Consider the following 72,089-nt stretch of genomic DNA (forward strand, 5'->3'; position numbering starts at 1 on the left):
ACTTCAGCATCACATGGATGGTGCTTTCTTTAAAAGAGCTTTGGTACTTGCCATTTAACACTATTTTCAGGAACATTTTAATAAGTGGTTTGTATGTACCAGTTGGAAGTGGTCAATATTATTTTGGAGTGCTTTTCTTCCACATCAGGGGTCAAGTGTACCATTAAGTAGTGTTTTCTTGTTTTGGATTTTGGTTCTTAGGCTTACATAAACAGCAAATTAAAATGTAATGTTACATTTCACAGAAATTAAATGTTTAGCTTGGTATAAGTGCGTGGAAGGAGTAAATTAAAAAAAAAAATCGGAAAATAACGAGGGACTATACTACATCAAAGGGCAGTTTCTAAACTATACAGGCAATAATATACACTAAAGGCAACTCAAAGCTTTTCCTAAAAGAAAACCCAACATTATTACAGGATATAAATAACTTAGGCACTTATAATAAATCTGTATGTTCTAACTTTTATAAAGTAAGAAAATATTCATATTCAGTAGATAATTACTGGATACAACTGACAATGGAAAAACTAGAATCTGCTTTAAAAGACAAAAAAATAATGTTAATCTCTGTTAAGTGTACCACCTTATTTTGGGGGAAAATATTAAACAGATCAATTTATACTTCACATAAGTTAATAAATAAAAAATAAAAGCAGTACCATATGCTAGTGATACAAAGGAATTTGGATGTAGACTGGGAACATGTTTTAATCTAGAAATCTTGGAAATTATTGGGAGAAAATATGGGCATTTGGTCAAGCATTGTGGACAGAATTCTAAGCTTATAAAATATTTTTTATTAAATTTTCAAATACAGAAAGTGTAATGTTAATAATTATTCCATTTTGGATATTAGTTATAGCAAGAAAAAAAATAACATAAAACAAATCTATAATTATACAGTTCAAGAAATCAAAGATAAAGAAATTGGAATAATAAATTGGCAAAATAAAGCAGAATAAAATAAATCATATTCTGGTTAAAATAACACTGATTTTGGAAATATATAACAATGGTGCTGCAACAGATGAATGAATGAATGAATGATTTTGTGTTTATATAGAATAGTATATTTATGGAGAACACATACATATGTAAACAGTTATTTAATAGTTAGTAAATGATTTTATGTAAAATGGTTGCATTATAATCTTACATACTTGCAAACACTACCATAAACTGCATTGTGAAATTACTTTCAAGTGTGCATAATGTTTGGTTTTCTTTTTTATAAGAATAGAATTACTACATTTAATAAAAGAATACAAGATGAAACACTGTTTAGTGGAAAAGTGGTTTAAAGTATGCATAACAAAATCATGGACTGCAAGCTAGGGACTGTCTGTAACTTAGTGAAAATGGGAAGCAAGCGCTGAAAAGATGAAAGTACAGTTGTGTAAAATAAACTTACCATAAAAGTAGATGTTTGCATGATCACTCCCTACAGTAGCTTTAACTATATGGATTACATCCTGTCAAGGATATAACAGCCAACCAGCCAGCTTCCAATGCTTCAGAGCACCTTCCATATGCCCAAACTCTCAGGCAGCTTGAGCTGAACTGACTAAAAGACACATTTGGATGCTAAGCCCTCCAGAGCCTTCCTACAGTAGACAGAAAGAAAGAGACAGAAGCTGAGCCTAGAAAAGACAATGCTAGGAAAAACAAAAATAAATAACTACACCCTGGCATAAACAACACACCAAGAAAATAAGGGAGATGGAGGGAGGGAGGAACTACTACAGCAGTAAAAATTCAAACATCTACTGTTATGGCAAGTTTACTCAAGCAGCTGTACTATGTTCATTGTACTGATCACAGCTCTAGTAGCCTTAGTTATATGGGTGGATTACCCTAGTTTGCTACATTTGGGAAATGGACAGAGAAGAGTCCAAGAGCCCCTGGATAATGGTAATTGCAAAGCCTGATCTTCACCTAGAGAAGCAATAAGGTTTATAGTGCTTTGCAAAGGATATATACAGGACCAAGTTGCAACTTCTAGAATACTTCTAGAATCCAACCATTTCCAAAAAGCCATAGATGAAGCCAAGGCCCTTGGTGAGTATAACAAAAAGTAATAGGCTTAGACAGTCATTTGGAAATAGTCTGTGTTGACATACATTGTTCCTTCTTCTTACCTTCACAAGAAAAGAACAACAAATCCAAAGATCTGAAATATTTAGTTCTGTCAAGATAGTACCTGAGTTTTCAGTGGACATCCAAGGTATGGAGTATCCTTTCTCCCTCAATTTTAAGATCAGCAAAGAAAAAGGGGAATGAATAGCTTGGCTTACAGTAAACTCATATACCACTTTAGGCATAAAAGACAGATTAGTTCTCAAAGAAACTCTTTTTCTGTGGAAAACAAGATAGTGCTGGCTCACTAAAAGAACTTGCAACTCCAATACTCTTCTTGCAGAGGTTAGAGCAATCAGTAAAACTTTTCTATGTTAAGGACTGCAAGTTAGCCAGATTAGCTGATTCAAATGGATAACCTATGCACCTAAAACTACTATTTTAGTTATTTTGATAAGTTATTTTAAACAACTCTGTTCTTATTATTAAATCTCACTAACCGTAACTATCACTCCTTTAAAACTACCCCACTAGTGATTTTTCTTTTCCTTTAATTCTTTCAACCTAACACTACCCCTCTAGTGATATTTTCCTTTCTTAACTTTCAACCTATTTCAATATTTACAAAAAAAATTGTGTGTATGTATCTATCTTGTAAATTACTCTGTTTTTCTCTCTGATATTGTAACTTCTCACAGTTTATTAGTGTGTTTCTCATTTTGTTACACTGTACTATAATTTCTGTAAATTCTTGTAAAACACCATGCAATCATGATGTGTTTGTGGAGCTTTTCTCCTCGGGCCTCCACTGAAAATTGGCTCCTGACCCAGCCAGACTTTCCCAGTCAGCAAATGTCAATAAATAAATTTTGGAGCTTAAGAAAATTTTGAGAGAAGCCAAGACCTTTATTACTAAAGATGCAAACCTACCGGCAGAAATAGATGATCCTGACAAAACTGTGGCAAAAGAGCAAAGTATTAAAAGTTGGAGACAGTAGAGTGTATATGGGAAATGATTACTCACTGAAATCCAGGCAGAAGAGAAAGAAATTTATTCTAGTAATCAGGGAATGACAAGAGGCAAGTTAGAGTCTCAAGCTGCTGTATCCAGCTGTATTCAGAATATTTTTTTCCTGGAGTATCAGTAATTTTTTGATGTGGAACAGACTACGGAAGAAATGCAAAAGTTTGACCAACAATGAGTCATCAAGCAGTAAGAGACTCTGCTTCTTATTCTGATAATAAAGCACATGGAGAAGCTTTGCCATGGAAAACTTTTCCACTGCTCCTAAGGAAAATGCTTGAGAGGCAGAGAAAAGCACAGGAGTTGACTAGAAGAATCAGAAGTACTTTGGAAATGAACAGGAACCAGGAGTTGGGAGATGGAGATAAATAGGAAGAAGACCGGAAACATGGACATCAGTGAATAAATGTGAGACTGCAAAACATCAATCACATTTGTGACATACGGATGTATAGGAATAAGTGGAAAGAGTGGACTTTTGTTGACTTCGTTAAACTTGCAAGGAACTGAAAAGCATTTGCCTCACTTCATTTCATTAATGTTTGGAAGGACAAAATATTTTTTTTCTTAACTGTATTTCTATGAAACTTTTCACAATATAAATTGTATGGTTTATAATGAACTATTCTTATAAGTGATGATATTAAATTAAACAGATGACTTTTTTCTTCTTCCTCTTCTTTCCTTCCTCTTTTTTTTTTGATATAAAAAATGTAGGCATTACAGTTCAAAAAAAGAAAAAGCTAGACAAAAGCATGTTTAAGTTAATAGGCTGTAATCTTCAGAATGTTGAGGGGGGTGAGGTGTAAAAGTACACAGATCATAACACTGTAAAATTGACATGATTTTCTCTTACTTTTGCATAGGTAAATGTCTGGATTAAGACCCTTTGCTTAATCTAATAACAAATCTTAAGTGGAAAGAATATGAAAACACCAAACATAATGAAAAGTTTGCCTTTGGCAATAAATGTTCAGCTTGCCATTCAGGCTGCAACAGAGTGCTACATTTTTCTATTTTCTCTTACTTTCAATGGAGGCAAGCTGATAATAAGGCAATAAAAAGACAGAATACTGTTTTTTCCAAGACTGAAAATTAATGATTACTGAAAGTGTGCAAGAAGTTTTTACATCTGGGGAGGAGATAAAGATAAAAAAGGGAACAGACAATAATTAGTGTTAAGTAGAAGCACAGACAGTAACATGCATCTTGGCATGGATTACCTCAATTTCAGGTTAATTAGGGCTTTTGTTAGCAGATGTCTGTTTGGCACAAATGTTCCTATTAGGAGGGTTAAACTTCATTATTTGAAGATGTACATAGTTATGTTTGTTTGTATTAAATGAATATGTTATGGGGGTGTTCTGAGGGTGTTTTATTTCCTTTGAGAGTTTCTATTAAAATAAAATGTCTTGTAAAATGTGACATAGGTTCCACAAAAACATTTATATGAAGGATTAATCTGCCAAACATTAATGGGTGCATGCATTACAAAAACTGGAAATAGACATTAAACGTTTCCATGTGTAATAATTGGGAATAATGACTTCTTGCCATAATAGTGATATTTTCTAAATTATCTTGGAATGTGAATAGCTTCACCTGTATAGACAAAAACGAAATAATAATTATATTAAGAAATACAGGTGCAGGTGCAAATAGCAATGCTACAGTGGACACATGTAAAAGAACCAAACATTGAATTTGACAAAGAAAAAAATCAAGACGAATATCTGCAGAATATTAAGGACAAAGGAGACTTTCTTATATTAATTGCTAGAGGGATTATGGTAGTGATGAAAGGAGGAGTAAAGATAATAATGGCAGATTTGTGGTAGTAAGGGGCTACTGACAAGGGATGAGGATTGCACATGGATTTATATTCCACCTAAAACTATTATTTTGGAGCTTAACATTTTTGGAGAGAAATAATCAGCTTTCAGCAGGGAATATTACTTATAGGTGGGAAATGGAATTTGATTTGCAATAATGAGGATTTACCTGAGGGGACTAGAAGAGCAAATATAACAAAATAGGGTAGATTTCTGAACAAATTTATGAAAATATTTAGTATGAAACATGTGAATTCAGTAGTAGGAACTCAGACAGAGTTTACATATTACTCCCCAATGTACAATAAATGGATTAGACTTGGCAGAAACTGTATTTCACAGGAACATGTCTATTTAATTGAGAACTCAGATACACATCCAATAACTATTTCAGGTCATGCATCAGTAACAACTAAGATAAAAATGCAGAGTAATAAAGTTAAAATGAGAATGGGGCAACTGCAGTTTTCCAGGGAGAAAATAGGGGAGTATCTGAATAATATGCACGAGTTTAAAAGGATTGCTGTTAAGCAGCTGTTTTTTATAACAACTCCAGAGCATAAAAACTCTGAGCCCAATCACTTAGACAACAGAAAGAAAGGGTTGTTGCCAGGCTTAGGGAGCCTTTAACAAGAAAAATAATCAAAGATCCTATAGAGGTATTATCAACAATTTGGAAATGTTATAAAATCTGTATAACGCACAGGAATGTGGAAATCAGGAAAAAGTACATATAGAAATATTTATAGAAGATTTAAGTATGCCAAGTTTAGAGGTAGATGAGACTCAACAATTAATAGTTAAGACAGAAGATGATGAGGTGAAAATGGTGATGTATAACTGATGTGCAAAAAAGTCACCAAGAATTGATGGTATTCCTGTGGAAGTTTGGAAGCTAGGAGGGAAGAAACTGATAAAGACCAGGATGTTTTTATTTAAAGGGAGGGGAAGCACCAACATCCTGGAAGAAAACTGGCCATAATACCTAAAGACACATCAGACCAAACTTTATATATGCCCATTTCAATTTTAAACCATGATTATAAAGTGTTTATGTATATAACAGCTGAAAGAATAGCAAAGGTGTTGCCAAAATTGGTAGATAGGGATCAATGTGGTTTTGTGGAGTGGAGGCAAACATTTGACAACAGCATAAGAAAAATGATGATCCAGGGGGAAGCAGAATGTAAGCAAATACAGCTGTTGTTGGTGGGTCCTGATGTAGAGAAACCATTTGGCAGATAAGCTGATATGTTATGAGTAAGACAATGGAAGCATCTGTATTCCCTGATACAATAATAAAGCTAATTAGGAGGACAGATGAGCGATTGGAGGCAAAAATTAAATTGGGAGGGTTCCTCTCTGATAAGTTGTGTCTGAACAGAGGAACCAGACAGAGATGTCCTAGTTCCCATTTGTTATTTGCATATTTAGAGCCACTGGCCAAGAAAATAAGGGACTCAGAAATTCAAATACATAATTAGTGTGATAATTGAGAAAATTTGGTTTATTTGCAGAGTATGTTATTTTGTACCTGATAACACTAGAAAAGGACATCACAGTTTCTGGAACATTCTGAGACAGTTTCGTTTTTTGGGCTATAAAACTAATGCAGACAAAACAAAGGCTATAGCTGTAAACTGTGCACCCACACATGCATTGGTTCTGCAATGTCCATATTTATGTGGACACAGAAAACTGAAGTATTTATAATGTTTACTCATTCTACTATGTCAACTGTACTTGAATCACTTTGCAATAACATTATCCTGTCTGCTTTTGTATACCTAAATATGCTACTTTGTAATAAGTTTTTCCTTTGTGCTTTATATATTCTAACGGTGTTTCTTGTGGAACTTTTCTCCCTGGGCCTCTACTGAAAATGGGCTCTGCTTGGCCCAGTGAACTATCCTGGTAAACAAATGCCAATAAGTAAATAAAGTGTGTTAAAAATGAATCTGTTAAGACAGCTGAGGATATTTGGGAAGATACTAAATAAAAGATAGTACAAAAAAAGAGAAACTACAAGCTCTTGTTTATGGATAGGAAGATACAAGCAGTGAAGATGTTTTTAGTCACTTTAGTTTAATATACAGGTCAGGCATATTTTTATCAACCACAGGGAAAGCTGTAGACAGTAGTTAATAAAGAGTTGAAAGATTTTATCTGGGAGGGGAAGAGGTCAGAGATCAAGTGGGATAAGTTAATCCTTCCAGGCTTACCTGATTTGAAGGGATAATTTAGAGCTACACAGTTAAGACTCATATACATAACACAAGCAGAAAGCTACAATTCAAACTAGAAAGGTATGATGATGAAGCAGGAGTGAAATTCAAATAAGGATAGAATGGAAATTTGGATGCAGATCCTTAAGTAGAATAATAACAGCCATACAGAATATGATATGCAGAAAGGATTCTAAGAAGTAATCCAACACAAGAAGGGAGAAAGGAGATTCTGCTGAAAGTGACTGCAATTAGGGGTACAGAGAATAGGCAAGCAGGGACTGGAAGTTACTAGAGAAAACTGACAAAGGAACCAAGGTATTGGGAGCAAATAATAAGAGGAAAAGGTAATAGAATGAGAAGAGACCGAGACATTTGGACTGTAGGCTAGAGACTGTCTTCCCTATCAGAGAATGATATCAAAGTATTGGCAAACAAAAAGGAATAGGGTAATCTTAAATGAAAGACCTTCTCTGGTGGAGTTTTTAGTAGAACAGAAGCTACTTTTAAAAAAAAAGGATAATTGGGCTATACAGAATACTGCATGATAACTACAGGAATCAATCAGAGAAGGTTAAAAAATACTGGGAAGAGAGATTGGAGAGGCAGTTCATATGGAAACAATGGGAAGACATGTGTGGCTCTCAAACATGCAGCAATGTCTAGATTTAGGATTTTTTTTTTTTTGCTTGGAAGTGTGTGCATATGTATTTTTATACCCCAAGCAGAATTTTCTTCAGGTAGATGGCAAATGGAGATATGTAGTGGAAGAAAGAGGTAACTGGGAACATATGTTCTGGGACTGTAAGGAGCTGGCAGATTAAAAAAAAAATATTTCTGACAGAGTACTTTGAAGGGAATTTTTCAAAACACCTTTATTAAATTATTGCTTGTGACATAGGCCCATTTACATTCATATACAAGTAATTGAACTCTATTAACAAACATTACACTTCACACATATTGCTATATATCATATAATCTAAGCAACATTACAAAAATTATTCAATTCCTGCCCCTTTTTTTGAAACAAAAAACATCTTTATTAAACCATCATTTCCAGCATTCCAACGTAAGCAATTATACATTTATATAAATGAAAACAAACCACAACAACATAGTCCTAGTTGCAAGCATTTTATATCACAAACCATACTGACACACTCCCAGTTGCAAACCTTATACATCACTTATCTACCCAATTATTTTCAGTCAAACATTACATAACTCATTTAAGCCCTCCCTTCTTTTAAACCTCATTCCACCCCTGTATGTATTGTTCCCACAATTCCCATTTTTCCTATGTAGTTTGCTCCTACCTTCCTCCTAAATATGTCAATTCCAGTTTTCTCTCTATTACTATAGTCACTACTTCTAATATAGTTGGTTTAGATTTTGAGTTCCATTTTCTAGTAATTGCTTTTTTGGCAGCCACCATGATTAGACACAGCAAGGCCTTACCATGTCCAGGCAATTCCAATCTGATTTTGTATCATAGCTCAGAAAAAGTCATCTCTCTCATCACACCAATCTGCCCACCCAGCATCTCTGACAATGCATCCCACAGGGAATCCTTAAAGTCTACCAACTCACTGCACTCCTAGAAAATATGTTTCCAATTACCTCTTTCTTCCTCATCACACCTCCAACATTTGCTGTCTACCTGAGGAAAAAAATCTCTGGAGTCAACTTGGGGTATAAAAACATGTCAACACTTCCAAGCAAAAATCCTAAATCTTTTAGATTTTTTTGCTTATTTGGGAGACATACATACATATATCCTCCCACTGTTTCTTTGTGAATTACTTATCCAGTATCTCTTCACTCTGTCAGAAATATTGGGTGTGCAAACTGGTGCAACTAAGGAAATGATTTTTTGAGCTAGGATACAGGATCTAAATTGCCTACACATACTAAAACCTTTTAAGTTTGATTCTGGTGGTTGTCAAAACACAATTACTAGAAAATGTCAAAGTATAAACCAACTGTACTTGAAGTACTAAATACTGTAACAGAGATAAAAAAAACGGGAAGTGGGATCTTTAGAAAAGGGTAAGAGCAAACTACACAGAAAAAATGTTCCCTGTCCTAATTAATCTAAATAAGAGTGATTTAAACAAGCTATCAGTATGCTACAACAAAATAGCAAAATTCACCACAAACTTCTCCTACTGCACCCAACACTGTCAAGCCCTAAAACAGCTTTCCTTGCTGGAACCCCTTAACACCTTAGCTCTAAACCAACTTCTTGTAGCTCACCAAATACTGTACCAATGATGGCACAGTAGTGCAGCGGTAACATTGTCACCTCACAGCAAGATTCTCCAGTTCGATTCTCGGCTGGAGTGCCTTCTGTGTGTCTGCATGTCCTCCCTGCATTCATGTGGGTTTCCTCCGGGTGCTCCGATTTTATCCTATGCTACAAACACATGCATTTGGAGCATTTCTCCTCAGGCCTTCGGTAAAAATTGGCTTAATTCCAAGTTGGACTTTCCCAGTTAACAAATGTTAAATAAATAAACCTGACAAAACTCCAGCCTTACCAGACCTGATCATCCTCTACTCCAATAACCGAGAACTTAGACCCACTAACAAGACACTAATTGCAATGTCCAAAAGCCATTACAGCTCTGGTGACTCCCTGTATTCTAGCAACATTGCTAAGATTTGGAACTCCCTACTACTACTACAAATCAGTATATGACCTAACAAAACTATCTTTAAAAAACAGCTTATTTCCCACCTAAACAAATCCTGGACACGCAACTGCCTAGCACCTGGCTGATATAGTCTAACACCTTTCCCCTACCCACTATCCAGACAGATGTACCATATATTATCACACATTACCTATCAACTTACTGCTGCCTACTCCCCACTGTCCCATCTATACCCACTAACTCTCCGCTAGTTTAAGTTGAAAAGCTTTCCTTTAAAATATCAATGAACTTGTCTATATTCTCCTCCTTTGACAAATTTGCTAGTATTTTTAGTTTTTCCTTTCTTCTCTTATCTTCATTACATCTTCAAGATTATCTGGCTAGTATTTTTTTTTTTTTAGTTTTTCCTTTCTTGTCTTATCTTCAGTACATCTTCAAGATTATATTCTGTACATCTTCAAGATTATCTCTACTAAACATACTGTATGAACAATGATCATATGTTACTACCTGTTAAAAAATTGCTCAGTTGTCCTGAAGTCAAGAAGACCAAATAGAAGTGCCTTAACGCTGATTTATTTGTAAAATAATACTGTAGCGTTTTCGCCACTAAAAACAAAGTAGCTTCTTCAGAGAAAACAGTTGGAAAAGGCGCCAAACCATTTAAATAACAAAATACAAAGTATCCAAATACGTCACTTCCTTAAGGGTCACAAAAAAAACAATAATACAAAACTATACATTTCAAGTGCTAGAAAAACAATACTCTCCACACAAATGCACCTTAAAAAGTATCATATTAAGGTACTACTAAAGAAATATTTATTATTTGTAATAAATGTTATTACGTATCCATTCAGGAATGGTGTTTTCTGCTACAATAAAGTAATCAGTAATTAATGTATATAAATATTAATATTAAATACATTAAATAGAAAACATCTAACAAAAATGTATGAATGAATTTATACTATACATGTTTATAAAACAAATAAGTAATTTTTAAGGACTAAGAAGCAAATGATTCCATGTAAATGTATCTACTAAAAATGAAAAAACTATATGAGTGCATTTTAATCTTGGAATTTATCTCAAAAACACTTTATATTTTAGAACTGATGAAATGTTGCAATTTTCATTTAAACCTGGGAAGTTGAATGCATCTAATTTCAACTGCCATTCAAGTTCCCGATTTTCAAGTAATAAAGATCTAGGACCACCACGAATACTTGGTGGAATGTGGTCCACGGCCATAAAGAGGAAACTATGTCCTGGATTATTTACTATATGTTTGGCTAACACATTCTCACATTTAGAATGTTTAATAGCATAAATGTGTTGGTAAATGCGCTCACGAAATTTCCTATCGGTTTTACCAACATAAAAAGCCAAACAGCAAACACAAAATGCAATATAAACAATAGATTTGGTCTCACAATTCATCTTAAATCTAATTTCATATTTTCTATTTCTAATGCAAAATGTACTTCCTGTTTTAAGCATTTTGCACCAATTACAGGTGCCACAAACAAATGTACCCTTCTGTCTATTGAAGTGTAAATCAAAATTCAATACTCCCTCTTTTATACACCACTCTAGGACTAGGTTCTAGTTTTTCTAATAGAAGAGCATTACTGGAAACAAAATGCCAATTTTTACGAATAATTTCCCAAATCTGGTGTGAATTATGGTTAAATATGGTCACAAAACTCAAAGAGAAAGAACCCTCAACATTATTTTCATAAGTGATGTTATTCAAGGGAGAACTCTTGTCAGTCGTATTAGATACCGCCAGCCCATAGGAATGTGTAAATGTGTGATTTTCATAATTTAGAAGTGGTTTGTAAAACCCTCTCAATCTCTTATTTTCCACTTCTAAAATTAACTCATCTATTAAAGGGGGGGGGGGGGTAACCCCGGTTTAAAAACAAGTTTTTCAAAAAATCACACTCGTTATGAAAGTCTGAGAGGGTACTACACATCCTCACTGCTCTGATCAACTGTCCCTTCACAATTGCCCGTTTTTGTTTGAAAGGATGGAAACTCGAAAAATGCAAATAGGAATTGCAATAAGTAGCCTTCCTATAAATTCTGGACAAAAAATTTTGAATAGAAAGATCTTTTGTCAATTTAACATCAAGGTAATCAATTTCCTCATTTGAAAAACTATATGTGAATTTGAGGAAAGTAGTGGATTCATTAAGAGAATTAACAAATGAACTGGCTAACAAAGCGTCACCCTTAAAAAGAATGAAGACATTGTCTAAGAACCTGGTGTAAAAACGGATATATTCCATAAATTCTGGTTTGTTGAATATATTATATCTCTCCCAATATGCCATAAGCATGTTCGCCACACTAGCTCCACAGGGTGAGCCCATGGCTACTCCTTGTTCTTGAAGATAATAATCTTTTTCAAAAATGAAAAAGTTGGATGACAAAACAATGTCCAAAAGTTCTGTGACAATATCAATTTCATTTTTAGAAGCCTTTAACTCACCCATGTATAGTATAAATTCATTCATACATTTTTGTTAGATGTTTTCTATTTAATGTATTTAATATTAATATTTATATACATTAATTACTAGATTACTTTATTGTAGCAGAAAACACCATTCCTGAATGGATACGTAATAACATTTATTACAAATAATAAATATTTCTTTAGTAGTACCTTAATATGATACTTTTTAAGGTGCATTTTTGTGGAGAGTATTGTTTTTCTAGCACTTGAAATGTATAGTTTTGTATTATTGGTTTTTTTGTGACCCTTAAGGAAGTGACGTATTTGGATACTTTGTATTTTGTTATTTAAATGGTTTGGCGCCTTTTCCAACTGTTTTCTCTGAAGAAGCTACTTTGTTTTTAGTGGCGAAAACGCTACAGTATTATTTTACAAATAAATCAGCGTTAAGGCACTTCTATTTGGTCTTCTTGACTTCAGGACACCTGAGCAATTTTTTAACAGTTTGTTTGGTGCTTTTTTTGGTATTCATATGTTACTACCTGTTATACTTTTAATTGTATGTCTAAACCACTATGCTTATGTAAATATCTTATGCAGTCATATGTTATCTGCTATATTTTATAACTGTATGTGTAAACCACAATGCTCATGTAAATACCTTATGTATAGTGTGTTAGCAATTGTTCTGGAGCTTTTCTCCCTGGGCCTCTGCTGAAAACGGGCATCTCTGTCCAGTCGGACCTCCCCGGTAAAAAAATATAAAATAAAAATAATAAAATAAATAATATGTGCAGAATAATGTTTTGGAAGAGGAGTGAGGTTTAAGTGAAGGCAAGAATTGAGCAATTTATGTAATGTTGGATTAACAATAATTGTATAAACGCATTTATGTGACATACAGTATAATGTTTGCAACTGTGAAAATATTAACTTGGTGGTTTGCTTTCTTTTATATAAATGTATGTTAGCCTATGTTTTAAGTGATAACTCACTAAATGTGTTTAAAAAAGAATAAAGTCCCAGAACTGGTCTCCAAGCATCTTCTTTCTTTAACACTAAAAATATCCTTGAACAAAAATGTTTTCCAGCTTGGGAAGGAGGAATTTGTTTGACCACTCCATGGAACAGCATGTAATGAAGGACGGTTGAAAATAAGAGAGTCTATTCTAATGAGGAATAACCCCCTTCAAGGAGGAATGTCCTCTCAATGCAATCTATAACCTTGATGAATGAACTTCAGAACTTATTTGTCTGAAACTATCTGTTGCCAAAGAGAAAAGTGGAAATTCAGACTTTCTGGAAAGGAAAAGGGACTGTCGGAGTGGGAGGAGGAAACAAAGTCCCTTTAATAGACAAATAGACTAGTTGGACTATACTTGGGTTTGGGGGTTCCCAAATTCTTTTTGGAACATCCTTGCCATTATGCCAACACTGAATAAGGAGTTAGGAAATCTGTTACAAAAATGGAAAAAGGAGGGCAGAAAGATCTTAGAGATTCCCTTATTTAACTTTCTCCTTTCATCATATGTTTTGATCACCTCTACAGCAAAGGAACCAAAATGTAAATCTCTATCCAAAAGATACAATAAGAGCTCAATATTCTCATCTTCTTGGGGGGTTCTGCGAATGCAGCTAGGCAAACCTCCTCAAAACAGTACCAGAGGCCATACCCCTGGAAGTATTATCAACAGTCACACATACACACTGTAAACAGAGAACAGTAACTAGCCCTATAGAAGAAACTAAATCATTTCAAACAGATTTTTTCTCAGAAGAAACTGCAGACAAAATATTCTTCATATTTCAAAATTAGTCAAAATAAACATTAACGTGAACTTGACAATTCAAAATTCTGAAAATCAAAGTTGCAGAAGCATACACTATTTTCCTGTACTCAACAATAATCTTCCCATTCATATTAAAAAGAGAAGGATAGGAATTAACTGTTTAGCAACAGTAGGATCAACTAAAACTATATCCGCTGAATCACATTTGGAAAGAGTGTATAAAAACATAGGAGCTTTATACATTCTATCTGCCTTTTTAGGGGAAGCAGGCTGGCCATCAGGAAAATTACAGACACACACACATACACACACCAAAACTGAAAGAACTGGAGGAATTAGTGAAGGTTCAAGAAACTCCTTCTGTAACAGCTCATAAAATTCTCTGAGGGACTGAGAAACCTCAGTGTGCTCGTAATGAACACTAACACATACTGGAAAATGAGTTAAAGAGAGAAGAACCTCAAATCAGAAGCCAAGCTCTGAATCAGAAAACTGAGGAGAAACCCTGTATCTGTCCTTTCATCTTCGTGTTCAGATTCATAATCTTGAATCTCTTAAGGAAAAATGGGTATCCTTTTTTCCTTTACCAGAAAACAATAAATGAGAAGGATCAGAATACTGAATAAGTCCATGAGCCAGATACAGTACACTACTCCTAAGAAAATTTAAGGAGTAGTAGATACATAGTAGACACATGTTTAGTTTTCCGTTTCTTGTTGACAGAAAAAAAATGTAGTCAGCAGTGTTATAAATGGCAGCAGCAGCTTCCCCATGGATGGGCACAACATTCTGACAAAAGCCCTGTTCCTTTTACCAGTACCAAATACAGTGGCTCTCCCGTGTCTGCTGAGGGGATCCCAACAGCTACAGAGGATATGGCTAACTCTCAGTCTGGCTATTGGTGCTATACAAGAAGAATTTTGGTTAAAAGATAAGTGGTCTGAGGTACAACAAATGGCCACCTATGGCCGAGGCAAATTGCTAGCCTACTGTGGTGGCAAAAGCTGTTTGCTTAACTTTTTCTTACTTTAGCTGGAAGAAGAAAGAAAATGGTGCATCATCCCTGGAGAAAACAAGCATCAAAAGCCTGTAAAAATTTAGTCTTTACAAGACACTTTTTTTTTACATAAAATTATACTAAAAAGCACTTTAAAGCACTTTGCCAGCCACAAAAAATAAAATACAATTTCTCCACATAAAAAATAGTTTAAAGAACTTTTAAAATGACAAGAAAAGATTGTTTAAAAGTACAATACAGTCTCAAGACAGCCCAACACTGTCTCCTAGCTTTAAAATACTTTTCTTGAAGAGGAAAGTATTAATAGTAACCAAAAACCTAATGGAAGTTTTTTACCCAAAGGAAACTTATCTACCCAGCAAAAGATATAACACAAGCTGATGATCTTCCAAGGACTCAGAGGGGCATAATTATTGGCAGAAGTAAAGCTCTGAAGGTCTTATCTCTCAAGCTTGTCTTTTAGTCAGCTGAGGTCAAGCTGATTGAGAAGAACCTCAAATCAGAAGCCAAGCTCTGAATCAGAAAACTGAGGAGAAACCCTGTATTTGTCCTTTCATTTTCGTGTTCAGATTCATAATCTTGAATCTCTTAAGGAAAAATGGGTATCCTTTTTTCCTTTACCAGAAAACAATAAATGAGAAGGATCAGAATACTGAATAAGTCCATGAGCCAGATACAGTACACTACTCCTAAGAAAATTTAAGGAGGAGTAGATACATAGTAGATACAGGTTTAGTTTTCTGTTTCTTGATGAGAGGTGAGGTCAAGCTACCTGACAGTTTGGGTATGTTGAAGGTGCTCTGAAGGTTTGGAATCTGGGTGACTGTTAGATCCTTGACAGGATATAACCCATACAGTTAAGGCTGCTGCAGCAATGAACAACATGATGAACATCTAGATAATTACAAGATAGGAAGAGTTCTTTAAACCAAACTAAGGAGGACAGAAGCAAAAAAGCTTGCACCTAAGGTCACAGAAAAAAAACACAAGTATTAAGAAGATAAATGGAGATACTGACAGAAGTTCTTTTGATCCATCAAGGCAACCTGAATGCTACAGTTATCATTCTGTAACTGTCCCTCCCCATTTCACCCTTTTTCCATCAGTGAAATGTATCCCATTGCCTCACACCCTTTCTCTGAATTAATATTCCCTAGGTACAAGTCTTAAATCCTCCTTTACCTTGAAACACCATTAGTGTCTTTGTGCTCCTTGTTATCCTTTCTCTTCCATATATATACCCAAAATCTCATCCACTGTCAGTGGATCACATCACATCTTCCCTTTTGATTATCTCCTCTAAAGTGTGAATTTTCAGTACACAGAGCCCAAAGTTCCTCCTTATACACCCTGTACAACTTTAGGAACTGTTTGCTGCAAGGGGAGAAGTAATTCAGTGTCCTATTGATACAGTTTCTAGAAACAGGAAAATGTCATCTGTAATACGTAGAATCAAGAACGTCCCAGCATTCTGCAGACCTTTATCACTGTCCTCTAATGCAGTATAAGGTTTAGTCTGGGAGTAATTACAAAGCTGTTGTTTTCCTCTGTCAGTCCTAGGAATCCTCCTATCAACACAAACAAGCACTTGATTTCCCCATCTAAGTTGTTGTTGTTGTGTCTTTCGGCTTTCCCGGTTAGGGGTCGCCACAGCGGAACTCCGGTCCGCTAAAGATTGGCAGTAGATTTTTACGTGCTGAGTTGCCGGCCCTGACACACAACCTTCAACGAAGGTACGCCCATTCACGCATGTCTCCACACAGAAGATGCTCTAGCTGAGAATCGAACAGGAGGGACAATGTCTTACTGTGAGGCGACAACGCTACTGCAGCACCACCACCGCAGTAAGATTTCCCCATCTAAGTACATAACCTTATACTTTTTAGTATAAATAGCAACTGGGACTTATCTTCAAAGCTGTACTCCATCCTAGAGGGTTGCTTCTCTGTTGCTACCTACTAATTCATGCATTCACACTATCAAGCATTTCAAAAACTCACTTGAAATACATCTTATTACGACATGGCTATGTCCTTGTATCACATAAGATCTCCTAGCTCTTTCCCAGTCTTTTCTACTGTACACACACCACAGCTACTAAGCTACTACATTTAGTTACCAGATGTTAAAAGTTCTTGTTTTTATATATGTAAATGTACTATAATTTTTGCTCTATGTTTTTCCTCATGTAATCATTGTTTTTTGTAATCACTGTTAACTTTTTTGGAGCTTTTATCCCCGGGCCTCCGCTGTAAATGGACCTCGTCCAGTCGGACTATCCCAGTTAAATGTAAAATAAAATAAATATAAAATAAATAATTGAATCTTGATGGTGTCAACATGATGATGAATTTGTTTCTTATTCCCTAGTGTCATGTCTGACTCAAATATGTTGAACAAACTTGGTTACAACATTATAACCATCACCCCATCAGTGTATATCTTCTTACTTAACAGGTCCTTCTGCCCATTTCTTTCTACCTCATATCAAATAACCAATTTTTTACATAGCTTTACAATATGGGCCCCACACCAGATCCTTTAGCTATTCTACAAACTTCCACTGAGACATTGTGTTAAAGACTGTAGTAAGGTCCAGGTATTATACACCCACTAGATTCCCCTTGTCAGCCTTGGTGGTCACTCAAGTCAGATTTAGATCAAATCAGAAACAAAAAAACTCTTTTGTGTGAATGCTTGTTGTTGCTTATCACCACAAAATCTGCATTTGTGAACTCCATGTCTATTTTCAACAATTCTTACCATAACCTTTCCCAAGGTGGAGGCTAGAATGGCTAAACATAACTATCAAGCCATTTCTTGGACCCCTGTTACTACCTCACAGATCTGTGAACCCAACCATTCTCCAAGGACAGATAATACAGCTAAGCCACTGTTTCATCAAATATTAATTTCCCATGTTGTCAAATAAATTAAATTAAATGAATGAGGACTGAAATACAACCTTGCATTATACCCAGAGGCCACACAGCCTGAGGAAAGTGACACGCCCTTTCTTTGAGACAATGCAACCTTAGAATCAGAATATTTATGTTGCAGTGGTATGAGGGCAGGGCCTCCCTCATGGGGTGGAGGGGGGTTGTGCCCCTGTTTTAAAAAAGGGGGATTAAAGGATTATGCTTTCTTCAATTATAAGTTGGCTGTACAGTGATCAACAGTTTAATTTCAGCTCTCCTAGTGTGAACACAGAGAATGAGAAATAAGAGTCAATGATACAGTCAGCTTGGGTAAAGTTCAATTACTAACTAGTAAGTGTACCACTAGGATACTAGCAAAGAATAAATGTGGAAAAAACAGAAAGAAAAATCAATCAGAAAAGATTAAGAGAAAACACTGGCTGGGAAGAATCCTGCAGCTGTTTAGCAAAAAGAAGTATAAGCTTCAGATTTGGTACAAGAGGTGGCTTCCAGTAATTTAGACGAAAAAAAAAATGTACATAGAGGTGATTCAAATAAATGAAACACTGAAGGACTATATCAACTCAAACAACAAAACAATAGAAGTTTTAACTAGCTATTCTGGTGAACTGATAAAACTGCATAAATCAGAGGATGAAATAAAGAAAAGACTGGCTGAGTATGGGGCTTCCCAAGAAAAGCTGTTTCAAATAAATGGTAGCGTTAGAAGACAGACTGCACAGAGAAAATCTCAGATTATCTGATGCATCAGAAATAATTTGAAGGCATAGACTGTATTAATTTTACGAAAGCTAAATAAGTAACTGGACTGGAGTTCTACAGCAAGGTTTGTTATTAGAAAGGGCACAGTGACTGTATGCTCCAAATCTGGTCATGGTAAAGCATCCAAAACCTACATTAGTAAAAATGTAATCATACAAGCAGAAATAGTTGATCCTGACAAAACTGTGGCAGAAGGGAAGAATATTAAGAACTTAATTTACTGTATACCAAGTAGAAGAGAAACATATTTATTCCAACAATCAGGGAATGTCAATAAGCTGCTGTAAGATTCAAGCTACTGCTGTATGTATCCAGTCAGCTTCAGAATATTTTTCCTGGAGGATCAAAAAAATTTTTTGATGCTGAATAGGCTAAGGAGGAAATAAAAACTTTATCCAACAGAACGTTGCTAGCAAACAGAAGGTGCCTCTGCTTCTCATTCTTCTAAAAAATACATAGAGAGACTTTGCCAGTGAAACCTTTTCTGGACTTAAACCAATGTCTGTCACTAACTTCTCCAAGTCATTTGGGTTTCTAGTACCATGTCAGGAATGGACATTCCTAAGTCAAACTATGATGAAACTTCACAAAATTAGTATTGTTTCAATCTTTGATGTTAGCCAAAAGTGCACTTGACAGCACCTGCAATGTGCTAAATTGACGACTTCTGTAAAAGAGAATTACATCTATTGGTAGCATATCTAAATATGACTAAATTCCTTTTTTATAAGACCCATTGCTCCTACTACTATTGGAACTGTCTGGGTATACTTCTTTCCACATTGCCCTCATTTCTGCCAGAAATCTTGGTATTTTATGACTTTGTGTCTTTCTGTATGCAAGAGATTGTAATCATTGCATGTAGCAATTTCAATGATCAGTGCTAGTTTTGTCTTCTTTTCATGGAGTACGATATCTAGTTTTCTCACATCTGTTTCTGTACCTGTTTTTTTTTTTAATTTCTCCAAATCTTTTAGGTTTCTAATACCATGATGGGAATGAACCCCACTCCTAAGTCAAAGTATGATTAAAGTTCATGAAATTAGTATTGTTTCAATCTTTCATGTCAGCCAAAAGTGCTCTTCACAGCACCCGTAATATGCCCAGTAATGATTCCTCCTGCAATTCATACAGGGTTACATGTATTGGTAACTAAATATGATTGTAGATTCATTTTTACAAGACCCGTTGCTCCTACTACTATTGGAACTGTGTGGATATCTTTCTTCCACATTGCTATTTTATGCCTGCAGATCCTGATATTTTATGACTTTGTGTCTCTCTGTATGCAAGACACTGTAGTCACTGGGTGTGGCGATTTCAATGATCAGTGCTACTTTGGTCTTCTTTTCATGGACCGCTATATCTATTTTTCTAGCATCTATCTTTTGTTGGCAATGGGTGATCCCATGTGACGTAAACCATTATTTTCTGTGATGCTTTGTTGCTAACGTTTCCAGTGTTTTTCAACCACTTTTATACCATAATGTTTGCATAATCCCCAGTGCAACAGTCTTGCCACATTATTATGCCTTTCAGTATACAGTCTTTCTGCCATTAGTATGTCAGAACCAGCAACGAGGTGTGCAACTGTTTCCAATTCTGTTTTATAAAACCTACATTTGTCTGTTTCTCCCGCAAGTTCAATGGACTTTGTAAACCAGTGTGTATGTAGCCCATCTTGGGCCACCAATAATTAACCTTTTATCTCTTGGTCTGAATTCGCCTCTTCCTAACCATTCCTGCATTTGGTCCTGATCAACATGAGGTTCTTCTAGAAGTTTTCTTTACTTGCAACTATATTTATGCATTTTTCACATTTCTTGCCTTCTCATCTGTGGTCCTTCACCTTATACTCTTCCTTTAGTTTTTTTGGTACATTCAGTTGCTGCCTGATTTTTATTTACTTCTGGTTTGATTTCCATTCCTGCTTGACGGCGATATGCTTCTGCTAGATTAAGCACACAAGTCATCTTAGATTTATTTTCCACATGCATCAAAACTTTGACTACATTTGCATCTTGTGAGGTCAGCAGATGTATGTGGAGTCCCATGACTTCAGCACTATATATGTAATCAATTTCAAGGAGGCCCACCCCTCCTTCATAATGGGGAATATATCATTTTGGTATGCACTGATTTTTATAAATCATTTTTTGAGCATGAAGCATCCTTCTTGTTTTCCTATCTAATCTATCCAAAACAGTTTGGGGCCAGTCAATCACTCCAAAACTGCAAGTTAGGACAGGAAGAGCAAATTGGTTTATAGCTTGGATTTTATTCCCAGAGGTCAATGCTGCCTTCAGGATTAATTTAAGTATTCCTTACTAAGTTTTATTCACATTTGTTCATGTTTTATTGTTGATCCTTCATCAATTCCCAAATATTTATGCACTCCCTCTTGCTCAAGTTCTTTTATATCACATTCTTGTCTCAAAATGATGTTTTCCTGGTGCTGCAGTTTTCCTGCTTTAGAGGTTGCTTTTTGCACATTTATCAAGAGCAAGACATTCTTTTATCATCTGAAAAAGTTTTGACAACTTGCAGTTGTGCTTTCAGTTCCTCATCTGATGAGCTATACAATTTTAAATCATTGACAAAAAGAAGATGGGAAGTCTTTACACTGTTTTCTAGGAGCCAAATTATAGCCATGGCCTAAGCTGTTAAGTAGACAGCTTAATGGTTTCAGGGCAAGGCAGAATAGCAGTGGTGACACAGTCATCCTGGAATATTCCCCTATGAATTTTTATCCCTGGAAGAATAATAATTCATCCTTTATCATGGCTTAATTGCAAAGTGGTCTGCCACTGTTTCATGGTCAATGTAATGTAGTCAATCAGTGTAGGGTGTATCTTATACATTTTTAAGCACTCTTTTATCCATGAATGTGGGATACTATCAAATGCTTTTTTGTAGTCAGTCCATGTCATACTTAGATTCTTCCCCTTTTTACAGTTCTCCACTATGACTTTATTTAACAACAAATGATCCTTTGTTCTACATGACTTTCTTTTATTGCCCTTATGTTTGACTGACATCATTGAGTTTTCTTCTAAACAACTATAAACTCTGCCGGCATCAATTACTGTATATAGTTTTTATATCATCAGAAGGCAAGCTATTGGTCTATAATTTTTAGGGTAGCTTGCAGGTTCACTCTTAAGTAGGAGCATTGTTTTTCCTGTTGTTAGCCAGGTTGGTATATGTTTGGGGTGTACATATAAATAGTTCTTACTCGTGGCCAAATCTTCATACAAAGATGTTAATGCTTTTAACTAAAAGTTAGGTACTGCATCTGGGCCTGGGCTTTTCCAGTTAGGGGCTTTTCTTAACTTTTCTGGCTGTTACTACATCCCATTTCATATCCTGTACCTTTAGACTTCTTATTTTTTCTTTTACTTCTTCTATCCATTTAGAATCTTTGTTATGCTCTACAGGATCTTCATAAATACTTCTCTAATATGTATCTATTTATTTATTTTTTGGTGGTCTTTGAATTCCTTTTACCTTGTTTTCCAATTCTCTACAAAACTTTTTTGGGTCATCAATAAATAGCTTATTTTGTATTTTTCCTTTATATTTATCTGCATATCTTCTAAATGTTTCCACTTGTGCTGAGATATTTGCTTATTTGAGATAGTGCATGATAGATCCTGGTCTGTTCTAATACTGTTCTAATACTGCGCATTGCTTTTATCATTTCTTTTTAGTATTTTGTTATATATTCCTGCTTCTATATTCTTCTAACAGTGACATTTCTTGTCTTAATTTTATAGTTTTCTCTATTCAATACTTCCATGATGGTATTTGATTTCTCCCCTTCCCTTCCCTCACTATCCTGTGTTTTTGTGGTATAACTTAATTTAGCTGCACAGTAATATATCCTGTTTAGTTATGATTTCCTTCTATCTTGAACACATTTATTTTATTTATTTTTTATTTTACATTTGTTAACTGGGCTAGTCTAGCTGGATATATTTCCATTTTCAGTAGAGGCCCGAGGAGAAAAGCTCCAAAATATGCACAACAGATTACACAAAACAATGTATACACAATATTAAGGATAAAATATATGACTATTAAACAGTGTCAGACAAATTTTACACATTGGTCAAGGGTTACATTGCTTTCTATATATTTCACCAAATCCAGGAGTAATGGTTCTCCTCTTAGGTGTGTGTTAACAATGAGGTATTCCCTTAGTGTATCTGACTTCTCAAAGGTTACTATTATGCATTTCTTGGCATTTGGATGGGAGATAGAAAATTTACCCCAGGGATCATGTCAGTCACCCTGCTAGACAGGGGTCCAGGGAAGTAAATACTGTGGAAAGAAATAGCCAGGGAATTGTTATGGCTAGGCTTGTATAGGCCGTAGGGCCAATAGCCTAGTACCAACTTATGAACATATGGTATATCACATGGATCTCTATGGACAGTCCTAATTATTGTGTTCATTTGTTTTATCAAACTTCTTTCACTGACTTAATTTGGATATCCATTGCTCTATCCTGTTGTGGTGCTTTCTGAATTAGGTTTTTTTACATTGAATCCTTCACTTTGCAGGGACTCCATAACCTCAGTTTCTATTTCTTTAACTTCTCCATTACTAATCACCTTTTCTACTTTTCCTCTTTGTCGTCTTATTTTTTTGTATTGTAAAGTTTTCCATGTCCGGATTCCTTTGCCTGTATTTCTCTTTAAATATCTTTGGTGCTGTTCTTTTTTTATTGGTTAGCTTTACTTTCTCCTTTGAATAAATATTACACCATATTAAATCTCTTTTTCTTTCCCATGTCTATATTTCTTCTTCAGATGTCTCCTGATCTTCCTGCTTCTCCTTACTTTGGGGACTCGCTCCATCATGCTTTGATGTAACCTGTGTTTAGACCTTCTACACCAAATCCTTCACTTCACAGGGACCCCATAACTTCAACTTCTATTATTTTAACTTCTACTTTACTAAAATTTTCTACAGTCCCTCTTGTAATATTATTTTTTTATTGTGAAATTTTCCATATCTGGATGCCTTTGCCTGTATTTTTATTCAAAGATCTTTGGGGCTGTCTTCTTTATATTAATTGGCCTTCTCCTTTGCATAAATATTGCACCATATTAAATCTCTCTTTCTTTCCCATGTCCATATTTCTTTTTTATACTTTTCAAAAATCTCTAGGTTTTATTTATATTTTCACACTTCCTCAGATGTTTCTTTTACCAAACAGATCAAAGTTTATTGATCTATATACTGTTTTTCGCAAATCTGTTGTATTAATGATAATAGTTTTCTATATCTTGTCTGAAAATTCTGGGCTTTTTGCTTAATAGTAACAATACAGAATTTCTTTCTTATCCTCAATTGTCCACTTTATCATCTTTATGGCTCTTATTTGGCCTATCAGTTTTTGTGGACTTCTACTTCCTTCTACAATAGGGGGGGCATCCTCCCCCTAGGCCTGGTCTGGCCCCATTGTAGGAGTGTTTTCACATTTTGAGGATTCTATACTGTCATCTTTTCCAGTCCTGGCACCAGTGTGCCTACCAAGATTGGACACTTTTTTTATCCTGGGTCTTGTGCACCCAGCTATCTTTTTTTATTTTTAGCCTACTTCTGTCCATGATATATGCTATATAAATACAGTCATATATATATCAGTATCGTCTTGGTGAGATTTTGTGAAAAACAGGATTCACCTCATGAAGGTACTCACCAAGACGTGAGGATGAATTCATATTCAGTAACAGTACTCTCCCTTGCTTGCTGACTTATCTCTCCATTCGGAACCCTACCTGTTGGTAATGGGTAATCCTATATGATATAAACTTTGTCATTCTCTATATTGCTTTGTGGATCATGTTTCCAATGTTTCTCAGCTATGTCAATATTGTAATGTTTGTACAATCCCCGATGTAACCGTCTTGCTACATTGTTATGCCTTTCAGTATACTGGCCCTCTGCCATTAATGTATTACACACAGCAACAAGATGTGCGACTGTTTCCAGTTCTGTTTCACAGAGCCTGTATTTTCTGTTTCTTCCATATGTTCAATGGACTTTGTAAACTAATGTGTATGTAGTTTACAATCCTGGGCCTCCAATATTAACCTTTCATCTTTGGTTTAAATTCATCTCTTCTAAGCCAATCCTGCATCAGATCTTGATTAACATGAGGTTGTTTCAGAAGTAATCTGTACTTACAACTATATTTATGTGTTTTCCACATTTCTTGCACTTTCATCTGATCCTTCTCCTTATATTTTCCCTTAGTTTTTGACATTCAGTTGCTGCCTGATTTTTGCCTAGTTTAGTTTGATTTCCATTCCTGCTTGACATCGATATACTTCTGCTAAACTAAGAAGAGAAGCCATCTTATACCTGTGTTTTAAAACTTTCATTATGTTTGTATCTGGTTAAGTCAGCAGATATGTAAGCAGTGCTACAACTGCAGATTTATACATGCAATCAATTTCAAAGAAGCCCATACCTCCTTTGGTATCCCTAAACCCTACAAAATATCACAGACCCATCATAGCAAGCGATGGAAGCTATATCCACATACCTAGAAGTTCAAATCAAACCAATGGCACAAAGAAACAAATCCTTTATGCGAGACGCATCAAACCTTCTAAGAAAAATAAAGCATGTACCAATCAATGAAGTCTCCATCCTGGTTACAGTTGATGTGAAAGCCCTCTATACGATCTTACCACATGAATATTGCATAAAATCAGTCACTGAAGCCTACAGCTAACACTGATCATCACTGCCCAGAGAAACTGAAACATTAAGCAGAATCCTTAAACTACTCCTGGAAAAAATAATTTCAAATTTGGAGACTCCCACTACAGACAAACCTGAGGGATATTCATGGGGGCAGCCATGGTGCCCAGCTTAGCTAACATGGCCCTAGGAAAATGGTAGAAAGAACACATCTATTAATCACCCCCATTTCCAATATATGGACTGTTACCAGTGATTTACTGATGATATCTTTATCATATAGAATGGCAATGGAACTAATCTCCATGACTTGCTGAAACACATCAACAATTCAACAAGCTTCTTGAAATTCACCACCACCCATAGCTTAGAAAAAGTAAATTTCCTTGATCTTCAGCTTAGCAAATCAGACTCGGGAACCCACCATGCCAACAGTCTCTACAGGAAACCCACTAGAGTCAACCTACTCCTCCACTGAGACAGCATGCATCCCTTCAAATGAAGAAAAACATTACAAATTCACAAGGGCTAAGATAGCAAGAGTTTCCAAGGAACTAAAAGACTTCACAAAAAATATGGCTGACCTTGAAAGACACTTTCATGCCCGAGGATACACCCTCAAGCATATCAAAGATATCCTCAACCCTATCACCATCCAAAAAACTGCAAATCCAAAACATTCCAGACACTGACGACCACAATGACCATGACCTACATAGACTGATGAGACACAAAAGCAACGACCAAACAACACCAACATGACCATCATGTACTCCGACTTCAAAGAAATCGTAAAATCCACTAACAATAACTGGATCAGAATAACTAACACAACATTTTGCCAACAAAACCCAAATTTATCATCCACAGGAACAAGAATACCAGGGACTATGTAGAGAATGCCATGACCGTCTTAGAGAACAACCTACAGAAAGGCACTTTTCCTTCTGGGCCACCAGCATGTAGCTATTGCCGATACACGAGTAACAAATCTGGATTTTTCTGCCCCAACACCAAGAAATACTACCAGAGCTGTTCATACAGCAACTGCAGGATGGAGATGGTCATCTACAGAGCCCAATGCCATATGTGCCAGACATTTTACATTGAGAACACAATAAACAAACTCAAAACAAGAAATACCCTGCAACTCATGCATATACGTCAAAATACTTTCACCAGTGCCTTAACAAAACATGCCTGTGATAAACCTGGCGGCAACCTATTTACTTTTCACATGATTGACCATATTCCCACTACATTTCTTCAGGGATCAACAAATGATCACCTAGAGAAAAAAAGAGCTTGAATGGCAAATTCATTTGGATGCATGGAGATCCACAGGACTAAACATGACCACCTCCACTAACTGTATCCCGAATCTAAGGAAATTGGACCACCACACTTTTTATTTGGAGACTAAATTCCAGACTATTGACAACAAAAAAAATCTCTTCCATCTGGTAAGAGACTATTTTATAATAATACTATCAATGTATAATGGGACTAGACTCTGGACACACTGGACCATAAATGAAGTTTATGGTAGGAAACTTTCTAGCTCTTGCACAAAGTCTGCAGGCTGTGAAACTTGGTAGGAGACTTTCTAGCTCTTACACAAAGTTTGCAGGCTGTAGAACTTGTTAATGCTTATTTCTTTATATTATTTTTATATGTATGTTTTGTTTTATTTACTTAATAATGAACTTTAGGTTACCTTACACCATTGACAAATTTGTCCAGTATATACACTAAGTAAGAGTATCTTTCCCAATTTCGCTTCTCCAGTTCCCACATTCTTTGCTTTTACTTTGCCTGATCCCCAATGATTTCTAATAACATTTCTTTGCTAGTTCTTTCAGATCCCATTCACTACTGGCTTTATAGTTAAAATATTTGTTTTTGGGACATATGTAATGAAACAGGTCAGATAAACAAAAGGTTAGACTAGATGCAAGCTAGTTTCATTAGCAAAACTATCTGGCAAGCTGGGGAGTATAACTCAGAGCCCTCCACACCGAAGATGGTTTTGTTACCTGTGGAACCACCCACACAGACTTGCTCACTCACCCATCCACACGCAGGCTAACTGCATCTTATTTCTAATTCTGTTGGAGATGACCTGGGTTCCCATAGTTTAGCTTTTGTTTCTAATTCCCACACATCTTAGGAGGAAGGCTCTTTAGTGAATCTAAGTACCTTCCTTAATGTTAACCCACCTAACAACAGACAAGATTGTCTGATAACGATTCTATACAAGTACACAAAAAATGTGTTTCTTCCTTTCCTCATTCCTCCTATTCCCACGTCCCTCAAGTTGCTTTCCCTGGTGTCCACTAAAGTCCTATACCACTTTCTGGCTGACTCTCCATGGGCTCCATAGCTCTATCCCATCAAGTAACCACAATACTTTAAGTTTGATCAAGGCTTTTAAGGCTAACACCTTCTTCCTTACTGCAAGCAGGACCAACCTTTCCATGATCTGAGGCACTTGAACCCTGGGCCCATCATTACCCCAGTTATTCACCCTATAAATACTAGCCATGGTTTTCTCTGTTCACTATTTTTTATTTAGTAGTCTCCATGGACAGCAAGGTGCAGTTCCCTGCAACAAGCAAAATTTTACAGACGGCACCCTATGAAACAAATCACAGTTGAATACCAATGCTGTTGATACATAAATTAACTCTCACTCTTAATTAGTAACTTAATCCATCCACGGTCATGTTTCACAGTCACATTCCTAAAATGAAGGATGGATTATAATCCTTTTAATGGAAGTTAATTTTACTGCACTACATTCATCCCAACTTCACCTTGGTCACAAGTTCGATAAACAAATCCCTAAATTTGGTTTGCGTTATGTAAGGCCATAATTAGAGTAACTATTAAATTTAACAACGGGGTAACTAAAAAACTAGCAGAGCTCTTCATAATAATCCATCGGGCCAATAGGTGATTGTAACCAACAGCCTCTGCACTGATAACAGTTGTGCTACCCAGGACACACACTCTGCTGGGTACTTCACCAAAAACACCCAATCCCCCTTCCCATTCACATGGCGGCTAACCACAATCGACTTATAAGAACAAATGATAACAAAAATAATATAAATTTAAAAGGGGCCAGGTTCCCTTCATATAAAGTGTTTGTCTGCCTAAGGAGGGCAGTTCTTCACTACATGTTGATAAAATCAGTTTCAAAATACTCACATAATGGAGCTATCATCTGTCCAGACCATGTAGCCTCTACCATATAACAGCTTCAACCTCCACGTAAGAGACAACACACCAGGAATAGCTCTCTCTGCTGGCTTTTGATCCCATCTGCCTGTCCTTCACTTCCTTCCGCCCACATTTCAGACATATTTCTACATGGCCCTACATCAGACTGAAACTATCACACAGGTCCTTAAAACTTAAATCACTATGATTGATTAACTTCTATCTTTATTTGTTATCCTTACAATGGTCACTAATGAACACCCCCAAGCTAAAACCCCAAGTGACTTATTTTTCTTTTCCCTGCACCAGATCAATACCAGAAAGACAGAACTGATGAAGCAGATACACGAAAGTTCTTGTTAACTGAGCATTTTTGGTTCTAATATACTATTTGAATGTTTTTAATGACAGTTTCTTACTGCTTTGTAATTTTTAAGAATGTGAAATCTAACTAGTTTTGAACAATGATTTATGATTTAAGTGAAATGATGTACTTACAACACCAGCCAACAATAAATTCCTGGGAAATTAATTTTAATACTGACTCCACTAGTAAATTTCAGCTTTAATTTATTGGGGTTACTACTACAGATTATGACTACTGGACACATTTATTATGTCAATCATAGGTAAGGGCATTACTATAAGTGGCCAACCTCTGGTGATGTTACCATACCTTGGATTGACCCCCTGGGATGGATATATCTCCATACATGCCCCTTTAGAAAAGATATAAATGTAAACCACTGTTCTAATTAAAATCACACAGCGCTCATCTGCCTTTTTTGACTAAGCACAATAAAAATCCCCTAAATAGAACTAAATGGCATACAGAGTGTCTTTATTCATCTAATTTAACTAACTGAAAATGTATGTCTTAAGCTAACTGGATTCTGGGTACTGACACAGGAGCTTGAACTTAAAGATGAACAGCAGCCGCTATATCTGATAACAGAGAACATACCTCAGCTTAACAAGACAGATATAACCCGTATTACTATGATTATAGGGAAAACTGCCTTCAGAATGAGGAATATATAATGCTGGTATACAAAGATTTTTATATATCATTTGATAAAGCATGAAGCATTTTTCTTGTTTTCCTGTTCAACTGATCCAGTACTTTTTGGGGGGCCAGTCAATCACCACAAAACTGTAAGTTAGAACAGTAACAGGAAATTGGTTTATATTTGGATTTTGTTCCTAGACATCAGGGCTGTTATCAGTATTAATTTTAGTATTCTAAAATATTCCTGAGATTTTGCATTCATTCATATTTTATTGTTGAGCCTTTATCATTTCTCAAATATTTATACACTCCCTCATTTCTGTCCAAAACTGATATTTTCCTGGTGCTCTAGCTTTCCTGCTTTAAATGTTGCTTTTGCACATTTATCAAGACCAAATAACATTCTTATATCATCTGAGAAGTTTCAATAACTTGCAGTTGTGCTTTTCAGCTCATTTGAAGAACTATACAGTTTTAATTCATCCACAAAAAAGATGATGAGAAGTCTTTGCACTTTGTTATTTTCTAGGAGCCAAACTGTAACCATGACCCAATCTGTTAAATAGACAGCTTAATGAGTTATGGGCAAGACAAAAGAGCAGCAGTGACAAAAAGTCCCCCTGGAATATCCTCTATGAATTTTTATCCCTGGGATAATTTATCCTTTATCATGTCTTAACTGCAAAGTAGTTTGCCACTGTTTCATGTTTTTCGTAATGTAGGGTGTATCTTATACATCCATAAGCAATCCTTTACCCATGAATGTGGGATGCTTTCCAATTTTTTTTTTTGTAATCTAGCCATGCCATACTTAGATTCTTCCCCTTTTTACAATTCTCTATCATGGCTTTATTTAACAACAAATGATAATTTGTTCCATATGACTTTCTTTTTTTATCCTTTTGATGTTATGTGATCCTATCTCGCCTACATTCTGAATGATGGGTTCGGAGCCGATCCCTCGGCTCCGACTCGGCACGCTTATGCCAAAGAGCGAAGTCTCTTATTGGCTGAGCTTACTATATCCCAGGATGCACCACCACCAGTCCCCCAGATCTCGTTTGCCGCTTCCCTGCGAAGACGTGGTCTCGAGCTGGCTGGGCTAAGTAGTTTATTAAACTAACTTTTCTGTCAGTTTTTTGCTGTTTTTGCTCACAAAAGCTGTTTTAACAGCTATCGCTAACTTTGTGTACGATTTGGACTTGGATTTGTTGTGTGTGATTGAGTTCAGTTTGTTTTCGGCCCCCCTCCATTCAGGGCCTTCCCGGACTGTTAATATTTGAATTACAGGGTCTCTAATAATTGTTCAAATTGGGTTAGAGTTACCTGTTCTTTTACAGGAAGAGTTGGCTTTATTTTTACTGTAAGCTTATATCAGTAGTTAAAATTTAGTGTACTTTCCTGTCAGAGTGACTAGATTTGTGTATCAACATGTCTCAACCCCATAGGCCTTCGGGCTTTAAGAAATGTTCTAAATGTGCTTTTAAGATGTCTGTTACTGATGACCATCTACTGTGTGTGTATTGTTTAGGGGCTAAGCACTTGCAGGAGTCATGCAGCGTATGTCACGCTTTTCCTCTAGGGTCCTCCAGGAGAGGAAAAATAAATTGATTCTCAAAGGCTTGATTAAACCCTCTTTCGAAGAAGCCTTGGCTTCCTCTCCGACTCCTGCCAAAAAGAAAAGGGCTTCGGCTCCGACCAGTCCGTCGGACCCGACTGCCAAGAGACCTAGGCAGGCCTCTCCTTCGGCTCCAAAGACTTCGGAGCCGAGGTCGGAACGGTCTGCCTCGATGCCTCCAGTATCGACTCCTGGCTTCGGAGCCGATGGCTGGGACACCGATAGGCGGGTCACCTTCCGCGGCTCCACTGCTCTCGGAGCCGACAAGGGTCGCCCGCTCAGACACTTCCTCCTCGGCGCCGAAGTCTACCTCGGCACCGATGGAATCTGGTGTGTGTGTTTCCTCGGCGCCGATTCTCATCGAGTCGCCTCGGAGCCGGTCCCCTAGTCCCGTGGGGCCGAGGGAGAGGTCTTCGAACCCGTTCTGTTTCCTCTCGGTCTTCGAGAATGTCGGATTCTGATATAGACAGGGTGCTCCAAAGACTTTTCCAGTCCCCAGTCTTCCAAAAATTGTTTCGTTCCGACCCAGTTGGCCTCGGAGCCGATGACCATGACCCACCCCATTGCCATTCCTCCTCCGACTGCTTCGCTCCGGAGCAGGTGCTCTTGGAGCCGGTGGAGATCTCAGGGTCGGCTCCGACCCTTACTCCAACCCGGGCCTCGGGTCCGAGTTTGGTACGCTGGACTTCTTCGGCTGGACCCGAGGGTGATGTTTGGGACCTTTGCTTTCGGTTCCGAGCCTCCCTCTCGGTGCTTCGCTGGGACTTCCGTCTGCCATCATGGCCCCGGAGACCGGATTCTCCCAGGATTCTGGGGGTCCGGCTTTCAGGGCCATGAGGAGTGCCTTGGCCAAATCCTCTTCGGCCATCTCTCCGGTTCTACCAGCACCTTCCCTGGGCGTGGAGACTGGGTCTTTGGCAGTTCCCCTGTCCGTAGCCAGCGGAGCCCCGAGGCCTGAGGTTACCCCCAGTGGGGGTTCCCCTCTTCCTGAGGGTTCTTCGGAGTCATCTCCAGAGGATCCCCCAAGGAAGAGATCGTGCAAGAGGAAGCACGTGGACTCCCCCGAGTCTATTACATCGGACACGGATATGGATGATGCGGAGGGGTCCCCTAAGTCGTCCTCGGAAGATGTCTCCTTTGCAGACATCTTAGAGATCCTCAAACAACGAGGCGGCTGGATGTCCAAACCCCCCTCTGCGGACGAATCAGTGCTCCTCAAGGCCTTTGGGGCTCAGCCCTCTGCCTCCTGGGTGTCTCCGCCCTTCGACGAGCTTCTGGATTTAGTTTGTCGAAGGGCGTGGGAACACCCGGATACCGTGGAACCAGTCCCTTCTCGCCCAAACAAATTCTTATCTGCTGCGCCGGAGAAGGAGTTCCTTACTAAAGGCGTGGCTGTAGATGCCATGGTGGTGGCATCTGCTACACAACAGGACGTGGCAGAGGCTTCAACGTCCATCCATCCTCCTAATAAGGAGTCTAGGAGTATGGATAGGTACGGGAAGCGCACCCTGACTTCAGCGGCCTTTACCTTAAGGTCTCTGAATTATTTGGCACATTTTACTAGGCTTCAGAGGGATCTGGTCAAGGAGTTGTCAGACTCCTCTCGGGTAACCTACCTGAGCAGCTAGCCCAGTCCGTTAGCTCTCAGTTGGCTATCCTTACGTCAATTGCTAACTCGTCCATGAGGCTCATTTCTTATGCGGCCGAAGGGCGGTAGAGCGGCAGGCACAGGCGTTGCTCACGAGACAAGCCTGGCTCCGCTTGTGTCAGTTTGCGGAGGCCTTCAAGTCTTCCTTCGACGCTCCCTTTGATGGGTCCTCCTTGTTTGGACCCAAGGTGAAAGACACCCTTACCGCTGTGAGCAAGAGGGAAAACGTTATCTGCCGAGGGGCCCGTTATTCCACTCCCTTCGGCCTTACCCCAAGGCCAAAGGAGGGGAAAATGTGGTTCAAAATCTCGCAAGTTTTTCTCCCAACAGCAGGAAGATTCCCCGTCCAGAGGCAGAGGGCGGGGAAATTTTTCAGGGAGACGCCGTCCCAGAGGCGGCAGAGGGCCCCGCAATTCTGGAGACCGCGAGTCCTTTCGTGGCTCTTCAGCCTCCCATACGACATGAGGGATTGCCCGGCTGTGCTGCTCCGGAGCCAGTCGGGTGTCGTTTTGCCAAGCACCTAGAAGCCTGGGAGTCAATCACTCAGGACAGATGGGTGCTTCGGATAATTGCCGGAGGCTACACCATCCCATTCAAGTCCTCACCCCCTTCGTCCAAGAGAGTCCCGGACCCACCACCCAGTCAAAGGGAAATAGCAGCCGCAGAAGCTTCAAAGCTGCTAGAAAAAGGAGTCATCCAACCGGTCCCCACAGACCAAATCGGATCAGGAAATTACTCCAGGTTCTTTTTAGCGCCAAAAAAGACAGGGGACCTGAGACCAATATTGGATCTCAGCAGATTAAACCTATCCGTCACGAAATCCAAATTCCGAATGGTCACGTTGCAATCCATTCTCCCGTTGTTGGAGAAGGATGTTTGGATGTGCTCCATAGACCTCAAGGACGCCTATTATCACATACCGATACATCAGGCGTCCAGAAGGTATCTGCGCTTCAGCCTGGGAACCAGTCATTACCAATTTTGTGCTCTGCCCTTTGGTCTCACCACAGCCCCAGGGTGTTCACCAAGTGTTTGGCAGTAGTGACGGCTCACCTGAGAAGTCTTGGATTCCAAGTGTTTCCCTATCTCGACGACTGGCTCCTGACTGCCACCACCAGGCATCTACTTATGGACAACCTCAAAGCCACCATCTCCTGGGTGTTTCCCTAGGGATTACATTCAATTGGTCAAAGTCTGTCTTGCTGCCCTCTCAGCATAAAGTTTATAGGAGCAGAGATAGACTCAAGATTGATGCGTGTCTTTCTTCCTGCCGAAAGGATTCGAACTTTACAGGGCCAAGTTCTAGCTCTGATCTCAAGATCCAAAGCCCCAGCCAGGATGGTCCTACAGGTTCTAGGCTCAATGTCTGCCATGGTACTTTTAGTTCCTCTAGCAAGGTTACACATGAGGATTCTTCAGTGGCTCTTATCAACTCAATGGTCCTTTCAAGATCTTCCCCTCAATCATCACATCATGATTACGGAAATATGCAAAGGGACCTTCGCTGGTGGCTTCAGACATCCAACTTGGATCAGGGAAAACCCTTTGTTCTCCCCCCTCCAGTGGTTACCCTGACGACAGATGCCTCCCAGATAGGGTGGGGGGGGCATTGTCTGGGCAGGCTAGTTCAGGGATCCTGGCTTCCGGATGAAGCTCTTCTCCACATCAACGTGTTGGAGATGAGGGCTGTACTTCTATCCCTACAGGCCTTACACAAGTTCCTTCCTCAGGGCATCATCGCCATCCACACAGACAACATGTCGGTGGTTTGGTATCTGAACAAACAAGGAGGGACCAGATCGTATCCCCTTTGCAGAGAGGCCATGAGAGTGTGGGAATGGGCTGTAGCTACCAACCGCTTCTTGGTAGCGACCCACATCCCGGGAAAGTCAAATGTATTGGCGGACAAATTAAGCAGGACAATTCTCTCTCCTCACGAATGGTCTCTAAACCGCAGTAGCAGCCCAGGTTTTCAAGAGATGGGGGACGCCGTGCTGCGACCTATTTGCGACTCCACAAAATACCAAGTGCCAAAGGTTCTTCTCCTTGATTCCACATCAGGAAGTACCAGCCATGGATGCTCTAGCACAACCTTGGCCAACAGGGTTGCTTTATGCTTTTCCCCCAATTCCACTCCTTCCCAAAGTTATTCAAAAAGCTTCTCAGCTAGGGTCTTCAATGATTCTGATTGCCCCATACTGGCCTCGTCAGATATGGTTTCCTTACCTGAAAAAGCATGCAGTGGACGATCCGTGGACCTTGGACAGGATCCCGGATTTGCTAATCCATCAGTCGGGACATTGGCATCAGTCCCTTCAATCTCTGAAATTGACAGCTTGGCTCCTCCACTTCCAACCTTAGTTAGAAGTCACACACTAGACCCGGAAGTTGTTCACATTTTATCTTCGGCCCACAAACCTACCACTAACAAATTGTACCTCAGTAAGTGGAAGAGGTTTGCTATCTGGGCTCAACTCAAGGGCTTAGACCCTATCACTGCTCCTGTCCCAGAGGTTTTGAAATTCTTAACATCCCTATTTAATCAGGGATCTTCTGTCTCAACTATTAAAGTTCAACTAGCTGCTATCTCTAAATTCCATGAATCCACGGATCCTCCTTTGATGAGCAGCAGATTATGCAAAACATTCATTAAAGGTGCGAGCCTGTTAAGACCACCAGTTTTTCATCCTGCACCTCCGTGGGATCTTGATTTGGTGCTGCGCATTAACATCTCCCCTTTGAACCGGCTGCTACGTGCGAGTTAAAATATCTGTCATGGAAAACGGCATTTTAGTGGCTATTACTTGCAAGAAGGGTCTCAGAGCTTCAAGCCCTGTCTATTAAACCACCGTATTTGATTTTCCACAAAGATAGAGTATCACTTAGGCCTAATCCATCCTTTGTCCCAAAGGTCTGCTCTAGTTTCTGTCTTCAACAATCTCTAGAACTACCAGTTTTCTTTCCAAAATTCTCTAATGAAGCAGAATACACTCTCCATAAATTGGATGTTCACAGGCAATTACGCTTCTATTTAGACAGGACTCAGCAACTTCGTAAGTCAGACCAGTTGTTTGTGTCCTTCTCAGATAATAAATTGGGCCAAACCATCACAAAAGCTACAATCTCAAAATGGATCAGAGATTGCATAACTCAAGCCTATTCTTCTTGAATAAGCAACTTGCATCATCTATCAAAGCTCATTCTACCAGAGCTATGGCTACTTCTATAGCTTTTCATTCCAAGCTCGCTATTTCGAAATTTGTGCTGCGCCACTTGGTCCAACCCGCACGTTCATTTCCCACTACAAATTGGATGTGGCATCTAAAGGACGAGCTTCATTTGGTTCCACGGTACTCAGGAGTGTTTTCCAGTGAGCCACCCAGGGTTCAGGTGCTAGGACGCTGTCCCATCATTCAGAATGTAGGCGAGATAGGATCACATAACATCTTTTAGTTATGTACTCACCATAACTTCAGATGTTTGGGATCCATCTCGCCTACATTCCTGATACCCACCCTCCTTCACCCTGCCTTGCAGACCAGAAGAGATTGAACGGTTTTGAGCTCCACTGTTTTATCTTGTTTCATCTGACGATGTTATATAAGCAGGGTATGCATGTGTGCATGTATGCGGACAAACTAGATCTGGGGGACTGGTGGTGGTGCATCCTGGGATATAGTAAGCTCAGCCAATAAGAGACTTCGCTCTTTGGCATAAGCGTGCCGAGTCGGAGCCGAGGGATCGGCTCCGAACCCATCATTCAGAATGTAGGCGAGATGGATCCCAAACATCTGAAGTTATGGTGAGTACATAACTAAAAGTTCTACTCCCATGATTGAGTTTTCTTCCAAATGACTATAAACTCTATTGGCATGAATTCCAGTATATAGTTTATACATCATCGGAAGGCAAGTTATTCATGTATAGTTTTTAGGATAGCTTGCAGGTTCACTCTTAAGGAGGAATATAATTTTTCCTGTTGTTAACAGGTTGGTGTCTGTTTGGGATGTGCATATAAGTAGTTATTATTCAGCGCTAAATCATCATATAAAGATGTTAATACTTTTAATCAGACATTGGGTACTGTGTGTCTGGGCCATGGGATTTCCAATTAGGAGCTATCCTTCATTTTGTTTCTATTTCGCTGGCCACTACTTCATCCCAATTTCATATCCTGTACATTTGAAATTCTTACTTTTTTCTTTTACTTCTATCCATTCAGCATCCTTTTTATGTTCCACAGGGTCTTCTTAGATATTTCACTAGTATGTCTATTTTCTTCTTTTTTTGGAGGTATTTCTTTTTCTGTTTCCCAATTTTCTATAAAACTTCTTTGGGTCTACAGTGATTTGCTTATTTTGTACTTTTACTTTATATTTATTTGCATATCTTCTAAGTTTTTCTGCCATCTTTAGTTTATTGTTTACAATAGCGTGTGACAGATCCTGGTTTATTCTGATACTGTGCATTGCTTTTATCATGTCTATCTTTCTAAATATTTTTGTTGATCTGTTCCCTCTTCTAACAGTGATCCTTCTTGTCTTAATTGCTTTATTGTTTTCTGTATTTGATGCTTCCACGATGGCATATAATTTCTTTTCCTTTCCCTTATTGCTCTGTGTTTTTGTGGTAAGAATTTATCCATTATTAATTTAGCTGCACAGTAATGTATCTTATTTAATTCTGTTATACAACACAAATTTCTGTTAATAGTCTTGATTACCATGTTTATCTGTTTTATCAGACTTCTAACACTTTGGGTCTTATTGACTTTTTGTATTCAATTTTTTTTCTCGATCTTAATATGTCTATCCATCTATATTAAATTAAGCAAGTTTTCCCTTAGATCGTTTCCTTCCAAACTGAGGGTATAGTCTTTGTTCTCTATTTCCTGTGAGCATTCTATAGAAAGTTCCAGAACTACTTCTGTAACATATCCTCTTCAGCTGCATCCTGTAGTATCCATTTCTTTTTTATATGGCAACTCACTGGCGTATCACTCCACAATATGGACTGCGTCAGAGTTAACACTATTTCCCACTCTTTCATTTGCTATGCAACTTTAACTGAACTTTTATACTGGGTTCCTATTGAAGGTTCCAGAGTATCTTCATGTGCAAGTGATCAGATGTTTCCTGTTCCACCTGTTTCTCCTTAATTTGGAGACTCATTGTTTCATCATGCTGTGACATTACCAGAGTTGGATTTCTGTACTAAATCCTTCACTCTGTAGGTGAACCATGACTGTGGTTTCTATTTCTTTAACTTCTCCATTGCTAATCCTCTTTTCTACTTTACTCCTTTGCTTTCTTATTTTTTTTGTACTGCAAAATTTTCCACATTTGGATGTCTTTACCTTCATTTCTCTTCAAATATCTGGTGCTTTTTTTTTTGTATTGATTCGTTTTGCTTCCTCCTTTGCATAAATATTGCACCATATTATATCTCTTTTCCTTTCCCATGTCCATGTTTCTTCTTCAAATGTCTCCCACTCCACCTGTTTCTCCTTAATTTGCAGACTCATTGTTCCATCACGCTGTGACAAACTATGTTAGATTTTCTACATTAAATCCTTCATTTTGCAGGTATTTTATAACTTCAGCTTCTATTCGTTTAACTTCTACTTTATAATCTTTTATTCTACAGTCTCTCTTTTTGTGATCTTATTTTTCTATTGTGAAAATTTTCCATACCTGGTTGCTTTTGCCTGTATTTATCTTCAAATTTCTTTGAAGTTGCTTGTTTGTATTGGTTAGTTTGGCTTTCTCCTTTGCATAAATATTACACCATATCAGATCAATTTATGAAAATATTTGGTATAGAAGATGTGAACTCAGTCAGAACTGGAAGCAAATAACTAGAGGTAAATGTAAAAGAATGAGATAAGGCCAAAAAAAGTTTGAACTACAGGTCAGTGTCTGCCTTTTGTACCGGGGATAGGGGAGTCAATACCTCCTTTGGTGCAGTTTTTAATCAAATCTAAAACAGAAGTTGCTGTTAAAAAAGGATAATTAATAGGGCATACAAAATACTGCGTGATGAGTATACAAACCAATCAGAGGGTAGAAGAGAGACTGGAAAAGCAATTTACAAGGGAACAATGGGAGGACATGTGTATGGTTCCCAAGTATGCAACAAAGTTCAGAATGTTTATAATTTTTGCTTGGAAATGTTTGCATATGTATTTTTCTACTACAGACTTCAAAGAATTTTCCTCAGGTATATAGCAAATGTTAGAGGTGTGATGGGGAAGAAAGAGGTACTAGGAACATGCTTTTTGGAGTGCAAAGAGTTGGCAGATTTAAAAAAATTCTCTGCAAAGTATGGCGTCAGAATTATTAGAGGAGCAAATGGCTGTAACTATGGCAATTCTTTTGAGATGGGATACAGGCTCTGAATTGTCTAGAGATAGTAAGGCCTTAACAAGTTTAATTCTGCTGGCTGTCAAAAAAAGCAATTATTAGAAAATGGAAATCAAAATCTAAACCACCTGTATTTGAAATATTGAATATTGCAAAAGAGATAAAAAAAAATGGAAGTGGAATGTTTAGAAAGGGGAAGGAGGAAATTACATAAAAATAAATAGAATCTGTAGGAACAATACATGCAGAAAAATGTTCAGGAAGAGGGGTGAAGTTTAAAGATACAAAGGAATCAAGCAATTTATGTAATACTGGACTGAAAGACAGCTGTTATAAAGAAAGAAAACATAGTTTGTAAATGGGAAAATGTTAATATGGGTTGTTTTCCTTTTTGTTAATCTGTGTGTGCCTATGTATTAAGTGACAAATAAAGGTGTTTAAAGAACAAAAATGTTCTCATGTGTAGATGTGTGTGCATGCAATTGAATGTATGTGCACGTATGTCAGTTTTTCATTTTCACCTTTTAATGTCACAGCTTTAATCATTTTGTGATTGATCCATCAACTTTGCTAATGGGATCCACTCATCCTGACAGTTGATTTTATAACTGGAGGGAGCCTGTGAGACATCAGTGCTTTATTCTTTTGAATTCCTTCTTTAGCTCATAGCATGATGTTCCAGCCCTATTGAGCAACTCCTTGTTCATTATCCCCTTTCAAACTGGTACCCTTCTCTTCCTGTTCTTTATAAATAATAGCATATAAGAATTCATTCATTAATTGCATCCTCCTGGACTCCTTAACATTGTCACAAATCTCAAGTTAGTTTTCCTGGATTTCTTTAGCTGTCTAAAACATTTTTATAACAAGAATTAGCTTTTCTAGACAATCCCATCTCTTATGTCTTGTCCTGATAGATTATATCATATGTCTATTTCTTGGCCAGTTAATTTACATTTGGTTGGCCTGATCCTCATCTCTCATCCTAATATATACTACACTGACTCCAAAACAACTCCTTTACCTCATAAAAGAACATGGTGACAAAACACACCCAAGGCCTATTGAGTTCATTCTAATTTGTAGCTTTACCATATGTTTTTTTACCTGCTTACACAGAAGTACTTACTCTATAATACCTTTCCTTACTGCATTCCACAGTTTCTATTAAGACTTTAGTTCTTACCATGCTTCAGAATCCCGTATCAACTAACTTCCCAGAAGGTATGTCTGCCACTCTATTATGTAGATGAAAGGGGGTTAAACAAAAGAAAGAAGTATGTTAGAAGGAACATGCATAGATCAAAGGAGATAAAAAAGATACTTGCACAGAAAACAATTCAGTTCTGTATGTATATCAATAAATACATACAATTTTTTTTTTAAATGTGAGAGGGAGGGGGGGGGTTGACTGGAGAATTTGAGGTGAGGGAGATAAGTGACTGGTAGATGATCAGCGGGATGGGAGGAAAGATAATTAAATGATGGACAGTTGGTAGCAGAGAAGGGAGGAACAGTAGTTTAGACAGGGTTCTGGCAGAAATGAGAGGAACCTCTGTTTATCAGGAGTTCTAGGGAAAGCAGTTGCACTGGCATTCTTCAAATAACTGTACATACATGAAGTTGTAAAACAAGTGCGTATTGGAAGATTTCAGATGTCTGAGGAAGAGAGTTCCATACTGATGGTGCAAGTTTAGAAAATTACTTTCTGGAGTATTTTGGAAGAAGGGTAGAGAAGAACTGGCCTAAACTGATTTCTTGTAGTGCCCTGTCAGCATTTAGAAATGGGAATTACAGGTGCACATTTCCAGTTTGTGGGTATGTACCCTGTCTGAGTAATAAGATTACCAATGCAAGTTTGAGGATGGGCTATGAGAAATGACACTTCTGGAATCTGGGGTGCAAAGTATCACTGCTACACAGAGACTTTTCTATGAGACAGCAACAACATATAGAACAATCGTAATGATCTAATACTGAATGTATTCAAAGCAGAAGAAGGTAACAGGAAAGGACTGGATGGTTAGTTTGATTAGGGAAGTGAGAAGGAGAGTAGAGAAAGAGGAGAAGGGACATGGAGGTGAATAACTCTTTGAAAGAGTATGCATTAACACCGGAGTTTTTTTGAGTAGCATTATGTGATATGGACTGCCTAAGTATAGTAGCAATTTTAACAGTATTGATTTGGATTAGTTAAAATATCTTCCTGATTTTTCATAAGAAACTGAGCTTTAAGTTCTAACGTTATATTTTAGCTGTTAATCAAATCAAAAGGTGCTTCAACAAAGTATTAGTTTACGGGTGTGCACACACAACAAAGTATTAGTTTATGAGTGTGCACATTTATGCAACCAGTGTATTGTAAGTTATTTTTTATATTTTTTCCCCTAACAGATTTGTTTTTCAATTGAATTGTACAGGTTATAGGTCACATTAAAGGTGGGAAAAGTTTTGAAATGATTTATTGTAGTCTCATTTTTTTATATCACAAGAACTTGGCATTTTAACAGGGGTGTGTAAACTTTTTATATCCACTGTACATGCCAAAAAAAGAAGTTATGTTTTACCATAATGTTCCATCTGTGCTGTTGATATTTGTTCATTCATTACAATGGGTTATCAGTTCCATCATCGGAACCAAGCCGACCTTATACCAAGCTCGTGTCAGCCAAAAAAACTCTCGAGCCAAGATCCTACCCATAATGCTCTACTCCCTGTTACCTCAGATCGAGTTTGCAAGTTGATAGACAAAAGTAGAGGCTACCTCTGGTCAGAACAGACCTACAAGAATGGGAGGATCACCATATGAAATCCACCAGGAACCTCTGGAGGGGGACGGAGGGTGGGGAGTAATGAATGAATGAAAATCAACAACACAGATGTAACGTTATGGTAAGACATAACTTCTTTATCTGATGTTGTTAATCTTCGTTCATTCCTTACGATGGGACAGAGTCCCCAGCTACCTCTATCCCTGGGTGGTCCTCATGGAAGGACATTCCTGAGTACCATGGAACCAAAAGAAGCTCTTCCTTTGGAGGCCAAATCCAATTTTAATGAAGAATAAAGGTATGGGGGTTGGCCCAAGTTGCAGCGGAGCAAATGTCATTGAGGGAAGCCCTAGCATGGAAAGCTGCTGAAGTTGCCATTGACCCTATAGAATGGGCTTTCATTTTGTGAGGCAAGTTGATGTTGTTCTTGTTGTAGATGAAGGTAATGCAATTTCTCAACCATGACGCTAATGTAACTTTAGAAACAGGATTACCTAGTCCTGGTCCAGAAAAAGCCAGAAATAATTGGTCTGATTTATGGGTAGATTTTGTTCTATCCAAATAAAAATGGATTTGCCTGTGAACATCTAGGGAGTGCAGGCAATACTCTCCCTTGTTAGAATGATTAGGAAAAATACTTGGAGGTCAATAGACTGGTTGATAGACTGCTCTGACACCACTTTCGGTAAAGAGGAGGAATTAGTTCTTAGTGAGACTCTATCCTTATGGAAAATAAGGTAGGGATGTTTGATGCATAAGGCTTGAAGTTCTGACAGATGTCTGGCTGATGTGATAGCAACCAGAAATAAGGTTTTCCAATAGAGGTACTTTAAGTCACATGAAGATACAGGTTCAAAGGGGGGTGCTGTTAGGGCTTGCAGAACCAAAGCCAGGTCCCAAAGTTGTACTGGTTCTCCAAAGGGAGGCTTTAGGTAAAAACGCCCTTCAAGAAAGTCTTACAGAGTCTCTGTAACATGAGCGAAGAGTCCTAGAAGCCAATGTGGAATTAGAAATGGCAGCTAAATGAACATGAAGAGTAGAGGCTGATACCTCAGATTGAAAGAGATCTGATAAATAATCTAATACCATCAAAACTGAGGCTGTAAAGGGGTCCAATTGTTTGTTCGATGCCATAAGGTAAATCTTTTCCATTTGCTGAGATAGGTTAGCCTGGTGGATGATTTATGAGATGCAAGAAGAATACTGCGCACTGGGGAGGAGAGGTTATCCTGTCTGGCAATCATTGGAAGTGGAGAAACCAAGCTGTCAGCTTCAGGTTTGTTAGATTGGGGGTGAGTCAGACCCTGCAGATGGGAGATCAACCTCACAGTTTGATTGAGAATACATGCTCAATCTAGCAGGTGAGGCCAAAGGAAGGGGAACCAAACCTGTCGAGGCCAATATGGTGCAATGAGGATTACTTTGCTCTTCAACTGCCATGCTTTCTTCAAAAATTGGGAAATGAGGGGTAGAGGAGGGTAAGCATAAAGCAGACCTGAGGGCCAAGTGTGTACTACAGCATCTCTCGGTGTCTGTCCCCGAGGGGGGATCGGGGCAACGTAGCTGCTGCACTTGTAGTTGATTGGGGAGGTGAACAGATCACAGAAAGGCTGGCCCCAGAAGTTGAAAATTTTTACTGCCATCACAGGATCGAGGGACCACTCGTGAGGTTGTAGAATACACCTGCTCAATTTGTCCGTTATCACACTGGAGCTCCCGAGAATGTGCACTGCAGTTGGAAAGCGGTTGGAAATTATCACCCATTGCCATATTCTCAAGGCCTCTTGGCATAGCGTGTAAAATCTGGTGCCACCTTGCTTGTTGATGTACCACACTATGTTGTCTGATTGGATCGCAATAGTCCCTGCCGAAAGGATGGAGTGAAATGCTTGCAATACTATTAGCACTGCCCTCAGTTACAGGACATTGATATGTAAATGAGCCTCTGCCTCTGACCAGGTGCCTTGGACCGAGTTTCCCTGACATAGCCCCCCCACACCCCATCAGGGAGGTGTCCGTGGTCACCGTGGCTTTTGGCTGATGGGAGCTGAAGGGGCGAGACCATTGTTGGGGATTTTGAGACGTCCACCAGAGCAAGTCTTGCTTGCATCTCTGAGTTACACTTATCTGAAAAGACAAAGGATGTTGTAGGGGGTACCACTGAGTGAGAAGTAGTCACTGAAGAAGTCTCATGTGGAACCTGGCCAGAGGTACAATGGTGATTGAGGCTGCCATCGACCCCAAGAGTTGGAGTATGGACTGAGCAGAAGATTTATGGTGACAGATTAGCGGCTGAACCTGTTGTCTTATTCTTTGAAGTCTGTGATCCGGAAGAGATGCTGTGCAATTTCTCGTGTCCAACAGAACTCCAATGAATTCAAAGATTGTGCCAGGGTCGTGTTGGACTTCTCCCAATTTCTAGTGCTTCCTAGGTGCTGAGCTGTGAGAAGAGTGTAATCCAGGGCTTCTTCCAGTAGACTCTTGGTGGGAGTGGTAAGGAGCCAGTCATCTAGGTATGGAAATGCTGGGAATTCTTGAAGTCTCAGGTGAGCAATAACCACTGCCATGCATTTGGTGAAAACACTGGGGGCTGTAGAGAGACCAAAGGGCAGTGCTCAAAATTGGCAGTTAATGGCTCCTATGCAGAAGCGGAGGTATTTTCTTGAGCATTTGTCCACTTTTATATGGTAATATGCATCTTGAAGATCTATAGAGTACATCCAATCGTCGTCTTCCAAAAGAAGAAGGATAGACTGAACCATGACCATCTGGAATTTCTCTGTTTTTACAAATTTATTTAGTGTGCTGTGATCCAGATTTGGTCTCCAGTCCCTGTCTTTTTTGTCACAAAAAAGAATCTTGAGTAAAAACCGGATCCTATCTGGTCTGGGGGGACTGTTTGGATGACTCTTTTTTTGTAACAGCTTTTGGATTTCGTGTGCTGCTGCTTCCCACTGACTGAGTGAGATGTCAGGTAAATTTCTGGGTGACGTGGTGACAGAGATAGAAAGGAATGTGGTAACCTCTGGATATTATCTATTTTACCCAGGAATCGGAGATTATGGTTCACCAGGCAGTAGGGTACAAGGAAAAATGACTCCCGACCGCTTCCAGAGGTGAGCAGTTGGACAACGCTTCAGTAGCGCTGGTAGGGTTGCCCAGAAAAAGAATCTCTGGAACCCTGGTTTCACAGACCTCCCCTGCCCCGGAAGGGGGGGGGTCTTCCATTAGAGTTTCCCCCTCTGCCCTTAGGGGAGAACTCGGCACATGCGTCACAGAAAGAGCCCTGTGATTTTCTGTGGCACATCTTATTGGACACCAACGGCAGACAGGGTCTTACCATCTTGTTTGCACCTTGCCAGCTTATCCTTAACCTTTGGGCCAAGCAATGAAGAGGCATTGATGGGGCATTCATAAAGGAAGCCTTAAAGGAGTCCGCAAAGGCGCATCCAGGAATGCAAATCTTGTGACTATGCCTGCGCCTGCCGCTCTATCCGCTCCATCCGTTGCGTGTGAAATGAGGCGCATGGATGAATTGGATATACATTCCAGGATCACTATCTGAAAGGCTACTTTGTTGCGTACCTCATCAGAAGCAGCTCCTGCCAAGGTTTCAGAGAGTTGGCTGATAAGGTCCCTCTGGAGCCTCATAAAGTGTGCCAAGTAGTTCAAGGACCTTACAGCGAAGGTCGATGAAGCAAACATATGCTTCCCGAGTCTGTCTATCACCCGCGACTCCTTGTTGGGCGGATTGTCAGTCTGGCTCTCTTCTGCCAAATCTGTTTTTTTTGTTTCAGCCGCCACCACCATGGCATCTACTGAAAGACCTTTAGACAAATGAGGATGTTCAGCAGGGGGAAATAAAATGCTGTCAGGCCTCCGAGATATAGTTTCCAAAGTGTCGGGAGTCTTCCATGCACGCTGAGCTGGACAAGGTCATCAGCTGGTGGGGTAACCCAGGAGGTAGGGGGCCAGGCACGAAAGGCCTGCAGGAATACGGATTCCTCTGATGAAGAGTTGGATGACTTCCCATTGCCCCTCTTTCTTAGGATCTCGAGGATGTCACCAAAGGACACCTCATCAGATGGTGACCGTGGGGGCCCTTCCCAGTCATCAAAGTCTGTATCTTCGGTTAGAAACTCCTCAGTGGAGTCCACGTACTTCCTCTTGGACAAAGCCTTGCAAGGGACTTCCTCAGTGGGGAGCTCTGGGGAAGATTGCGAGGAGGGGATCTCCTGTGGGGGAGAAGCCTGAGGCCCTTCTGTCCGGGGGACAACAGGGATGTTTTGCCAGAAGAGGCAAGTGCCCTCTTCATGGCCTGGAAGGCCGGACCGCCCAAATAGGGAAGGGAGCCCGGAACAGAGCACGACAACCTTGAGACTGGGGTCACACCCCACTCCGATGAGCCGACCCCTAGACCAGGAGTCTCAAGAGGGCTGTAGAGCATGACGGGAGCAGGATTCCTGAAGGGTGCCATAGAAATTATTGGAGTCAAACCAAGAATGCCTACCCCCACGGCACAGCCGCTAGCCTGAGAAGGGCCTGGTGCTCAGTGCACCAAGAGCCACAGGGACGACTCTGGCTCCAAAGTGAGGTCCACTGTTGGTATCGAAGAAAGGGAAGCTGCTGTCGGAGGAAGGGGCTTTAATGCTTCCCTGGAAGTCGGAGGAGGAGTGTAAGATGGAGTCTGTGGAGAAATATGGTCACCTGCAAAAGGGAGAGCAGCTTTAGATGGATTAGAGAGTCCCCTGGTCACAAGCAACTGAGCAACAAGCCGCAACACATCCTGTTCTGAGAGGGTCCTGGTTGACCTCATAGAGAGACCTGATGGAGATTCTGTCCTGTCCAAAAAGGGGCTGTACTGACTTCCCTCAAAAGGATCCATGGAGGGAGAGTACTTAGTTCTGGCATGTTTGTGTAATGTAGAGCCTGGAGCAGAGGGTGTCTGCACCGACGAGAATGGTGCTGAGGGTATCGGAGCCGACAAAGGTGGCGCCATAGGCATTGAGGGTGTCTGCACCATTTAGGGAGGTGTGGCAAATGTCTGCACCGATGAATACGGTGCCGCCGAAGAAGGTGTCTGCACCAGTAATGACGGTGCTGAAAGTGACTGCACCAAGCAGGTTGGTGCCGAAGGCATTTGCGCCATAGAGGTTAGTATTCCAGAAGTTGACTGCATCAGCAAGGACGGAGCCGAAGGAGTCAGCACCAACGGTACCAAAGGAGACTGTACCTGTAAAGACGGTGCCAAAGGAGTCTGCACCGACGTCAGCGGTGTTGAAAAAGGCTGTGACGATACTGTCAGAGCCATGAGTGTCTGCAACAAGAACTCTGGTGCCGGTGAAGAAGACATAGCTGGAGTGAGAACAAATTTGGGCCGAAAGGACCACAGATGGCAGCATCGGGCCTGAAGTTTTCACCTTTTTGTGAGTCGGCTCCTTGTGGGCTCCAGAGGGAGACGAAGTGAGCGACCTGGAGGAGAAGAAGAAGAAGGTGTCTTATGGGGTTTAGAAGGAGGGGGTGAGCCCTCCAACCCAGAGTTATCAAAAGTAGGATAGTTCACTGTCAACACAATTTTCCTAGACACCAACCTATGTGATCACTTTTCAGGGGAGGGTTGTCAATTTGATAATTACAGGACGAGTGACTTTTGCCAAAGTGTAAGATTATACACTTCTTCCCATTTAGTTTTAATGAGTGGTTTTGATACCAGCTATTTGTTTGGAAGAGGCCCTCTTGGAGGATCTGTGTGTCCACTGAGGATCTTACAATGGCACTAAGTTTACAGTTGTCTACAAACTTGGTCAGCCACAAACCTTTAACATTAGCTTTGTCCTCTGAGAAGTACATGCAAAAGAGGAGTGGTCTAAAGACTGAAACCTGGGTTACACCACTAGTGACAGATCTTTTGGAGGAGATAAAGCCACTTGGCCTAATTTCCTGTGTTTGATTTGTGAGCCAATTTGCAATCCAATGAGTTACATAGGGACTGACATTTAGCCAGGAGAGTTGGTCTATAATACCCAAGTATAGGATGGTGCTGAATGCCTCTGCATGGTATAGGTATGTGATGTTCACTGTTCTGCCCTCATACATTACTTCAGTAGTTTTTTTTGAAGAAGCAGACTGATAAATGGGCAGGATCTGCCTTTGATGAATCCAAACAGAGCTGGGTCGAGAGTCTGCAGTTTACCTGTATGCTTATTAATTCCATAACCTTACAGATGAGACTGGTCAGGCTTACACGCCTATAATTACCCATGTCCACTGAAGTCCCACCTTTGTAAAAGGGAAAAACTGCTGCTGTCCTCCTTTCATGCAGCATGAAGCCAGTTTTGAGGCTATTGCACAGTTTCTGTAGAGGATAAGACTAGTCATGTCTCAGGCTATCCAGCAGGCCATCCTGGTATGTTACCTAGTCCCACAGACATAAAAAAATTAATTTCCAAACCAACTTCATTTTCCGCATACAATGAAAAAAGGTTTTTCAAACTATACTGACAGTGTAAACATAGCATATATAACATTCCACTAGTACATGCACTGATGATTACTACAGCAATCTATCAAGTCAAAAATGAATAGTTCATAGATGAATGAAAATGGAGAAAAACTACCCAGTACTCATAACATATATTAACAAATGTATTGGATATACATATATATATATATATATATATATATATATATATATATATATATATATATATATATATATATATATATATATACCAATAGCATGAATCCTAGGTTTAGAACATATTTTTTTTAACTACAGTAATATCAATTCCCTTATACAAGCTAATGGATAAAAATGTATTTACAAAAATATTCTAAAAAGAAAAAAAATAAGTTAACTATATAGAGAGGCTGACTTTTCATGCCAAAGCTTTAGGCATAATCTCACATATTCAGGTCTTTTCTCTAGGGTCCCAACTATACTTCTAATACTCAATGCTTTATCTATACGCTCATTCTTAAAATGTGTATCCCAATTCTATCCTACTTCTTTCTCCAAGTGATTGCTGCTGTTCCTTTTTATTGCCATACGGCCCACTTATTGAGTAACTTCCTGCCAGACTCCTCATTTTGAAATTCCAGATCCCAGTTTCATTCATCCTTACCTTAACCTCAACTATCAGGGCAGACAGCCACAAATCATGCTACATCCTCAAGCTTTATAGAAATAAAAAAAGTATAAACTGATAAAAAAAAAAATTACACAATTACTACTTTCGATCCTGTAGCTATAGTCCCTTGGTGTAGGAAGGTCATGATGGTGCTCTGACCACCCAAACAGCTGGAAGAACAGTTCAAACATTACTGAGCATGCTTGCTACAGTGGCTGCCTGAGATGCACCTTTTGCTGTCTTCTGATCTTGGATCCATGAGAAGACACTGTAAACGCAAACATCATAATGCTGAGAAATTAATCTAGTAGAAACAGTGAGGTCCATATAAAATTAAATAAGCATCCTTCCCCACCATACTTAAATATGCTAACTCCACAGTTACATAATCAAGGAAAACAAAACCACCTACAAAATGTCACTGCTGAAGGTAAACTGGTCAAACTGAGCCTGCAGTTTAAAAAGTAAAAAAAAAAAACAGCAGTAAACTTCTAGCTGTCCTAATAGCCCTATGCTCAATTCTTCACAATTCATGGCACACAACAATGACAAAAGATGCAAATCAGTAATCCAGTGAGTCTAGATGCACAGTACAGCTGACAAAGAGAGAGGGGAAAAAAAACAAGGACAGCAATACTTTAATAATAAAACAAAAAAATGTGTACTTTTGTATTAGGCAAGCCTCCTGGTCCCCCCCAGTCCAGCATCACTAAATATACTAACTCAAAGAATGTGCAACCTTGGGGGTAAGGGAAAACTTCTCCACTATCAAAGTACTGCAGCATTGCTCATAGCACTACCTTCTTTTCAAAAGAATTAGGATTCCACTAATCCTCATTAGTGAATTCCATTCCAATTAAAGGCTTTCCAATAAAACACATACGAAATAACACATAAAACAGTTATACTTGTTAAAACTAGACTTTGATATTAGTAGTCCAATATTAATTTCACATAAAAACAGTTCATCCCAATAAACAGCATACTATCCTGGCTTTCCACTTAGGAGAATGAAAGTTGTGAGCTCAACCTCTTGCTAGAAGGTAGAAGCACATATGAAAAAGCTGGACATACCCAGAGAAGGGTGTGAACAATATCTATCCTCTTAGCCTCCAGCCTTCTCATGATGATCAAGTACTAGCCTGGAGTCATGGAAGAGACCCACCTGATGATCACTGATTCTCAATTGTCATCATCTTACAAAAGGCTAGAAAGGCTTAAAGATTTTCCCTGCCTCAGCTTTCTGTAGTTGTTTTGAAATGTTTGACACTAAACCAACTCATGGTCCTCCACTAAAGAATCCAGGCAGCAGTAATGCAGGTCATAGCTCAGTTACAATAACACTTTACAGCCTTTAAATGAATTTTGGGCATTAAACATAAAAAATCTTTTCTTCATTACAGTGCAGGATTAAGATCCGAACTATGTGAGTGATGACAAACCTGTCAGAACACAAGGATAAGCATAATTTTCTAGACTGACATATGACATCCCAAAGTGCACCCACTTAATTGATACTGTCCACTGTACAAGGCAAAACACAACATTTACCTACATTTTCAATTGCACAAGGGGCTAGAATAGAATAGAGCATGATTCGCTAAGCACTCTTATAACAGTTTAACCATGCAGCCAAATAAAAACAATACTACACAGAGCTACACCATCTCAGAGAATCTGCTAGTGTCCATTCAAAGTAAACAAAAACTACAAAACTCTATATTTATCTAGTAGCATTTAACATAACCAGTTTTCATCTGCTTAAGCCGAAAGAAGAACAAACAGTGCACATAAAGTCAAAAAATGACAACATGAAATTCATTTTATTAAAAGCAAACATCAACATTTCATTCTGATAAGTTATGTACATTTCAGGCATTTACAGCTTAAGATTTAATAATAATATACATTTTATGTTTACTACATATAAAGACTGTACACATTCATTAGAAAATAATTCAATAAATGCAATATATAAATTAAATTATTTTATTAACCGAACTACCCTCATGGAGGATAGTAACTATTCAGCTGTTACAGTGATTTTCCATTTGACAGTTACCTCCTTTGTGGAGACAGATTTTTTAATCTGAAAAACAGAACAAACACAGTCATACATATATTGTAGCATTTTCAGAGTATTTATAATACAAACATTATCTACAGAGATACAAACTGCTATTGTAACTACTCAAATACAGGTCGTAAGTGGTAAAAAAAAATGAAGACAAATACACCCCAGTCAAAGGCTAGTTAACAAGGCAAGAATTTTGGAGTAGGAAAACAGAACATAGAGGTTATGAATGAGTTTCTGATCTTAACCATGTTATTATGGGCTCGACAAATGGATGCCAAGAAATGCACCTCGAGAGCAAAGCTCTCATACAGAAGCAAAGCTCTGCCATTTCAACTGTAAGTATAAGTGAGAATCTACATAGACTAGCACTTCCCATATCTATTCTTTACCCTAAAGGACCAAGCTGTAAAGATAGCTGTACTTCCTAAGCTTATCTTGGGTTATTGGAATAGTCCATCAATGGAGATCTGATTGTTTTGCAGTTTTTAGACATGCAGAACTGCAAAGAGTTGTTGTAGTGGGGGGGGGGGGGGGCTCTTTAGCACCATACTGCAGTAACCATAGAATTTACTATGTTATGAAGGCTTTGCCCTACATTTAAAAAAAAAAATCGCCTTATCCTGTTATTACTCAGACTGCAGTTTTTGTATACAGCTTTTTTCACCTTATCCTGTTATTACTCAGACTGCAGTTTTTGTATACAGCTTTTTTCAGGATAATCAAGTGTCGCGGTGGTGCAGCGGTTAGCGTTGTCACCTCACAGCAAGAGGTTCTCTAGTTTAATTCTCGGCTGGAGCACCTTGTGTGCGGAGTCTGCATGTCCTCCCCACAGTCAAGTGAATCTAAAGGCATGCAGGTAGGTGTGAGCGTGTGTGGGTGTGCCTTCTTTAAAGGTTGGGTGCCAGGCTGGCATCTCAACACCGTAAAAATTCACTGCCAGTCATTAACAGACAGCAGTTCTGTTGTGGTGACCCCTAACCGGGAAAAGCAGAAAGACAGTATCAAGTGTTACTCCACTGACAGGATATTAAAAAAAAAAAATCCACTCTGTCCAGGAAGGCACAACGCCACTGCAAGATACACCAAGTTTTAAAATATAAACAGATAAGTGCTTTTGCCTTTACACAATAAAAAAAAATTCTTCAAATAAAAAAACAGAGTATTTAAAATCAACTCTATGAAGTCACATGACCAGCAGTTGTTTTCTTAAAGTTACAATGTGACATTTGACTAATGTTGTAACTGCCTAATCCCAAAGCTATCTAGACAAAAGCAATTTTTTAACAGTCATTACTAAAACTGAATGATAGGCTTTAAGTTTAAGCAAACAAGTAATAGAGGAATGTTCATTCAGACCTGGGTTGCTTCCATTAAAATGAAGCTGACACATTAACTCTTTTTCTTCCAGCAGCAACCCCCAAAGTCCCTCCCGTGATTCAATTTTACATGTTCAACCACTGTAAATTTAAATTAATGTTCTGGGCAAGACATAAGGTGCTTAGACAATGCATTAGTTTTGCTTTTGTTCTGTATTGCATATAAATGTTTGTACATTCCGTTTTTTAATTAGAAGTTAAGTACTCACCATAACGTTCCATCTGAGTAGGTGTATTCATTTGTCTGCAACCTGTGGGTTATGGATCCGATATCGGATCCGAACCGGCATGGTTTTCCAGCTATGGATCCAAGCTCTCAGCTCCTCCCCTCACCCATAATGCCCTGCTCTACCCTCATGACCTCAGATCGAGTTTGCCAAAGCAACAAAACCCTAAAAAGGGTAACACAGAATATGCAGGAAACTGAAAGGCCAGGGGGATAGGAGGGCGGGATGGTTGCAGACAAATGAATACACCTACTCAGATGGAACGTTATGGTGAGTACATAACTTCTAAATCTGAAGTAGGAGATTCATTTGTCTGCAACCTGTGGGACAGAGTCCCCAGCTACCTGAATCTTGGGCGGCCATCATGGAAGGATATTCCGAGCACCGTGAGCCAAAGGATGCTCTACCCTAGATGCAAGATCCAACTTATAGTGGGAAATAAGCGTATGAGATGAAGCCCACGTGGCTGCTGCACAAATATCATCTAGAGGAATCCTAGCCTTGAAGGCTGCCGAGGTAGATACTGACCGGGTTGAATGGGCATGAACACCCTCCGGTGCGGGCCTTCCTGAAGCTTGATAAGCCAATAAAATGCACTGTGAAATCCAGCGGGACAGAGAAACTTTAGAGATTGGCTTGCCCAAATTGAATTTTGCAAAGGAAATAAACAGCTGGTCGGATTGCCTATGACCAGCTGTCCTGTTCAGATAAAATCTAAGTTGCCTGTGAACATCTAGTGAATGTAGCTTATATTCACCTTTGTTTTCATATTTAGGGAAGAAAACAGGGAGGTTAATGGACTGATTGATGTTCGCTTCAGAAGCGATTTTAGGAAGAAAGGACGGGTTGGTCCTGAGGGAGACACGGTCCGGATGAAATACCAAGTAAGGAGGTTTAGCTGATAATGCTTGAAGTTCAGAAACTCTCTTGGCTGATGTAATGGCTACCAAAAGGCTGTCTTGTAGGACAAGAATTTGAGATCCACCGTAGCCGCTGGCTCGAAGGAGGCGGTCAAGGCCTGTAGGACCAGAGAAAGGTCCCAAGGAGGAACTGCTTGTTTTATAGGGGGCCTGAGAAGAAAAGTACCTTTGAGAAAAATTTTACACAATTTGGCTGACATAAGAGGATTAGAGTCATGGCCAATGTGATAGTGAGAAATTGCCGCCAGCTGTACTTTGACTGTGGAACTGCTGGCACCATCGTTAAAGAGAGTGGTTAGAAAGTCAAGTACTAAAGGAAGAGGAACCGTGAAGGGATTCAGGCCTTGCCGCTCCGCCCACAGAGAAAGCGTTTCCACTTGCTTCGGTAAACCTTTCTAGTGGATGGTTTATGAGCTGCCACCAAGATTGCCTTAACCGGTGATGAAATACCGGGAGTCCTTATCAAGAGTGGAACTGGAGCAGCCAAGCGGTCAGCTTCAGGTTGTCCAGATTCGGAGGAGGAATGCAGGATGGATGGGAAATCAGATCCGGGATGGGATCTAGAATCCAAGGAGGATTCACCGAGTGAGACCTTAGGAAGGGGAACCAGATCTGTCGAGGCCAGAATGGAGCAATGAGAATCATTCTGCAACCCACCGAGAGGCTTTCTGAAGAACTTGGAGCATCAGAGGCAAGGGTGGATAGGCATACAGAAGACCGGGTGGCCAAGCATGCACCAGGCGTCTCTTGGGGTACCTCCGGGAGGAGGTATTAGGCGAAAAAACTGTCGCACTTGGTGTTTGAGGGAGAAGCAAAAGATCGCATGAAGGGTTCCCCACCGTGCGAATATGCGTTCCGCTACTTGACAATTGAGAGACCACTCGTAAGGGGTCAGAATGGTGCGACTGAGCTTGTCCGCTAGGATGTTGGACCGACCGGAATGTGCGTTGCTATTAGAAAGCGATTGGTGGAGATTGCCCATTCCCAAACTCTCATGGCCTCTCGACAAAGAGGGTAAGACCTTGTTCCCCCTTGCTTGTTGATGTACCAGACAACAGACATGTTGTCCGATTGAATCATAATGGTTCCCAAGGGAAGAAAGTCCTGAAGTGCTAGCAACGCTAAGAGCACTGCTCTCATCTCTAGAACATTGATATGCAGTAAGGTCTCTGAATCGTTCCACGTGCCTTGGGCGGTCCGGCCCATAAAGTGCCCCCACCCGAGGCGGGAGGCGTCCGTGGTCACCGTGGCGAGAGGAGAAGCACAAAATGGGCGGCCTTTGTGGAGATCCGGGGAGTGGAGCCACCACAAGAGGGACCGCTTGCAAGCCTTGCTGATCGCTATGGGATGATGCATGGGGAGAGCAAGGTATGACCACTGTACTAGGCGTCCACTGTAGAATGCATATTGAGCCTGGCAAGAGGAAGAAGTGCTATAGCCGATGCCATGGACCCTAGAGCCCTCAGGACCAACTCCGCTGGAACAGAACTTGAATGGAGAATGGCCGCACCTGGAGCTGCAGATTTAGAACCCTGTCCGCAGTGAGGAAGGCTCGTAAACTCCTTGTGTCTAGCCTGGCCCCTATAAAATCTAAGAGCTGTGTGGGCGCCAGGTTGGACTTTTGTATTTATTGTGATGCCCAGAAAGGGAGCAAGATGGAGAAAGGAGTCTCGCCAATAGAAGTAGATGCCTTGTTGGGGCGGTAAGAAGCCAGTCGTCCAGGTAGGGAAAGACCTGCACCCCTGAAGCCTCAGGTGGGCGCTACCACTGCTAATACTTTGGTGAACACCCTGGGGGCTGTGGTGAGACCAAAGGGAAGGACCCGGAACTGGTAGTGACTGGCTCCCAGCGGGCGGAGAAACCTCCTGGGCGCCTGTCCATCAGGATGTGGTAGTGCAGCGTCCTTGAGGTCTATCGAGCACATCCAGTGATTTTCTCCCAGAAGGGGAGAATAGATTGCAGAGTGACCATTGAATTTTTCTTTGGGGACTGCCAGATTCAAGAGAGAGAGGTCTAGGATTGGTCTTAGTTCCCCGTCTTTTTGGCACTAAAAGAATCTGGAGTAGAACCCTGATCCGATCTGGTCTGGGGAGCGGGCTGGATGGCTCTTTTCTTTAGCAGATGGCCAATTTCTGCCAAAGCGGCCTCCCGTTGACGGGTGGGATGTCTGGGAGGGACTTCAACTTTGGAAGGTGAAGGAAAGGAATGCGATATCCCTGGATATGATTTGGAGAACAGCGGTCCGATGTTATGGACTCCCATGCCGCTAGGTGCCCAACGTCCCCGACTGCCTCCAGAGTAGAGCAGTCGGGCAACCCTCAGGGTTGCTGCGGGCCGTTCAGAGAAAGGTTCCCTGGACCCGAAGTTTCTGGGAGCCCCTCTGCCTCTAGGGCGGCGTCCTCCCTGTCCTCCTCTGCCACGGAAGGACTGGTTGTCCGGAGCAGGCTGGGACTGCTGCGACTTCGGAACCACATCTTCTTCTGACCCTTTTGGTTCCTAGAATAGGGCCTCTGGGGTGCAGAGAAGCGGATTCCGACGGCAGACAGCGTCTTCCGTCCTTTTCGCTCTGGGTCAGCGTCTCATGAGCGGTCTTGCCAAACAGAGCAGAACCATCAAAGGCGTTAAGCGGCGCTTTGAAGGGCTCAGAAAAATCGCAGTGTGAGCCAGGCCTGGCGTCTAGTGACCAGTCCTGTCCCGCAGCTCTAGCGGCGCCTTCCGTTGCATGGGAGAGTAGCCGCATAGAAGTATTTGTAACTGACCTAAGAGTGGCCATACGGGTGGAGTGCAGAACTCTGTCCTCCTCCGAAATGGACTCAGGGGATGCAGCGTATTCCTTAATAAGATCTCGCTGCATCCTAATGACATGTGCCAAATAGTTCAGCGCCCTTACCAGAAGGTCGCGAACTGAACATCCGCTTCCCCAAGCAGTCCATCATCCGAGACTCCTTGCTCGGTGGGTGGACTGAGGACTCTCCTGAGCCAGTTCCCTCTTTGTGGCGCCGCCGTCAACATGGCATCTACGAGGCCCTTACTCCAATGGGCCCGGTCGGATGGCGGACTAAGGATCCTATCCGGTCTTTTGGGAATTGGCTCCACGGTGTCGGTTCCTTCCACGCCCTGGTGGTAATAAGGTCCACCAGGGGTCGGCAGGGACACCCAAGAGGTAGACGGGCCCGTTTCAAATGCCTCCAAGAACACGGACTCGTCCGAGGAAGACTTGGGGGCAGACCCCCCTTATACGGAGCATTTCCATGATGTCTCCAAAGGAGACATCCTCGGGGTGACCGTGGGGAGCCTTCCCTTCCTCCAAGTCCGTGTCTTCTGTAGAGACTCGGGGAGTCAATGTGCCTCCTTTTGCACGTATGCTTGCGAGGACATCCTCTGGGGGCTGTCAGAGGAGTCTCAAGCACCAATTTGCTCCATAGGAGCAACTTGGGGCACAGAAGCGGGCTGTCCCAGGGGCCGGATGGTGGAAGCCTGGCCCAGTGCAGAGGGAGCGGGGCGGGCGGAACAAGTGCGGGGTCCGGAGACCCTCAACAGAGCCCTCTCCACTACATCAAAAGCCGAAGGGAGCCGACCTCGACCAAAGGATCCGACAATCGGCTCCCCTCGGATCGAAGAGTGGACGGAGCGGCGCCGGCGCCGGATCCGAAGGACAATGCGCTCCGACACAGGCGGCGCCGAAGGAGCACTGATCCCCGGATCCGGCTCGGATCCAGGCTCCGAGAGGTCGGGTCCGGCACTCGAGGGCAGGGTCGGATCCGAGTACCAAGTACTATCGGCGCCGACCCACCCCGGCTCGAAGCTGCTCGGCTCCAGCTGCTCCGAACCCGGATAGCGGGTCGGAGAAGGAGCAATAGGCTTAAAAAGGGTGTTGAGCTCCCCGGAGGAGGCAAGAGCACTCCCATCTGCATCTGGGCCTGGATGAACCTTCTCATCATCCGGTCCAGATCAGCATCAGAAAGGCTATGAGTAGATCTCGGCGAGGCTACCGAGGTAGGCCTGGAGTGCCTCCTCGATAGCCTCGGCGGAGATCGGGTCTCCTCCTCCTCAGGACCCGGTGAAAAGCACACAGGGGACCGGAGCCGAGAAGGAGGAGACCGAACCGACTGAGCCGGGAGAAGCCGCTTGGCTGGCGGGGCGAAACAGAGGTCTCGGCCCGCCGCTTGGTGCTTCTCCCTCCGGTCCTTTACCAGCATCTCTCTCCTCTCCAGAAGCGGGAGGTTGAGTCCCAGGAGCAGGAGGGTGCCACAGGGGAACAACCGTAGCCACAGCTGTTCCCGAAGGAGCGGAGGCGGAGCCGAGTCTGGCGGTAAAGACCCGCCAAGACAAGCTTGGACCTCCGCTCCCTCAGTGCCCTGGGGTTGAACCCTGCACAAATGGAACAACCAGATGTGAGGTGTTCAACCCGAGACACTAACACACCGAGTGTGGCCATCAGCGGTGAGAGCTTATGGCCACACTCGGAGCATTTTGAAAAAATAGATTTAGGCTGATCAGCCATAATCTATAAACTACTAAAAGCTACTAAAAGTAACTAAAAACAAAAAGACACACAGGCCCAACACACACACTCTACAACAGCGAGGGAGGGAAAAAAATTACTTAATTTAACTCAAATTAAACTTTTCAGAAAGGGAAACCTAAACTTTCACACAGAATTAATCAAATAACCAAAAAATTTTCTGATTTTACAGGTAATAAAATACCACTTAGCTGAGAGCTATGAATGCAAATCCAGTCACCAGCGCGGCAAACGAGATCTGAGGTCATGAGGGTAGAGCAGGGCATTATGGGTGAGGGGAGGAGCTGAGAGCTTGGATCCATAGCTGGAAAACCATGCCGGTTCGGATCCGATATCGGATCCATAACCCACAGGTTGCAGACAAATGAATCTCCTACTTCAGATCATATGTTTAGTCTTTCCAGCATAAAACCTTTCACAACCTTCACACTGTATGTGCATCTACCACATTTAAATACCATAAGTGTATCTCGTTTTCCTTGATGGAGAATTTACCCCTATTCTTAATGGGGAAAATTTTAGGACACAAGAGGACATTATAACTGGTAGTTTATACCATCCACTGAACATGGGTGAGAAACCAAACTACAAGGTTAGATTTATCACTACTTTTTCTGTAGATCACAATTACATCAAGTGAGTCTTGATTAAAAACTGGAGTATTTCTAATGAAATTAAAGATGTCAAGGAAAAACTTTGCAACACCTCATTAGTTATTTAAAGAAAGGGGCTTAGTTTTAAGAATATTTATGAGTTCACCATGAAGGAAAACAATCAGAGACACACTTATGGTATGTTTAAATATGGTAGTTGCACATAGTGCAGAAAGATTTACTGTGGTAACACCTTTGCAGTAAAGGGGGAACGCCTTAAAGTCAAGGGTAGGTACAACTGTATGTCAAAAGGGGTCATTTATTTAGCCCTACATCAAGGAGGCTGCCCAGCATTAGAAATTTGCCCTTTTCCCCATTTTAGTGTGATCTCGGAGTAGGTATCTATGGTTGGGGGAGGTGTAGCACCCCCCCCACACACACACACCTGGGTGGGTTTGAAATGCTGCGCTTTGTGGGACGGTCTTAATGCTGGGGAACTCATTACTTTACCTGGAAAAGTAATTTGTTGAACTGAACGTTCGTGGATGTGAACATTAGCTGTATATGATTAGATGAACGAAGGTTCGCAGGACTGAACCTTCAATAACTTGATATAGACACCAGTTCTGCTGTATGAATGGCTATAACACTTATAAGAATCTAACTTGGGTCTATAAAGGCATAAACAACAATACGGAAAGGGGAAAACAAGAAATTAGAACCACCTAAAGCAAGCCAGAGATTTCTTGTACTTTGGTATTGATACAGAAAAATAGTCAGACAGTAATGAGATTTCTAGACAAGGGTCATCAGTTTGATTGAACGTACTGGGCAGTTCTTGACTTACTTGCACTTAGGTCTCTGGTAGGTTAGGATAGGCCATCAGACTGTACTAAGGCCTGTAATTCTGTGTTACATATACACACAAGACTGGATTCTGTGGACTGTCTGAGGTCCCTATACATGACCATACTACAACAATGTAGACTACTAAGTGGTCCCAAAGTGTGTGAACTTGTGACACCTAAATGACTGATTTACCTCACAAATAGTTGAGGTCTTTCATATTAGCTCAAGAGATTAGATTTGTCAGGAAGCCCTTGAATCTCTACATGATAAAGGCTTGCACATTTTTTTAAACACTTACCTTTTTAATATTTCTTGGTTCGACAAAGCTGTATTCTCTTCTATTTCACTGTCACTGTCAGAAGTATCTGTAGTATCAGCGTTACTGACAACTTCAGCTTTTGCAGACTTGTGTTTGCTTTTGTGTTTCTGTTTCTTTTGTTTCTTTTTCTATAAAACAATAACAAATCAAGGTGTAAATCTTAAATGCTTGTATCTCTAAATATGTTTTGTTAATTTCTTATATGATCCTATTCACCCACATTGTGCCTGCAAATAGTTAATTGAGACCAGAGCACTACCCCCCCCCATAAACAAACAAATAAGTAAATAAATGTACTTATTAAAATTCTTCTCTCAATTTTCAGTATTTGAAAACAATTAAAGCAGAGCACTTCCTCAACCATAAAATGCATCAGTAAACATATAATGGACTGATTATAACCGGAGTAACTGTTTGAAATTCCAGGACTTGTTAGTGCAAGTCCAGGAACTGTGAGACTGCATGACCAAAAACGGGGACATACATATACAAAGTCTGAGAATGCTGCTCTTTGGAAACTTTTTTCCAAGTTATGGTGATCTCAGACTTGGTGTGTGTGTGTGTGTGTGTGTGTGTGTGTGTGTGTGTGTGTGTGTGTGTGTGTGTGTGTGTATATATATATATATATATATATATATATATATATATATATATATTTTATACATCATACACACACACACACACACACACACACATATATATATATATATATATATATATATAGCATACACATATAAACACACACACACACACACACACACACACATATATATATATATATATATGTAGGGGTTTTCTTTACATGATCGACATTCCAAAAAGCTGAAGACCATATGATCGAGTTTTGAAATGTCGATCATGTTAGGAAAAAAAAAAAAAAAAAACACAACAATTACTAGCCTTAACATTGCTAGCAGGGGGGGGCAAGCCCCCCACCCCCCCAAAACTTAAATATACCAATTTTGAGATTTCACTACAGTGCAGAAGAGGGAAATCTTTCCATTTCACACTGACGAAGATGCCCGTTCCGCATGGATGACACTTCAAAAGTCGATCATATGGTCTTGGCCATATGGTCTTCGGCTTTTTGAAATGTCAATCATGTAAAGTAGACCCAGCCAAACACACACACACACACACACACACACACACACACACACACACACACACACATACAATTTTGGGGAGTGTGTGTGTGGGGGGGGGGGGCTTGCCCCCTACAAAAAGTACCTTTAAAGGAGAAAAGCGAGGTTTGCTGCTCTCCTTTGTTTTTGATCTTTTTTCATTTTACAGCTAATAAACACATCCAAATAAAACAAAATCACACTGAAAGTAAATTCAGTGATAAATATGCAGCTCTTTTGTTTTCTAATATTAACTCAAACATGTCATGATATATTTTTTCCATTTTACTTCTACTGACATGCTTACAACAGAACAATTTGCAGCAAGTCAATGTAGTACATATGCACTACTACATACCTGAACACGTGTATGCACAATACATCTTACATTCATCCCCACTGCCTCGTATCAGCCCAGCGAGAGAGAAAGCAGCTCACATTATGCACTGACATTATTTTAAAAAAGGTAAGATGTGTCTTTTTAAAATAAGAACCATTGTATAATAGAAAACAACATGGAGGTATTTTAATTCACATGTTTACTCATGCTGATAGCATGGGGTTGTAGTTTGGTCATCTGGGCTGCACCCTTGTGAATGAATAAATAAAATGCCCCCCAACCATGAGTATAGTCTGAACTACTGACACCCTGCCATGATGTATTACCACAACATATACAGCATGTATAAAATAATGGGTAATGTGAAAACTGCAGTTTACCACAGCAGATTAAGGCTACGATTGTAAAGAAACTTCAGCTTGTAGTCCTGGGTTTACTGCGTAGTCTCCATTTGTCTAATGCATTGCTCAGAATAAGTCACCTTACGAGAAAGTCATTCCAAAGCTGTCCATGGAAAGAGGTACTTTTGTCTAATTGGTGTATTAAGGTAATAAATAAACAAAATAAAGACATGATCTAGGACAGAAAAAAAGGAAAGGAAAGTACCTTATTACGACAAGTCAAAAAAACGACCACAACTGCTGAATTAGTTTTAACTCATTCCCTCCAGTACACCTCTTTTGAATGTGTACATTTAACTCCCAGTGGGTGTAGCCTGAGACTTTAAAAATTTAAGTTATTACCTTACAGTTCTAACAAATACTCATTGACAGAAGTCAAATATCAATACAGTTGTATTTGCCATCATTTATGCTTCAAGATAAAATATCCTGATACTGTGTATATACCATAGTTTTGGAATTATTAATACTAATATGACCAATCAATATTTGACACCTAGAGATACAGTAGGAGGTAACTAAAGAAATGCCTGAAGGTGCACTTGGCTGTAATGACGAATGACAAAAACAGAAAATCAAGTTAGAAACCAATGTAAAATAAGCCTGTAACTGCAAAATGCTCTCTCAAGAACAATGAAGAAGCATGAACAATGAGTAAAGAGAAGTTGTGTGAGTAATTCACCAGAAAATATGGTCTACAGAGGTGTCTCTTGCAGTAGATTAAAAAAAAATGGAACTATCCTCAGCTGCAAATGCTGGTGAATGACATTAGATTTCCCTCAGTCCTCCTCTGAGCTACCCCTTGGCTTTAGGCTAGACAGCCAAGATTTTAAAGTAGGCAGGGCTTGCACATGCTTCTCAGGTCGAGAACTAGCCTAATCTCACCTCGTCTGCCATAAAACCCCACGTCACAAAAAAATCAGAGATGTAACACAGGTCCAATATGATCATTAAGCTGCAACACGACTCCAAAAGGCAACTGTACTAGGGAGTCAGACAGAAGGAAACCCTTAAATCTAATGCAGAATGCACCCTAGAAACCGCTGTAGCAGATACAAAAAGAGATAAACCCAGGCATAAAAGACAAAGAGAAGTGAAACAAAGGACAAACCAAAGAAAATCATCAGGAAAACCATCCCTTATAAAACGCCTAGCAGCTTATCTGTATTAGAGGAAGTCCTGTTCCCAGCTATCTGTACTAGAGGAAGTCCTGTTCCCTTCAAAATATATCCAAGTTGTAACTAACTAAACTAATGCTTTTCTCCAGTAACCCATTTAATTCAATCCAACACTGTGGAACAGCCAATCCATAACACCTTATAAATGCATTCACAGTAGGCCTGGCTGTTAACTGCAACAAAGTCTTCAAAGGGCAGACTTCATGGCAAGATTGCTGAAGCTACCATAGCTCTCATAATGAGCATTACCTACTCTGGCCAAGTCTTACTTTTTTGAAATTTGTAAGAAAATGTAAAGAATTTGCAATAAACCTATGAACCCTTATTTAGTCATATGGTGACAGGCTTTAACCTTTTTTTTTGTATTTATTAATGAATAAATAAAAAGCTGGGTATCTTCATAAACTGCTATATTTCTTTTAAGATAGCACTGAAGTTGTCTGCAGACTGTCAGACATCCAAACAGTGAAAACGTATTTGGCCTAAATTCTCACGGTAGACAAAATTGAAATGTAGCAGCTAATAACCAAAGCCACTCGGACAATACAATGAGGACTAGTTTTGAGAATGACCTAATTCCTGTGAACTATAATTAAGGCTTCCACAGAAGCCAAGCTTGCAGTCTAGAAACTTTTCTAGTATGAAGGGTGTGATGAGTCCCAACAATGGGCCAGTAATCAATCCTCACCACTGACTCAGGTGAGGGACGGTCACTAATAGCAAAGATGGATTCACACAGTATTTTCAGATGCAGCTCCCTGCACCAAGCACAAGTTCCCTTATCAGCATACAGGTAGCATGCTAAAGACCTGGGGCTGGACTCTCTCCAGACCCACACTTTAGAGCTCTGTGTCCTTGTTCCCAGTAACTGATACACACACAGACAGACAGACAGACAGACACACACACAGACACAGACACACACACACACACACACACACACACACACACACACACACACACACACACACACACACACACACACACACACACACACACACACACACACACCTGGGAAAAGCTGGCACAGATTTACTAGCTGTGCCTGTTTCTGCCCAGACTTTGAGGTAATCATGCTGCCACCGGCCAGCTACCCTAAGACTTTTACAAATGATATCCAGTTATACTGTGTAAAATTAATACTAATAGAAATGGTAGGTTGTGATCAAAGAAGGAAGGCTTTTAGGATCAGCCACAGTGTCACTAAAACAAGCATAAGTACTCTAAAGATGTTAAAAGTAGTCTCCAAAGGACCAGCCACAATGAAAGGTATTAAAATATTCAATAACGAATAAAACAGAAAACAGGAGAATAATTAATACAATAAACAACAGAGTTTCAACCACAGAGATATAAACAATAATACAGTTGGATAGTTTCTCACAGATGCAGAAAACAATACAAAACTATTCACAGGATCATAGGAAGTTACTAAATTGGCCTTGAGGCCCTTATAAGCCTAGCCAAGAGTTTACCCCATATTTAGACAAGTCAGCACCTGATGCCCCTTGTCCAGCAGGGACATAGGTGGAATCCCAGCGTTTACATCACGTTATCGAAAGCCGCTAACATCGAACACCAGTTAATCGAACCTAAATAATCTAAAGCACACAATATCGAACATTCAGAACAGCAAATTTTTTCCCAGGGAAAAAAATTGCTATTCCGAAACACATTCATACAACACAGGCACACCAAAAAAACAGCAATCCACACACTTACACTTAAAATCATACATCTAACCCTACACTAAACTATACAAACACTACTATCTATCCACTTACCTTAACCCAACCCTAACCCTAAGGTCCATCATGATCGCACACTCACCTCGCCAACACCCTAACCCTAACTCACGTAACCTGCACCCTAAACCTAACATCCACACAATCACACACTTACCTGAACCCCCGTAACTTTCCACCACAGTGCTAAAAATAGCGAAGCCACAGAAACGGACAACCAAATTCTTTCCCTAGGAAAGAATTCGATGGTCTGCAGCATCGCTATTTTTAGCATTCGATGCATAGTGTTCGACATTGTGGCATTCAACATTATCGGCTTTCGATAACGTGATATGAACCCGAATTCCCAGGGGTGTATTTTCTGTTTCCCTTCCAGTTATCCAGGTTGGGCTTAAAAAAGGGATAATGAGGTACTCTGCTTGACGTGGAGCGGGAATCTATTCTACAAATGGGGGAGTCTCTGGGACACAAATCTGTCCCGCCAACAAGACCTACTGATGTCATAGACCAGGTTGAGGTCACTCATGCGGGTTACTCGAGTCGAGCTTGACTTGCGGATATGCAGCAATCCCATCAAGGCGGGGTCAGAGATTACTCTGTATGCCAGACAGAGGTCGCCTCTGAGGAGTCTGTATGAAACTGAGGAGAGGGACAGGGCTTTTGGCCTATTTGTGTATGGTAGATGTTTGAGGGCCAAGATTCTCCTGGTGAGGAAACTCTGAGGTCTCTCTAGCTGCTGCACGTGCTTTGTGAGGTACATGCCGAAAGGGGTGTTGTACTCAACAATGAGACTTATAAGGGAAGACTACAGGGATGTTATGACCTCCTCTTCCCTGAATGTGATACCCTTACATATGAGGTGGGTCATGTAGAAAGCTTTCTGCACAATGGAAGTCAAAATTCAGGTTGCTATCAACCTGGGTGCCCAAATCCCTCAAGACTGATTGCATGCTTCGTATGCTGTAATTAATGTGAAAATTTGTGGGGACATCAGGCTCCCCAAAGGGGATGATGATGCATTTTTGGTATTCAGCTTGAGGCCATGTTTCTGGTACCAGTCATTTGTTTGGGTGAGACTCTCTTGGAAGATGTCCACATCACTAGGGAAATTGATGACCATGCCCAGCTTGCAGTCATCTGCAAACTTAGTCAGCCATAGCCCACTGGTTTTGGCCTGCACTTCAGAAAAGTATATCCAAAATAACAGAGGCCCCAAGACCGATCCCTGGGGTACACCAGTCACCATGGTTCTACTGCTTGAGGTGGCTTCCCCTCTTTTGACTAGGTGGGTTGTATCAGTCAGCCAGTTTGCTACCCATCTCATAACATAAAGATTGATACCTGGTTGAGTTTGCTTATTATGCCCAAGTGGGGAATAGTGTCGAAGGCTTTGGCCAGGTCAAGGTAGGCAGTGTGCACCGTCTTCCCCTTATCCATGGCTTTGGTGACTGTCTCAAAGAAGTTGACCAAATTTAACAGACATGACCTCCCCTTCACAAAGCCAAACTGTGTGGGATCGAGTGTTTGGAAGTTGCCAATGTCCTTGATAATAAGGTCTATGACAATTTGTTCCATGGCCTTGCAGATCAGGCTAGTTAGGCTGATGGGTCTATAATTTCCCAGATTGGTGGATGCTCTACCTTTGTGCAAGGGTAATGACAGTGGGTGTCCTCCACTCAGCTGGGATGAATCCGGTACTCAGACTTTGGTTGAATAGGGTGTGCCTAATGGTGCTGCAAGTTCCTGCCTGAGTTCATGTAGGATGCAGCCTGGGATTCTATCGGGTCCCATGCAGGCTGCATTTTTTACCTTTGTGAGGGCAGTGATGACATGTTCACTACTTATAAGGGGAATAGGACAGGTACTGGGGATATCCAGATTTACTGATGGGGGGACAGAAGGGTGAAGTTTTTGCTGAATCTGTCAGCCAGCAGGTTGGCTATATCTATGGCATTTGTGTATGTGGTGTCCTTGACCACCAGCTCTGAGCGGATCTGGGTGCTTCCTTTGAGACTCCAGACATATGTGAAGAAGGCCTTATGATTGTCTCTAGAAGATGTGGCCAATTTGGACTCGAAGTTTGCTTTGGAGGACTTCACTAGTACTCTTATTTGCTTGTTCAGGCTAAGGAGAGATTGCTTCCAGTTGGACACCTGCTCCTTCTTGGTTCTGGAAAGCAATTTTTTCCTTTTGTTATACAGTTTATTTATTGCAGATGTCCACCAGAGAGGTTTAGTCTTCCTTATGGAAGATGATTTTGTCCTGTTGGGTATTCCTGATTCCATGCCTCTATATAAATGCTTGTATAGTACTCTGGTGTAGATCTGGACATTGGTGCCAGTTCCTACAGAGGAGGAGGGGGTTGTGAGTCTGTTTATACCATCCCTCAGGAGGTTGTAATCAGCTTTGGAGAAGTTTTTTTGTTTGACCCTGTCTACAGGGGGGGGGGGTGACTTCAAAAATGACCGCTTTATGGTCTGATCTTACCAGGGAGGATGATACTGTAGGGATGCTGCAGTGGTTATTCATGTTGATTAATACCAAGTCCAAGATGTTATCACCTCTTGTGGGGGTATCAACTAGCTGTTCCAAGGCATTTGCATTGACAAAATCAAGGGGTCTCTGGGCATTTGTGTTCTGGCATGAGGAGTTCTTCCAATCTATGTTTGGGTAATTAAAGTCGCCCAGGATCAGGGTAAAGGATTGAATCTTGATAGATTCAAAGAGGTCCAAACAGGCAGAGTGGACATCTTGAGTCAAATTTGGGGGCCTGTAGTTAGCTATGATTTGAATAGGGGTCTTGTCGATGGTTAACTGCTTAACTGTACCTGGAGTGTTTCCAGTGCATCATACTGTTTGACTAGCCTGGAGGTGTGCATGTCTTTAACATATATTGAAACTCCACCTCATTTGGCTTTGCTGCCCACAGTTTGGGATCTGAATGTATGGATAGGATGAGTAACCAGGTAAGACTGGGGTGCTCTCAGCAGCTTTGAACCAGGTTTCTGCAAATGTAAACATCTTCCAGGGTTAAGACTGATTGCAATGAGTGCAGTTTCATGTTTAGACTCCCAGTGTTTAGCAGCATGACCTTTAATTTGCCTTTTGTTTAAATTTTTATGTTGGTAGTTTTGACCTCATCACTTTTCCTAAAAAAGGCCCTATTGGGGAGCCAGTTGCCAGAAGCCCAAGTGAGACACACGCAGGCCATCTCTGGCAAAGAATTGTAGTCTGTCGATCATATCTTTCCAGGCTATCAGGTAATTGATCCCCTGGAATGACACCAGAAACTAAGCCCATTGTTAAAATCAATCATTTTCTGTTTGCATTGAGGCATCTTTCTGGGTGACACTAGAATGCTGCTTAAGGCTGGGGACATACCTGCCTGGGATACATATTCAGTGAGCTCAATTATGTCTCTTCATATAGTCCAGAGAGGTGCGTTTCTAGTCATTCACACCAACATGGACTATGACAGAGTCATAACAGTAACTTTTATTGAGAGACTTGAGTGGGTATGTGATATGGCGGGTTCTGGCACCTGTCAAACAACTAACTGCGACCTTCTTATCCAGCCTGGTGAGAGGCACATCTGTACGTCTCACAATGGAGTCTCCTATGACTAATATGTTGGGTTTATGGTTAAGTCTTAGTGGCTGTGAGACACAGGTGTGTGGACTATGCGTTGTATATTGTGTGGAGGGTTGCGGAGTTTGCGTGTGTTTTTGCCTCGGAGGTCTCCTTTGTTTGGGTATGTTTTTGTTGAGAACCTCTCACTAAATGTCCCTGACTGACTAAAGAATTACTGTTCCCTGACTACTCACTAAAACAAGGCAAGCTGATGTGTGCTGAGTGTCTTACCACAGCAAAAGCCAGATGATGTCTGTCTTTGTCTGTGTGGATGTGTGAGATATTTATCCTGTCAAAAATCTTTCCTGTCAAATTCTAAAGTGCTGCTATGAGAGTTTGAAAGAAACCAGATGCTGGTTAGAGGATGACATCACATATGGTCACCTGAATTGGGTACAAAACACAGACACAGAGCTTTACTAAGATCTGTGGCAGCATCTGGAAGCCATAACACAATTTCAAACTTTCCACCCCTCCAGTGTTCTCTGATAAACATATACATTTGATCAGTTACAACAATACAACCTAATACACATGCATACATTCTTTCTGTCCAGAAGGACCTACTGTTGATGCATTTTTAACGCAAGTAACTTTACAAATACATTTTTAACTCAAACGTCAAATAACATAAAATGCTTCACAAAACTCCAGCTTCCCCTCTTATAAAATGTTGATGTGGGGGACAAATAACTAATTGGGTGGTTGAACGATAAACAAAGCAAGACTAGCTACAGCTATAGGTAAATTATTCCAAATGCCAGCCAAAAGTGAAACTGGAAATGGTAGCCAGATGAACACAAATAGTTGCAAACACAAGACCATTGTTAAATGCTTCAACTACACCAGCGTATGTGCCAATGAAGTGGAAATGAGAAAAATATTTACTGCTGGTGCACAACAGAACATCTCCACTTTTGAGAATGCATTTTAATGTGATTTAACTTTGATTTGCTTGACTGATTTGCTCTTGTTTGGTTTCTTGTGCATTTTCACTTGACATTCCATTTATTATGTTTTCACTGCTTGCTACTTGTTGCAGTGATATAGGCTCGCAGGCTTGGCATGTACTCATTATATAAACTCTACAATTAAAGAGTCCTGGAGGAAAAGTAATTTTAATTTTTGTTTCATTTCTGCAAATGATCACTCTGAATTGGAATGATCTCCAAGTTATTATTTATATGCAAGGGGGAAGCCACTCATTAAGGAATGTGGGGGGAGTGGGGAATCTTACCACCCCTGCAAAAATGTTTAACTTGTAGGGTGTTAACTGTAGATACACATCTACTGTGATGTAAGATCTGGGTAAGCAGGTCTATCCTCATTAACAATGGTGACTAAAGGTGCTAGTTTTTGGTCTGCTCTGCAACCACCATTTCCCAGGCTACTAATGAAATGGCTGCCATATGTACTTTAGTGGAAAAATAACAAACTAGCAGACGTTTACCTACAATTTCTTGCAGAAACTTTTATACCTTATTTTTCAATGACAAAAATAAGGATGGAAGGAACACTGATACAAAAGACAATGGTATAAAATGGAAAAAGCCCAGCGACTGTAACCCTCCTATGTACCCTACCCTGAGTGCATATGAAAGCAAATGTCTGGTTGATATCTGCAATGCCCTCAGTAGTCCACCTAGGAAGAAGTTATACAAGGTTAACAGAGAAGAACTGGCTGCTTTAAAATATCTGAGCAGAGATAATTGTCCGAGATTGGTACAGCTCTACCTGCCTTTACTAAAGTCTAGTAATCCAGTAACCACACTTGACAGATACCTTACCTTGCCATTGATGACTCCGGAATAACCTTCACATGTTACTTACAAAAAACATTCAACACATTGTTCATAATTCCTTTAATGATCCGTATCAAGCCATTGAGCTCTATACAGAACCAGCTCAGAACATGTCATTCCATTGCATCATTGTCAATATATGTATCAAGGTTGCATGTTTAGCAAGTCAAGGTTACCACAAGGTACATATTCAATAAAAACACAGAGACCTCAGATGGATTAAATGGCTGCAGCCATGTGTTTATTGCCAATTACTGTCAATAACGTTTCTCTAATAGAAGCCAATTATTATGAGATGTGCGCAAAGCAGGAATATCAGGGAGGCCTTTTATTTCTTTCATAGTGTTCCCCTAAACCTACAGGACAACAGACAGCACTTTCGATATCTGGCCCTTCTGATTCATCATACCCACATCATAACAACTTTTCACAATTCATCGCAATTCCTCTGGGCAGCCTTACAATCTGACAAGGAGCCATTGCCAAGCTGATAAGTCCCCTGGCAACAATCCCTTGGGGTTGTCTGGCCTGTGGAAGGTCCAGCTACAGAGTCCTGTGACCCCCCCCCCAACTTACCTTGGCCTCCCTTACCTTTCCTGCCTTCCGCCACAGAAGGGAGAAATATTCCTCCCTTCCGCCAGCACATCTCATCCTACTCTAGGTGGATGCCCTTCAGAGCTAAACCTGCTTGTAATTCCTTATAAAAAAAAACATGTGAACCCTCTTCAGATAAATGAACCCCATCCCTGTCATACCTATCTGGCCACCAGACCCGAATGTCAGGGTGAGGAATGTACAACCCATTAATGTCCCCTAACCCCTTACCCATCGAATTATTAATTCTTTGTCTCATTCTTTCCACAGATCTAGCCCCCCCCTCCAGCTTTTTCTCTGTACCACTTCTGACCAACAAATAATGGCTTGTGCCCAGCATTTATGCATGCAATTTATCTCTTGTACCGTCATACCAATTACAGCTTTAACTGGATGTTGGCCAATATCATTACCCCCTAGGTGTAACACAATGGCTGTAGGAGGTTTACCACATCTTGCTGTAGTACTGCACTAAGACGGTGCCATCACATTCCTGATACCCCAAACCAAACTGCTTTACAAGAAGCTCATTTTCCTCTTTGGAAGCATAAGCCCAGCTTGCCCTGGACCCAGAGGTTGAGCCTCCGAAAAAAAGAGTGACCAACTATCCAGATGTATTTCTGGTCCAATGATGTGTGAGCTGAAATACAAAGGACAAGAGTTAAAGTCATTTACACCTTACACAGCTTTTATAACCATTGGACTTCCACCTGTTCATTCTTATAATGTCGGCTGGTGAAGCCCCCACTGTGTGTGTGTGTGTGTGTGTGTGTGTGTGTGTGTGTGTGTGTGTGTGTGCGTATGTGGCTGCACCTATCCGAAAAGAATGCAATGTATACCTATCTGTGTCTAAGCCACTCAACTTAATTGCCTCCTTTAAAACTGCTCTCACCTGATATTGTCTAAGAGGTTCACCTTGCTGATGGCAAAAGAGTGGACCATCTAACATACCCCGTATAGCTGCAGTAGTCCAGCATTACTTCAGTCACTTCCCATTCCAAACCCTCTGGGGTAGCCACTCTTACCCAACTACTTTGCCTTCTTTATCCGTTTTGGATTTAACCACATAAATCCAAGTGTCCTCCCCCAGCATATGTACATTTGCCAAAA

At 40.3% G+C, this 72,089-nt stretch overlaps 1 long non-coding RNA gene across 1 annotated transcript; it reads right to left on the reverse strand.

Moving 5' to 3' along the window:
* Nucleotides 1-51,083: 51,083 nt before the first annotated feature.
* Nucleotides 51,084-60,289, reverse strand: LOC122810308. The gene is made up of 2 exons (XR_006366080.1): nt 60,145-60,289; nt 51,084-51,368 (listed from the first exon to the last, which is right to left on the reverse strand). It is a non-coding gene; the product is annotated as an uncharacterized LOC122810308 (long non-coding RNA).
* Between the last annotated feature and the right edge of the window lie 11,800 nt (nt 60,290-72,089).

The sequence above is a fragment of the Protopterus annectens genome, chromosome 8.part1 (genome assembly GCF_019279795.1).
Source record: "Protopterus annectens isolate FY-2018-M chromosome 8.part1, PAN1.0, whole genome shotgun sequence".
Classification (NCBI taxonomy): domain Eukaryota; kingdom Metazoa; phylum Chordata; order Ceratodontiformes; family Protopteridae; genus Protopterus; species Protopterus annectens.